The 72,089-nt window shown below is 47.0% G+C and overlaps 1 protein-coding gene across 1 annotated transcript; it reads right to left on the reverse strand.

Annotated features, from left to right (window-relative positions):
* Window positions 1-4,698: 4,698 nt before the first annotated feature.
* On the reverse strand, window positions 4,699-50,391 carry nkd1 (NKD inhibitor of WNT signaling pathway 1). Its single transcript, XM_084160111.1, has 10 exons — window positions 50,324-50,391; window positions 50,164-50,196; window positions 49,745-49,884; window positions 23,092-23,149; window positions 16,331-16,437; window positions 8,624-8,719; window positions 7,061-7,208; window positions 6,128-6,209; window positions 5,787-5,947; window positions 4,699-5,262 (listed from the first exon to the last, which is right to left on the reverse strand). Exons 1-10 carry the CDS (start codon window positions 50,346-50,348, stop codon window positions 4,715-4,717), a joined length of 1,398 nt encoding a protein of 465 aa, XP_084016237.1. The 5' UTR covers window positions 50,349-50,391; the 3' UTR covers window positions 4,699-4,714.
* Window positions 50,392-72,089: the final 21,698 nt, after the last annotated feature.

Consider the following 72,089-nt stretch of genomic DNA (forward strand, 5'->3'; position numbering starts at 1 on the left):
GCCATTTCCATCTTAAGCATGTCTATCCTATGGGCAGGTGCTAGTATCAACACCTCTACTGTTTAGCTCTGGTGTGGGGTGAAGACTACAACATGAGTTATAGTGTTGTGATGGGCCATGTCAGATGGGGTTCTGCCATGCCAGGCCAGACAGATGCCAGAGCCAAGCAGATCGCAGAGCGGCAGCGTTCCAGGGGAGTGAGGGCCTGTGGAATGGGGTGCAGCTGCGTTCCCCTTGGTGGTGGCTGAGGTGGGTGACTGTGTCCCGTGGTGAGGCCAGCCTGACTGGTGCCTCTGCTAATGGACAGCCTGCAGCTGTGTGAGGGAGGGCAGCACTGGAGCTCAGGACAAGCCTGGAATGCACCAGATTCCTTGAACTGACCCAAAACACACACTAACGGAAACTTGTAGTAAAAGCTCTAAACCTACACATGACCCAGAGTGGACAGTTGGCTTTGATGTCCACACACCTGGTGTGAGGTTCAACACACCTGTAGAGGAATTCTTGAACTCTTCACACCTGCTCACAACGCATAGCCACTAGCTAGGTCTAATAGCTCATACTGACTACCAATGTTCCCTCTAAGACGCGCGAGCGTGCAGCTCCCCCAGGACTGCGTGCAGAAAAAATATCAGCCCGCACAGAGAAGCACGAGATTGAACTTCACTCAACTTTCTAGAGTTTTCCTCGTTAGTTAACACTATCAATGTTTCCCTTTACTGTGGGAATTGTGATCGAATCAACGCAATATTAGCCACTTTCAATGCAACATACCGAAACAAAACGAACTATGCAAGACTTAGTTTGCAAAACGAACTATGCAAGAGATTTGTTGTAAGCAGAACTCATCGGAGTAGGATTCTATTTCATTGACAGGTACAACATACTCTACACAGACCGGTGCGCCATAACCAATCAGAGCTGCAGTAGGCCTATATGCAAGTAGACCATTGGCCATTTATGGATCTGTGCCATTCACTTTGAACTGGACTGTTTTTACAGCATGAGCGTTCATGAGTAGATGCGCTTGTTTTGAGATCAAAGCGAGAGCTACATGTAGCGACGTGTGTACATTTGTTCATATCCTTTGATAGTTAGTTAGTTATTATCCCAGTTATAGATCATTTGTAGTCAGCAATGGGGGAGTGATTGCTTCCTACAAACAAACGTGTGCATTTCTAGACATCTTTGAAAAGCAAGTCAGGTAAATTGCTTATTTGTCTTAAAGGGGCAGTGTTGTATTTTCAGACAGACTTGAATAAGCTAAGTAGCCAATAGCATAATTTGCCTGATTCTCTGTAATAATGGTATGAGAATAATGATGCATTTTATTTTGTAAAGTGGTTTCTTGCATCAAACAACACAACAACATGTTCAGTCGCCTCCTCGTCTGAAGGACAAGCTGATAAACAGGTGAAACACCACACATTGGCTGCTACTGTAGGCATGTTAACATTTTATGGGATGCATTGTCTCCATTGTTTTTGATGTTAGGCCAGTCTGGTAGGCCTACATTATTATCAAATAGCCACAGTAGCCTATTTGATCACTGTTAAAACTTAAAGCGGGTACAGCCTCAGTGTTCACAGTAAACGCGCGCTGGAAGTTGCACAGAATTTTAACAACGTTCAAGTTTGCGCTCAGCAGACCTGAAATTTGCTCAGTGACTTAAAAAAATGAGGGAACATTGCTGATTACAGTATTTTCCCCTTTACCCTGGCCAGATGATATTCAGTCAGGAGCTCCTGGACCCAGATGCAGGCATACCGTAGTGACCTGTCCTAAACAGTGGTGTAGGGCTCTGATGGTTCACCTAGGGTGGAAGAGGATCTGAGAGGTCCTGTGTGGTTGGAGCTGCCTGCCCGACAGCAGGCCTTCAGCAGGGTGAGTTATGGTCCTGGTAGAGCCTGCGGGCCGGGCCTGGTGTCACCTAGCAGCAGAGGAATGAGACAGACAGCTGAGAGCCTCCACCCCGGCCCAGCCCGCCCAGCCAGCGTCATAAACAGAGCCTTGTTGCCTGAGTGCTGGGGACACATGGCATGATGGCGGCCTGGTGAAACGGGTGCTGACAGCTGGGGACAGGGGGATGCCCCATGGGTGGACAGCGGTTAGGGTCATGTGGTATGATCAGACCTGGAGGATCATGGGACTGCTGTGGATTGTCAACCATCACATATTTATGATTCAGCTAATGAGAAAGAGCCTTACTGTGAACTGCTAACCACAACGATTGGACAGACACTATTCAGAAAGCAGAGATGTACATGAGAAGGTGTACACTGACCATTTGTGTGAAAGAACTGTGTGTGGTGAGTCAGAGTTGTATCTTTGATGGTCTAAATTGTATACAGAGTGGTCTTTCAATAGGGGAAATATGGGGTTGAGGGAGAAAGAAATTAGGATTTAGATTGTTGATACAAACCTATCACATTATAAATTAAGCTTATAATGTTGATAATATACCTGTGTTAAACGTGTACATACAATATATAGGTAAAATATGTAGGAGCGTTTCAACACTACATGACTGCAGATTGTGGCATCTTTAAAAAATAAAACAAAATGTAACTGAAAAATAACATCTGAATAATAACAATAATAACAACAATTCCATTAATAACACCAGAGGTAGCAGCTGATTACAGTCTTCTATTCTCACTGAACATTTCAACATTTTTCTCTCAGGGAGTGTCCTGTATTGCATGTGAGAGTCAGGAGCTGGATGATCTTGTCTTCTTCATCTCCATCTGATGCCTGTCTGTCCTCTGTTCTGACAGCCCAAAGTGTCTCCAATGCAACTGCACCCACAAGTGCTTTTCAAGTGGTTTTCAGTGGCGACAGGGGTGTCACAACAGACAGGGAACACATGCACACAGACACACGGATACTATACATACACATACACACACACACATACGCAAACATTCAATTGAACCAATGCACACATGCTCTCACACACACACACTGTATATTCATACACACAAATGTACACATTATTTTTCTCTCTTTCGCACACACACACAAAATACACACATGCTCTCTCTCTCTAACACAAACTCACTGGACACTGGGCATTTCTATTTTCCTTCATATATTTTATATTTTTACATCACAGTCTTTCCATCCAAACCAGCCCCTCACCTCTCATTCCCCTTCCCCAAAACTCAGAGGTCTGTGAAGATGGCGGGGCCCGTATGGCTTCATAAAGTCAGTTAGTCCATCACAGTAGAGGGTTTCAGAGAACCAGACAGACAGAGAGGGATGAGAGGAGTCCTCTGAAGGATTACAGCCAAGTCTCTTTTCTCCTTCTGTGCCTCTCAGGTTCCCCAGATACATCCCTCTGCCCTGTCCTGCTCCTGGTTCCCCAGTTACATCCCTCTGCCCTGCTCCTGGTTCCCCAGTTACATCCCTCTGCCCTGTCCTGGTTCCCCAGTTACATCCCTCTGCCCTGCTCCTGGTTACCCAGTTACATCCCTCTGTCCTGCTCCTGGTTCCCCAGTTACATCCCTCTGCCCTGTCCTGCTCCTGGTTCCCCTGTTACATCCCTCTGCCCTGTCCTGCTCCTGGTTCCCCAGTTACATCCCTCTGCCCTGTCCTGCTCCTGGTTCCCCTGTTACATCCCTCTGCCCTGTCCTGCTCCTGGTTACCCAGTTACATCCCTCTGCCCTGTCCTGCTCCTGGTTCCCCTGTTACATCCCTCTGCCCTGTCCTGCTCCTGGTTACCCAGTTACATCCCTCTGCCCTGTCCTGCTCCTGGTTACCCAGTTACATCTCTCTGCCCTGTCCTGCTCCTGGTTCCCCAGTTACATCCCTCTGCCCTGTCCTGCTCCTGGTTCCCCAGTTACATCCCTCTGCCCTGTCCTGCTCCTGGTTCCCCTGTTACATCCCTCTGCCCTGTCCTGCTCCTGGTTACCCAGTTACATCCCTCTGCCCTGTCCTGCTCCTGGTTCCCCAGTTACATCTCTCTGCCCTGTCCTGCTCCTGGTTCCCCAGTTACATCCCTCTGCCCTGTCCTGCTCCTGGTTCCCCAGTTACATCCCTCTGCCCTGTCCTGCTCCTGGTTACCCAGTTACATCCCTCTGCCCTGTCCTGCTCCTGGTTACCCAGTTACATCTCTCTGCCCTGTCCTGCTCCTGGTTACCCAGTTACATCTCTCTGCCCTGTCCTGCTCCTGGTTCCCCAGTTACATCCCTCTGCCCTGTCCTGCTCCTGGTTACCCAGTTACATCCCTCTGCCCTGTCCTGCTCCTGGTTACCCAGTTACATCCCTCTGCCCTGTCCTGCTCCTGGTTACCCAGTTACATCCCTCTGCCCTGTCCTGCTCCTGGTTCCCCAATTACATCCCTCTGCCCTGTCCTGCTCCTGGTTCCTGGCATGCCTGAAGACCAAGACACTGTCCCGCTGCCTCACAGGGACTCTTCATGCCTGGACAACCCCATAATAACCCTCTTCACCCTGCACCTCCATGTCTGTCCAACTCAATCCTCCTGATGTCCTGTCCTCTCAGCCCACAGGGCCAGCTCTTGTGGCAATGCAAGACCCAGCACCCCCTGACAGTGACACAGTTCTGGCTGTGCTGTTGCTGTCCTGTGTGGGAGGGGCCTGCCTGTCTGCACAGTCTACTGTCCTGGCTGTGGAGCCAGGTGGAGGTGGGGCTGTGAGAAGGTGCTCTGGGGCCGGGGGCAGCACGGCAGCGGGCTGGCTGGCTGGCTGGCTCAGGACTGGTAGAAGTGGTGGTAATGGTGGTGGTGTTCATGGTGGTGATGATGCTCGTGCCTCTGAACCATCTGGGCCAGCCCTCCTTCATAGAGGAGCACACTGGGAAGGTCCCTCACCTGCTCCTTCTCCATCACAGGCCCCACTGGAGCCCCCAAAGACCCCAAGGCCCGGTATTGCTGCTGGCCCTCCTTGGCCCTCTGCTTGTGCCTGCGGTAGGGGGCTGAGGACTGGTGAGGGGGGGTCTGGCTGGGCAGGGCCGGGGGAGGTGGGGCCCCTCTACTCCTCATCACCCTGCCCGTGGTGGTCTGTGTGGGGTGCGTGCGGCTGTGGGTCTTGGGGGAGCGCAGGGCGTGTTTACCTGAGTCTTTACCTGGTCGTGGGGGACAAAGAGTGTCTGGGCCCGGAGCGGTGCTGCTCTCCATGGCCACCTGCGAGCGGCGGTGGTGGGGGTAGGAGTGGCCATTCTCTGGTTCATGAGAGCGAGACCTGATCTGGTTCGATGGTCGGGTCTGTGGCTCTGCTTTCACAGGCTCTGTGGTGGGGGCTGGAGAGGAGAGAAATACAGGTCAGGATAAATAACCCATGATGGGTGAATTGATACACCAATAACTTTATTGAAAGTCTGAGAAGTTCATAACTCATTAACGTTAATATTACCAGTTCCAATACCTATTTTAACACCTTTTTTAATTTTTTCTGCTTTCTTTTTTCACAGGACAAAGTGTATTTTTCTGCCTTGAACTAGAGGGAGTCACACAAAAAAATCCTCTCGTCAACACAGACATTTACACTAAAGCAGCCCAATATTAAACATAATTTAATTCACTTCATGATGATGCCTGGCCCCTGAACACATATGGTATTGTGCCCTGGGGGATCCAGATGCTTTACTGGCCAGTAGTACGGCTAATGGATCCAGCCTCCAAGCAGGTGCTGGGGTAATGAAGGCCTCTCTCTATCTGGACACAGCTTCAAAGGACCGCGGTGCTGTGATCGGTCGGTGTCTCAAGTCTCCAATCCCTCCATCATCCCCCCCCCCCCCGGACCAGCCCCCCTGGGCCAGCTCACCTGCTCCGAAGCGGGATGTGTAATTCTCGATGCCGGCCAGGTCTAGGTAGTGGTTCCTGCGCTCCAGGTTCTCATCCACACAGTGGCGCTGACAGCCCTGACTCTGACCCTGCTGGGTCAGAACCTGGTGCTGGACAGTGTGGTGGTCACTGTGATGGCGCCTGGAGGGGAGAGAGATGGGACTTTAGAACAGCTTGAAGCAGTATTTTAGCTCTCTAAGATGGATTGCAAAACATACATTCCTTCGGTGTCAAAATAAAGATTGTTATTAGTGTCAAAGATGTACAGAATTACATTATGGTCTTGTAAAACCTTGATGCAGGCTGTAGAACATATGTTACCTGAGGAGGGCTCGAGACTTCTTCTCTGCACTTTTAAGGTCTTCAATGCACTTGTCAGTCTTGGTTCTGGGGAGGGGCATGTCTGTGAGAGAGAGAGCAGGACATTATCAAAAAGAGCAGCACACACAGAGCAGCTACACACACACAGCACAGGCCTATTTCTCTCAGAAGAAAGAAACCTTTGTTCACAGCCTTTTACTTTGAAGATCTATAAAAGAGAAAAAACAGCAATGCTTCATTTATTTACTCCAGGCCTCATATAAGACATAAAGAAAAAATATATATAACCCAGAGTTTATTAATGAAGTGAGATATGTTGCGGTTCCTTTTCAAAGCCTGCTTCTTTTGAATCGCTTGACGTTATAAATAGCCACAACAACATGAAGTAAACAAACATGGCGTCATATTTTTTAGCACATTTTTATTCTCAATACTTGTTTACCAAGTCGTCAGTTAGAAAAGTTGCGTTGAATGTAGCTATATTTTACCGACAGCTCTGAGAAGTGGGGGGTGAGGGAGAAGAAGAAACACTTTGGAGAAAAAGAAAATGGTTGTGGTTATCAAAAGGAGTCGGTGCATCTCTTAAGGTTTCTTTCAGAGTATTTGAAGGCACTGGGGGGCTCTCAGCTCTGTCCCTACTCCCATCATTAAAAATGAACCCCATTGTGCCGGAGAGATGGAGCGATGGAGAGACAGGCAGAGAGAGAGAGTGAGGAGTCTGACAGGCCTGAAGCAGGTGCCTTTCTGCATGACAACAAACAAGACTGGATGTGCTGACAGCGGAACAGTCAAGTAGAGCCCAAAGAACACCGCTCTCTCTCCTCCCCATCTCATACCTTTTCTTCCCCCTCTCCTCTATCTCCCCCTTCTCCTCCCTTGTCTCCCCTATCCTCACTCCCAGCCCTGTGATCCTAACCCCAGCCTGGTGGTTACCTGCGGGGCCCTGCGTGCAGCTCCGCCAGCGCTGGCTGGAGTCGGGGGCCACGGAGAGCTTGACCCGCAGTGTCTTGCTGCTGCTGGGGGAATGGTTGACCGACGTGTCTACCACCTCATAGATGGTGTGGAGCAGGCTGGTGATGTCCTGAGGGGGAGGGAGAGAGAGAGATGGTCTGAGTTAGTACACAGCTGACAACCCAGTTACTGTTTCAGGCAAACAGGAGAGATGGAGAGAAGAACATGCTGGGTTGTCAGTTGTTTTATTTCAGTGTTCTCCCTGTAAAGTGATCAGGCAGGGAGTACAAAGATGGGATAAATGCATGACAATATTTGTCTGGGAGGTGGGAGGAGAAGTGCTAAAAGATGTCAGAACTCTACTCTACAGCAGCTCTGCTCTTAATTTCACTCTTGTTTTCTTTCTCTCTGTAGGCTTTTTATGGTGGTTTGTGTAACTTTGGAAGTTTAAAAGTATTATCTCCCTCTTAGTATCTCTCTCTCTCTCTCTCTCTCTCTCTCTCTTTGAACGAGTGGAGTAGCGGAGGGCCATAGCACAGACCTTTGCCTCAGGGCTAAGATTCAGACATAGACAGAATAAGAGAGAAAATAAGAGGGAAAATCCCGCAGAGAGAGAAAGAAAGGCCGAATAACATCCACACACAGTGAGCACAAACCAGACATCTGAAATCTGCACTCGCTTAAGTCTTTAAATGCCTGTTTAGGAAGAGAGCAACATGAACATCCACAGATGGATCAAAAGCATATTATGTTTAATTATACATATTTCAGGTATTTTTTGCATTTTCCCTCTAAAGGTAATTACTGCATTTCTACTAATGTTCCCTGGACTGCCAATGCCGAGAAAAGGGGCTTACAAAACCACTCAGAAATTAGGACATTTTTGGGCCTGTTAGCCTAGCTTCTGCTCTCTCTCCTCTAAAACGTCCAAATGCCTGAATTCCTATTGCCTTGCCTCTCTCTGACTGCAATATAAATGCCTATTATGAGCTCTTTGGGGACTGGCTCCAGATACCGTTTCAAACGCTAAAATGTAAAAAATCCTCTTATGTCATTTTTAGTTTTCAATTTTTTCATACGTGTGAAGAAATAAAGAAAGGGAGCTGGAGAAGAAAGCTTTTCTTTTTTCGACTTCTTTTTGTGAGCTGCCGCCTGCCGTCTCATGTGCCGCGGGGCCACGGGCGATGCCAAAGAAACTGGAGATCCAACCATCCCACCACACAGAGGACGGCTTCAGTCTCTTCACACCGTTTCAACTCAGCTCTCCAAAAATACAGGCCTCTCTGACTGCACTGCTCAGATCTTTACAAGGCAGCAGCCAGACACTAGGTATCTATCGCTGGGAAGGAAAAAGTATCTTTGGTTCCTAGTGGCTGTATTATTGAAATGGACTAATATAACTTCATCTGGTTGTGTCTCACTTAGTCTATATATGTGTTTGTGTATCTGTTTGAAAGAGAAAAAGATCATGGGTGGGTAAAGAAAAGGATAGTGCCCTGTTACGTGTAAGAGTATATTTGAATGTAAATGTCTTTGAACCCTTACCTCTCTGGTGACCTTGCCATTGTTGTCAAAATCATACAGCGTGAACGTCCACTCCTGTCTGTTGTCTTCCTCTACAGAGACGGCACACTCAAGCTCCTGAAACAAATCACATTTCAATATAAGTATCGATACATTCATGACTGTGTGCATGCGTGCGTGCAAGTGAGCATCCTTCAATCCCTGAAAGAGTATTCTGTTGTCGCTCTAGTTCTCCCAAGAGGCACTAATAATCAAATCAAATCAAATGTATTGGTCACATACACATGGTTAGCAGATGTTATTGCGAGTGTAGCGAAATGCTTGTGCTTTTAGTTCCGACAGTGCAGTAATATCTAGCAAGTAATATCTAACAGTTCCACAACAAATATCTAATACACACAAATCTAAGTAAAGGAATGGAATAAGAATATATAAATATATGGATGAGTAATGTCATTGTCAGAGCGGCATAGGCTAAGATGTAATAGATAGTATAGAATACAGTATATACATATGAGATGGGTAATGCAAGATATGTAAACATTATTACGATAGTATAGAATACAGTATATACAGTATCTCACAAAAGTGAGTACACCCCTCACATTTTTGTAAATATTTGAGTATATCTTTTCATGTGACAACACTGAAGAAATGACACTTTGCTACAATGTAAAGTAGTGAGTGTACAGCTTGTATAACAGTGTAAATTTGCTGTCCCCTCAAAATAACTCAACACACAGCCATTAATGTCTAAACCGCTGGCAACAAAAGTGAGTACACCCCTAAGTGAAAATGTCCAAATTGGGCCCAATTAGCCATTTTCCCTCCCCGGTGTCATGTGACTCGTTAGTGTTACAAGGTCTCAGGTGTGAATGGGGAGCAGGTGTGTTAAATTTGGTGTCATCGCTCTCCCACTCCCTCATACTGGTCACTGGAAGTTCAACATGGCACCTCATGGCAAAGAACTCTCTGAGGATCTGAAAAAAAGAATTGTTGCTCTACATAAAGATGGGCTATAAGAAGATTGCCAAGACCCTGAAACTGAGCTGCGGCACAGTGGCCAAGACCATACAGCGGTTTAACAGGACAGGTTCCACTCAGAACAGGCCTCGCCATGGTCGACCAAAGAAGTTGAGTGCACGTGCTCAGCGTTATATCCAGAGGTTGTCTTTGGGAAATAGACGTATGAGTGCTGCCAGCATTGCTGCAGAGGTTGAAGGGGTGGGGGGTCCGCCTGTCAGTGCTCAGACCATACGCCGCACACTGCATCAAATTGGTCTGCATGGCTGTCGTCCCAGAAGGAAGCCTCTTCTAAAGATGATGCACAAGAAAGCCTGCAAACAGTTTGCTGAAGACAAGCAGACTAAGGACATGGATTACTGGAACCATGTCCTGTGGTCTGATGAGACCAAGATAAACTTACTTGGTTCAGATGGTGTCAAGCGTGTGTGGCGGCAACCAGGTGAGAAGTACAAAGACAAGTGTGTCTTGCCTACAGTCAAGCATGGTGGTGGGAGTGTCATGGTCTGGGGCTGCATGAGTGCTGCCGGCACTGGGGAGCTACAGTTCATTGAGGGAACCATGAATGCCGACATGTACTGTGACATACTGAAGCAGAGCATGATCCCCTCCCTTCGGAGACTGGGCCGCAGGGCAGTATTCCAACAAGATAACGACCCCAAACACACCTCCAAGACGACCACTGCCTTGCTAAAGAAGCTGAGGGTAAAGGTGATGGACTGGCCAAGCATGTCTCCAGACCTAAATCCTATTGAGCATCTGTGGGGCATCCTCAAACGGAAGGTGGAGGAGTGCAAGGTCTCTAACATCCACCAGCTCCGTGATGTCGTCATGGAGGAGTGGAAGAGGACTCCAGTGGCAACCTGTGAAGCTCTGGTGAACTCCATGCCCAAGAAGGGTTAAGGCAGTGCTGGAAAATGATGGTGGCCACACAAAATATTGACACTTTGGGCTCAATTTGGACATTTTCACTTAGGGGTGTACTTACTTTTGTTGCCAGCGGTTTAGACATTAATGGCTGTGTGTTGTGTTATTTTGAGGGGACAGCACATTTACACTGTTATACAAGCTGTACACTCACTACTTTACATTGTAGCAAAGTGTCATTTCTTCAGTGTTGTCACATGAAAAGATATACTCAAATATTTACAAAAATGTGAGGGGTGTACTCACTTTGGTGTCACGACTTCCTCCGAACCTGCCTCCTCTCCTTGTTCGGGCAGGCTTCGGCGTTCGTCTTCACCGGCCTTCTAGCCACTGCCGCTCCTCATCTCATCATTCCATTTGTTTTGTCTTGTTTATTACACACACCTGGTTAATTTCCCTTCATCAGTACCTGTGTAAGTATTCCCTCTGCACCCCTTGTCTTTGTGTGTGATTGTTTATTGTGGAGGTTACTATAGCTCGGTGGAGCTATATGGTATTTTGTATCGCCAGGATATTCACCCGTGTGCCTTGTTGTCTACAGTGCGCAGTAATACCGCACTGGAGTGTTTTACGCATTGCTGCATACCGCTGTCTTACCGAATAAACCATTTATTCTGTGATTTACCCTCCTGCGCCTGACTCCGTCCAAATCACTCACCAAAGAATCACACACCCAACAGCATGGAGTCGGCAGGAGACGGGAATATGCCTGGAGTCGTGGAGCGGGTCCGGGAGCATTCCAACATGCTAACCAGCTTGGGCAAAGCGATGGATCGGGTTCTCCAGGTCGTCCAACGCCTGGAGAGGAGAGGACCCGACGCTTCAGGACCAGCTGAGCGATCCAGCCACCCACACCCCAGCACCCAGAGGGATTCACCTATCCCGACCGAGGGAGTATGACGGGACAGCTGCCCGCTGCCAGGGATTCCTCCTGCAGCTGGACCTCTATTTTTCTACCATCAGCCAGGCTCCATCGGAGCGGGAGAAGGTGTCCGCCGTCTCCTGCCTCTCGGGGAAAACCCTGGAGTGGGCCAACACAGTCTGGAGTGAAGGAGGACATGCGTTGGAGAATTACGGCGAGCAGCTTGTTCATCTGAGGCAGAAAACGAGGACCGCGCAGGACTTTGCTCTGGAGTTTAGAACTCTAGCGGCTGGGTCCGGCTGGAATGAGCGGGCCCTCATCGACCGCTTCCGGTGCAGCCACCAGTCCGTCTCTTTCCGCGGATACCACATCACCACCTCAGGTGTGGAGATGGAGGGAGACCGCATTTCAGCCGTGCGTAATTTACTGACTCCAACCACGGTAAAGAAGGTGCAATGCTTTATTGGGTTTTCCAATTACTATCGGAGGTTTATCCGAGGCTTTGGCAAGGGCGCAGCTCCCATCACCTCTCTGTTGAAGGGTGGGCCGTCCCGGCTCCGCTGGTCTGCAGAGGATGACAGGGCTTTCCGTAACCTGAGGGCTCTGTTCACCTCAGCCCCGGTACTGGCCCATCCCGATCCATCATTAACGTTCGTAGTGGAGGTGGATGCATCCGAGGTAGAGATAGGTGCTGTGGAGGCACTGGCTCGAGGGGGCGAAACACCCTTTCCTCGTCTGGACTGACCACCGTAACCTGGAGTATATCCGGGCAGAGAGGAGGCTGAACCCTCGCCAGACCAGGTGGGCCTTGTTCTTCACCCGGTTTGATTTCACGTTGTCATAAATACCAGGTACTAAGAACGTGAAGGCAGATGCGCTGTCATGGCTGTACGACACAGAGGAGAGGCCCATAGACAACACCCCCATACTCCCGGCCTCCTGCATTGTGGCGCCGGTACTGTGGGCGGTGGACGCGGACATAGAGCGGGCGTTACGCACAGAGCCATCTCCACCTCAGTGCCCAGCTGGGCTGCGGTACGTGCCGTCTCTTGTCCGTGACCGTCTTATCTATTGGGAACACACGTCCCCCTCCTCAGGTCACCCAGGTATCGGTCGTACAGTGCGCTGCCTGACCGGGAAGTACTGGTGGCCTACCTTGGCTAAGGACGTGAGGGTGTATGTCTCCTCCTGCTCGGTGTGCACCCAGAGTAAGGCAACTAGGCACCTCCCAGCGGGTAAGTTACATCCCTTACCAGTTCCAAAACGGCCATGGTCCCACTTGTCAATTGACTTCCTCACTGATCTTCCCCTCTCTCAGGGTAACACCACCATCCTGGTTGTTGTGGACCGCTTTTCTAAAGCCTGCCGCCTCCTTCCTCTGCCCGGTCTTCCCACGGCCATGTAAACTGCGGAATCCCTGTTTACTCATGTCTTCCGGCACTACGGGGTGCCAGAGGACATAGTGTCTGACCGGGGTCCCCAGTTTACATCCAGGGTCTGGAAGGCATTCATGGAACTTCTGGGGTCTCGGCCAGCCTGACCTCTGGGTTTCACCCAGAGTCTGATGGGCAGGTGGAACGGGTGAATCAGGATGTGGGTAGGTTCCTGCGGTCCTACTGTCAGGACCGGCCGGGGGAGTGGTCTGTGTTCTTGCCATGGGCCGAATATGCCCAGAACTCTCTCCGCCACTCCTCCACTAACCTATCTCCATTTCAATGCGTTTTAAGTTATCAGCCGGTCCTGGCACCGTGGCATCAGAGCCAAACCGAAGCTCCTGTGGTGGATGACTGGTTTCGGCACGCAGAGGAGACATGGAACGCTTCCCACGTCCATCTCCAGCTCGCCGTGCGTCGCCAGAAGGCCAACGCTGACCGCCACCGCAGTGAGGCCCCGGTCTTTGAACCGGGTGATCGGGTCTGGCTCTCGACCCGGAATCTGCCCCTCTGCCTGCCTTGCTGGAAGCTGAGCCCGCAGTTTGTGGGCCCGTTCAAAGTCCTGAGGAGAGTAAACAAGGTTACGTATAGGTCACTACTCCATCCTGATTACCGTATTAACCCCTCGTTTCACATGTCTCTCCTCAGGCCGGTAGTGGCTGGTCCGCTCCAGGAGTCTGAGGTGCGGGAGGTCCCTCCGCCCCCTCTGGATATCGAGGGGGCCCCGGCATACTCTGTCCGTTCCATCCCGGATTCGAGGCATCAGGTGGGGGGCCTTCAGTACCTCGTGGAGTGGGAGGAGTACGGTCCGGAGGAGCGGTGCTGGGTCCCAGTGAGGGATGTCCTCAATCCCTTCCTGTTGCGTGATTTCCACCGTCGCCATGCAGCTCGCCCTGCTTCGCGTCCTCCTGGCCGTCCCCAAGGCCGGTGTCGGCGCGCTGCTGGAGCTGCGCGTCGGGGTGGGGGGGGGGGGGGGGGTATGGGTACTGTCATGACTTCCTTCGAAGCTGCCTCCTCTCCTTGTTCGGGAAGGCTTCGGCGTTCGTCTTCACCGGCCTTCTAGCCACTGCCGCTCCTCTTGTTTATCACACACATTCCTGGTTCATATCCCTCCAGTACCTGTATAAGTATTCCCTCTGACCCCATTGTCTTTGTGTGTGATTGTTTATTGTGGAGGTTACTATAGCTCGGTGGAGCTATATGGTATTTTGTATCGCCAGGATATTCACCCGTGTGCCTTTTTGTCTACAGTGCGCAGTAATACCGCACTGGAGTGTTTTATGCATTGCTGCGTACCGCTGTCTTACAGAATAAACCATTTATTCTGTGATTTACCCTCCTGCGCCTGACTCCGTCCAAATCACCCGTCACAACATATGAGACGAGTAATGCATGATATGTAAACATTATTAAAGTGGCATTATTAAAGTGACTAGTGTTCCATTTGTTAAAGTGGCCAGTGATTTTCAAGTCTGTATGTAGGCAGCAGCGCCTCTGTGCTAGTGATGGCTGTTTAACCGTCTGATGGCATTGAGATAGAAGCTGTTTTTCAGTCTTTCGGTCCCAGCTTTGATGCACCTGTACTGACCTCGCCTTCTGGATGATACCGGGGTGAACAGGCAGTGGCTCGGGTGGTAGTTGTCCTTGATTATCTTTTTGGCCTTCCTGTGACATCGGGTGCTGTAGGTGTCCTGGAGGGCAGGTAGTTTGCCCCCGGTGATGCGTTGGGCAGACCGCACCACCCTCTGGAGAGTCCTGCGATTGTGGGCGGTGCAGTTGCCATACCAGGCGGTGATACAGCCCAACACAATGCTCTCAATTATGCATCTGTAAAAGTTTGTGAGGGTTTTAGGTGACAGGACAAATTTGTTGTTGCGCCTTCTTCACCACACTGTCTGTGTGGGTGGACCATTTCAGTTTGTCAGTGATATGTACGCAGAGAAACTTAAAACTTTCCACCTTCTCCACTGCTGTCCCGTTGATGTGGATAGGGGGGCACTCCCTCTGCTGTTTCCTGAAGTCCACGATCATCTCCTTTGTTTTGTTGATGTTGAGTGAGAGGTTATTTTCTTGACACCACACTCTGAGAGCCCTCACCTCCTCCCTGTAGGCTGTCTCATCGTTGTTGGTAATCAAGCCTACTACTGTTGTGTCGTCTGCAAACTTGATGATTGAGTTGGAGGCGTGCATGGCTACGCAGTCATGGGTGAACAGGGAGTACAGGAGGGGGCTGAGCACACACCCTTGTGGGCCCCCAGTGTTGAGGATCAGTGAAGTGGAGATGTTGTTTCCTACCTTCAACCCCTGGGGGCTGCCCATCAGGAAGTCCAGGACCCAATTGCACAGGGTGGGGTTGAGACCCAGGGCCTCAAGCTTAATTATGAGATTGGAGGGTACTATGGTGTTGAATACTGAGCTATAGTCAATGAACAGCATTCTTACATAGGTATTCCTCTTTTCCAGATGGGATAGGGCAGTGTGCAGTGTGATAGCGATTGCATCGTCTGTGGACCTATTGGGGCGGTAAGCAAATTGAAGTGGGTCTAGGGTGACAGGTAAGGTGGAGGTGATATGATCCTTGACTAGGCTCTCAAAGCACTTCATGATGACAGACGTGAGTGCTACAGGGCGATAGTCATTTAGTTCAGTTACCTTTGCATTCTTGGGTACAGGAACAATGGTGGCCATCTTGAAGCATGTGGGGACACCAGAATGGGATAGGGAGAGATTGAATATGTCCGTAAACACACCAGCCAGCTGGACTGCGCATGCTCTGAAGATGTGGCTAGGAATGCCGTCTGGGCCAGCAGCCTTGCGAGGGTTAACACGTTTAAATGGTCAAATCAAATCAAATTGTATTTGTCACATGCGCCGAATACAACAGATGTAGACCTTACAGTGAAATGCTTACTTACAAGCCCTTAGCCAACAATGCAGTTTTCAGAAAGAATACCCAAAAAAATCACAACAAAATACAATACGAAATAATACGAAATAAAAGTAACAAATAATTAAAGAGCAGCAGTAAAAATAACAATAGCGAGGCTATATACAGGGGGTACCGGTTCCAAGTCAATGTGCGGGGGCACCGGTTAGTCTAGGTAATTGAGGTAATATGTACATGTAGGTAGAGTTATTAAAGTGACTATGTATAGATAATAAACAGAGAGTAGCAGCAGCGTAAAAGAGGGGGGATTAGATGTTCAGGAGTCTTATGGCTTGGAGCTAAAAGCTGTTTAGAAGCCTCTTGGACCTAGCCTCTTGGACCTAGACTTGGCACACCGGTACCGCTTGCTGTGCGGTAGCAAAGAGAACAGTCTATGACTAGGGTGGCCGGAGTCTTTGACAATTTTTAGGGACTTTCTCTGACATCGCCTGGTATAGAGGTCCTGGATGGCAGGAAGCTTGGCCCCAGTGATGTACTGGGCCGTACGCACTACCCTCTGTCCATGTTGGTGATTCACAGTTCGACTTCACACTCACTTCAAACTGGAGCTGTTTCTGTGTCCCTGCGGGCGCCTGGCTCTCTCTTCCCTGCATCTTCTCCTCCACACAGCAACTGTCCACCATCTTCTCCGGGGGCAGAGCCACTGTAAACACACACGCAACCAAATTATCAAATCAAAGTTGATTGGTCGCGTACACAGTTTAGCAGATTTTGTAGCAGGTGCAGCGAAATACTAATGTTACTAGCTCCTAACAATGCAATAGATACAGTTGAAGTCAGAAGTTTACATACACTTATGTTGGAGTCATTAAAACTCATTTTTCAACCACTGGCAAGTCGGTTAGGACATCTACAGTGAGAGAAAAAAGTATTTGATCCCCTGCTGATTTTGTACGTTTGCCCACTGACAAAGACATGATCAGTCTATAATTTTAATGGTAGGTTTATTTGAACAGTGAGAGACAGAATAACAACAACAAAATCCAGAAAAACGAATGTCAAAAATGTTATAAATTGATTTGCATTTTAATGAGGGAAATAAGTATTTGACCCCTCTGCAAAACATGACTTAGTACTTGGTGGCAAAACCCTTGTTGGCAATCAGAGGTCAGACGTTTCTTGTAGTTGGCCACCAGGTTTGCACACATCTCAGGAGGGATTTTGTCCCACTCCTCTTTGCAGATCTTCTCCAAGTCATTAAGGTTTCGAGGCTGACGTTTGGCAACTCGAACCTTCAGCTCCCTCCACAGATTTTCTATGGGATTAAGGTCTGGAGACTGGCTAGGCCACTCTAGGACCTTAATGTGCCTTTTCTTGAGCCACTCCTTTGTTGCCTTGGCTGTGTGTTTAGGGTCATTGTCATGCTGGAATACCCATCCACGACCCATTTTCAATGCCCTGGCTGAGGGAAGGAGGTTCTCACCCAAGATTTGACGGTACATGGTCCCGTCCACCGTCCCTTTGATGCGGTGAAGTTGTCCTGTCCCCTTAGCAGAAAAACACCCCCAAAGCATAATGTTTCCACCTCCATGTTTGACGGTGGGGATGGTGTTCTTGGGGTCATAGGCAGCATTCCTCCTCCTCCAAACACGACGAGTTGAGTTGATGCCAAAAAGCTCGATTTTGGTCTCATCTGACCACAACACTTTCACCCAGTTCTCCTCTGAATCATTCAGATGTTCATTGGCAAACTTCAGACGGGCATGTATATGTGCTTTCTTGAGCAGGGGGACCTTGCGGGCGCTGCAGGATTTCAGTCCTTCACGGCGTAGTGTGTTACCAATTGTTTTCTTGGTGACTATGGTCCCAGCTGCTTGAGATCATTGACAAGATCCTCCCGTGTAGTTCTGGGCTGATTCCTCACCGTTCTCATGATCATTGCAACTCCACAAGGTGAGATCTTGCATGGAGCCCCAGGCCGAGGGAGATTTACAGATCTTTTGTGTTTCTTCCATTTGCGAATAATCGCACCAACTGTTGTCACCTTCTCACCAAGCTGCTTGGCGATGTTCTTGTAGCCCATTCCAGCCTTGTGTAGGTCTACAATCTTGTCCCTGACATCCTTGGAGAGCTCTTTGGTCTTGGCCATGGTGGAGAGTTTGGAATCTGATTGATTGATTGCTTCTGTGGACAGGTGTCTTTTATACAGGTAACAAACTGAGATTAGGAGCACTCCCTTTAAGAGTGTGCTCCTAATCTCAGCTTGTTACCTGTATAAAAGACACCTGGGAGCCAGAAGTCTTTCTGATTGAGAGGGGGTCAAATACTTATTTCCCTCATTAAAATGCAAATCAATTTATAACATTTTTGACATGCGTTTTTCTGGATTTTTGTTGTTGTTATTCTGTCTCTCACTGTTCAAATAAACCTACCATTAAAATTATTGACTGATCATGCCTTTGTCAGCGGGCAAATATACAAAATCAGCAGGGGATGAACTTATTTTTTCCCTCACTGTACTTTGTGCATGACACAAGTAATTTTTCCATCATATGTTTACAGACAGATTATTTCACTTATAATTCACTGTATCACAATTCCAGTGGGTCAGAAGTTTACATACACTAAGTTGACTGTGCCTTTAAACAGCTTGGAAAATTCCAGAAAATGATGTCATGGCTTTAGAAGCTTCTGATAGGCTAATTGACATCATTTGAGTCAATTGGAGGTGTACCTGTGGATATATTTCAAGGCCTACCTTCAAACCCAGTGCCTCTTTGCTTGACATCATGGGAAAATCAAAAGAAAATCAGCCAAGACCTGTTACATTTATATTTTTACATTTTAGTCATTTAGCAGACGCTCTTATCCAGAGTGACTTACAGTTAGTGAATACATATTTTTTTATACTGGCCCCCCGTGGGAATCGAACCCACAACCCTGGCGTTGCAAACACCATGCTCTATCAACTGAGCTACATCCCTGCCGGCCATTCCCTCCCCTACCCTGGACGACGCTGGGCCAATTGTGCGCCGCCCATGAGTCTCCCGGTCGCGGCCGGCTGCAACAGAGCCTGGATTCGAACCAGGATCTCTAGTGGCACAGTTAGCACTGCGATGCAGTGCCTTAGACCACTGCACCACTCAAGCAATTTCCAAATGCCTGAAGGTATCACGTTCATCTGTACAAACAATAGTACGCAAGTATAAACACCATGGGACCACGCAGCCATCATACCGCTCAGGAAGGAGACGCGTTCGTTCTCCTAGAGATTAATGTACTTTGGTGCGAAAAGTGCAAATCAATCCCAGAACAACAGCAAAGGACCTTGTGAAGACGCTGGAGGAAACAGGTACAAAAGGATCTATATCCACAGTAAAACGTGTACTATATCGACATAACCTGAAAGGCCGCTCAGCAAGGAATAAGCCACTGCTCCACAACCGCCATAAAAAGCCAGACTACGGTTTGCAACTGCACATGGGGACAAAGATTGTACTTTTTGGAGAAATGTCCTCTGGTCTGATGAAACAAAAATAGAACTGTTTGGCCATAATGACCATCGTTATGTTTGGAGGAAAAAGGGGGGCTTGCAAGCCGAAGAACACCATCCCAACCGTGAAGCACGGGGGTGGCAGCATCATGCTGTGGGGGTGCTTTGCTGCAGGAGGGACTGGTGCATTTCACAAAATAGATGGCATCATGAGGAAGGAAAATTATGTGGATATATTGAAGCAACATCTCAAGACATCAGTCAGGAAATTAAAGCTTGGTCGCAAATGGGTTTTCCAAATGGACAATGACCCCAAACTTACTTCCAAAATTGTGGCAAAATGGCTTAAGGACAACAAAGTCAAGGTATTGGAGTGGCCATCACAAAGCCCTGACCTCAATCCTATAGAAAATTTGTGGGCAGAACTGAAAAAGCGTGTGCGAGCAAGGAGGCCTACAAACCTGATTCAGTTTCACCAGCTCTGTCAGGAGGAATGGGCCAAAATTCACCCAACTTTATTGTGGGAAGCTTGTGGAAGGCTACCCGAAACGTTTGAACCAAGTTAAACAATTTAAAGGCAATGCTACCAAATACTAATTGAGTGTATGTAAACTTCTGACCCACTGGGAATGTGATGAAAGCAATAAGAGCTGAAATAAATCATTCTCCCTACTATTATTCTAACATTTCACATTCTTAAAATAAAGTGGTGATCCTAACTGACCTAAGACAGGGAATTTTTACTAGGATTAAATGTCAGGAATTGTGAAAGGTGTATGTAACCTTCCGACTTCAACTGTATATTACAGTAAGCTATGTAAACAATCCAGTGTATAAATAAGCATAAGGCACAGACACAAAATACTTTGGGGTTTGGATGCAAATCATTACTATGGGAAAGTGCTAGCATAGCCCCAGGAATGGGTGAGGAGGTGGATGAATAGAACATGGAGACATGGAACTGAACAGACATAGCATGCCTAAAATGCCAAGAAAAGGACATGATGCTACTGTATAATGTGGCGTAAGATATTACATTCTAAACTGGGAACATCATCTGATCTGAACATCAAAGAACCCCATGGGAGCCCTGCCTCTGTCTCTGTGCCCACTGTAGCGGAGCTCATAACTCTAGATGTTTCACTGAGCATTATAGCTCCCAGACATATAGCACAGACAGACAGCGTCCATAGGGAGGCCTCACCTCATCTGTCACACACACATCCTATTCCACATCCTCATCAACACTAGGCCCCAACTACAGTATCAAACCTTTATGGTGTATGTCAGCCCACCAACATCTCCTACTGTAACTGAACATGTCACAGTCCTTTCATATCCTCTCATCACATCATAATCCAATTAAAACCTCTGAGATGCTTCAGACATGGGTACTACATATGAAAAACAGACTGATAGGCCACTGGCAGAGGCCATGAATACACAGAGTCTCTCCATTGGTCCAAGTAGTGCACTATTTAGGGAATAGGGTGCCATTTTAATTGGGACGCAGTTGGTGGCCATTTGGTTTAGCTTGTTCTCCTGCCTGACCAATCAGGATCAGGAGCTGGCTGGGTTACTGTGCACATATATACACACCCACCCACACTGCACAGCTCCTCACTCACCCCCCCCCCCCCCCCCCCCCCCCCCTCCCTCCCCTGCACTTTGAAGTTCCATTCTCAAACCTTTTGGACGAGGATCAGACCAGCCGGCTGTAAAACAGAATCACTAATTAATTAAGCCAAGTCAAATCTGAAACAGTGTTTGTTGTGGTCGCCAAAGGAGCAGAAAGACAGACAACAGCCTCGTTCTCTTTCCTCTGTATCCAAGCAGATCAAAGAGAGAGGAACATGTCTGTCCCGTCTCCCATCCCCTCGGCTGCAGGCACAATGAAAGGCAGCATCCTAGGGACCAAAAAGTTTTTGGAGGACAAAAATATAACCCTCTCTTTTGATCATCACAGGTGCTCAAAGGTACCATTGTGCCGTGCAAGGGGGCAAATCTGTTGGGTAGCAAGCCCAATATTGTGGAGATGGAGATGCTTATCTCCAGGCTAATGAAAAGGCCCAGAGGAATACTGTAGGCTATGTCCCAGAGGGCACCATATTCCCTATGTAGACGTAATCTGCTATCTCCCTCTCTGACTCTGACCCCCTCGTCACTGAAATACAGTCGGCCTGCTCTTTATGAGTGGAGCTAAATGCTGCCAGAGGATTGGCTGGTGATCCGATCTGAAGGGAGGGGAGGAGGGGCTGGCACTCTCACTATACCATCATGCCTGATTCAACAGCCCTGCCATTATATACACACGCACACATGTGTAACCCCGCACAAGCACACACACACAGCTATCACACCATCACACCCACAGGACCGCTGTCACACACTCTCAGCTTTCAGCTCTGTGTGGTTGGTCTGAGAGTCAAGCAAGTGTGACCAGACACAACAGAGATTCAGGTTTATACAGCTGAATAGGACTTCTGAGCCTCACTTAATGACCTCGTGAAAACTACATTTGAAAAGGCACAGAGGATGTAACTGCGAGATCCGAAGAGCCAAAACACGCTTTCATCTTGGATCCCTTTTTCTTCGTCCCTCTTTGCAATTTTGCCAGCAAGTTATTTTTTAATCCTCACAAACTTCCTTTGGAAATGCTTACTGAAGCCCTGAGGAAAGACAGGCTTTTATATGTGCATTGGCCTAACGATAATCTGTAACCTCTCTCCGGCTCTCTATGTCTGTCCCTTTCCCCTTCAACAAACCACTTTCATTCCTGGCTTATAAAGAATCAAAAATCCGGAATGCTCCATAACAGTTTTCATTCAAGTTTAAATGTGATTTAAGAAATCTGTTAGTGAACCCCCAGGTCTAAAGAAGCATTGTACCAAACGGTAATCAATAACTACTTTGATAATAAATCGTCTCTCATAAGTTCTGACTGAAATGTACCACAAACGGTACTTGTCTACAGAGGCTGTAAGAGAACCATGGTGTATATTATGTTTAATTATACATATTTCAAGTCTTGTTAGCGTTTTCCCTCTGAAGGTAATTACTGCATTTCTACAAATGCTCCCTGGACTGCCAATGCCGAGAAAAGAGGCTTACAAAACCACTCAGAAATTAGGATCTTTTGGGGCCTGTTAGCCTAGCTTCTGCTCTCTCTCCTCTAAAATGTCCAAATGCCTGAATTCCTATTGCCTTGCCTCTCTCTGACTGCAACATAAAGGCCTATTATGAGCTCTTTGGGGACTGGCTCCAGATACCGTTTCAAACACTAAGACGTTTGAGAAAGGGACCAAGATGGCTCTTAATCTGACACAGGGAGGGATTTTGACAGGAACAAGGTGTGGTGTGAATGGCCATCTAACGTTACCATACTTTCATGTTCTATAATAGGTTGTATTTATAGTGTTTTTCACCAGGTCTTAAGGCCCTTTTATGTGGAGGGGACTGTGATGAGGACCACCCCTTAAAATAAACCAGCCTGAACTAGTTAAACTCAACAACAAAACTAGCCAGCCGAGACACCCTGACCCACATATCTGGGCTGGTCCCATCCCACTCTCCCCTGCTGCCAGTTAGGTAGCACAACAGAGCTCAGTTCACATGAAGGGGGAGGCCTCTCCTCTCCTTCCTGATTCCTTAATCCAGGATCACACCACACAGGGGGAAAACAGAATAGATGGAGGCGGGTTGCAAAGCACAGAGGGGGAGGGGAGGGCCGGGTGAGAGAAAGGGGGGAGGAAAGGAGAAGGAAGGTAATGGGGGGAGAGAGGGACTGGGGGGGTTCCATACATCCACCTCATCAGCACATTTCAGGAGCTTAGTGGAGTAGGGGGGAGGAGACAGGCGGCCTACCTTCTAAACGGTAATGTTCATCACTGATCCCCTCTGCACACGCCTTGTCCAACACATCCTGGAGAGAGAGAAACATAGAGAGACACATTTATCTTAGTGTATTTGTCACAGACCATGCACAACAAATATATATTCCACCAGATTTAGCTACAGAGTTTATTTCCATGTTTGTTGTCATCCATACAGTATCGAGAAAGAGTATATTCACCATATAAACAAACTATTCTAGCTGGACACTGGAGATCCACATTAGAGCCGCCAATACATAGTGACATGGCCAAATCCAAATGACAGTGTTCAGCTCTATATATGTAGAGCTTGTTTGACAACTGTGAGCTGAAGCTGAGCAGAACCAGGAAGTTAGAGGAGACAGTACAGTAATTGAAGGATCTAAACAGAGTGAGCATTCGACTGACTGCCACTGGCACACAGTACTGGAGTAAGTCAAAGAACGGCCTCAATCACTGGTCTCAATCACACTCTTCCTGTGGTGAATTGTGGGTTGTCTGTGAGGTTATTTCCGTGACGGGGTCTATCGTCATTGGTGGTAGCGATTCGCTGGTGGGCTTGTTTTCTCAGTCCACCCGACCCCCGCCCCTCTCCTCTCCTGGCAGCCGTGTCTGTGAGTGCATACCAATGGGACTGCGTGATATGTGAGCTTGGGGCTTCACCATGGAAAATGCCAACTCAGGTGTCTCTGTGGCATTACAGTCATCTGGCCCGATAACCATTACTCACACACACACACCCCTGATCTGAGAGTTCTCTTTCTCACACACATATCGGGAAAAGCTCTCTCTCTCTCGCTGGCATAGACATACATACTACTGAAAACACTGTCACACCGTAACCCTACACAGATATAAACCCAGACACATACTACATGATAAACACACCACACAACCACACTCTACATACTGTACATGTATTAAAGTTACGGTACACCCTATCCCTTATGTGTGAATTACCTGCTCCAGCAATCAAATCAAACACCACTAAAACAACTCCTGAGCTGCTTGATCTAGTCTATGTTGAGCTCCTAGCTCTCTCTGCATCTCTCTCTCGCTGTATCTCTTTGAATCTCTCTCTCTCTCTCTCTCTCTGTATCTCTCTCTCCCCCCTCTCTCTCTATCTCTCTCTCGCTGTATCTCTGTATCTCTCTCTCTCTGTATCTCTCTGTCCCCCCTCTCTCTGTATCTCTCTCTCCCCTCTCTCTCCTCTCCCTCTCTCTGTATCTCTCGCTCTCCCTCTCCGTATCTCTCTCGCCTCTCTGTATCGCTCTCTCTCTCTCCCCTCTCTCTCCCCTCTCTCTCCCCTCTCTCTGTGTTAAATAGGTGGATTTATGAGAGTGAAAAAGTGTAGAAGGGATTTGGGTTTAATCTAGTAGAGAGGTAGAGTTCAGCTGGGGTGATCCTAGCCCAGTCAGCCTAGTAGAGCAGCTCTGCAGCGTACCCCAGTCCAGTCCAGCCCACACTACTCACCACATCACTGACTGACTGACTATAGTGCACTAAATATGGAGAAGGGTGCCATTTGGGACATAACTTGACTGAGGCTGTCTGAATCACTAAAACCTCCTCAGGGTAGCCAGGTTCCTCGCTCTCCCTCTGAGCCGAAACCTTACCAGCCTGCTATTTAAACTAGGCCTGACCCAGACTAATATGGTCAGGCCCAAAAGAAGCCAGCCCAGGAGATAAAAATCAGACACTGTCTGTGTGGATGGAGTGAGAGTGGAGAGGGAGAGAGGAGGGGAGTGGGCGGCGGGGAGGTGGGACAGTGGGGAGAGAGTTACATGAAGCAGTGTTGTGTTGCTGCTTAGCGCTCAGCCCCTGCTTTGCCTTTGAGAGGCAGCCAGCAGAGCAGTCTGCAGCAGATAAGGTAAGTAACAGGAGAGCCTCTCCATGTGTACGCTGCTTTAAAAGATCTCCCTGTCCAACACAAGGCCTGAATGTCTCAGTGCTGCTGAAATCCTGCTGCCAACACACATCTGTAATGCATTTCTGAATGCCTTATATTTACAGATACTCAGCGGGGGGCTCTGAATGTAGTACAGATGAAGCTGTAGTGTGTAGCGCGAGTGTGTGTGTATGTATGTGTGTGAGTGAGTGAGTGAGTGAGTGAGTGAGTGAGTGAGTGAGTGAGTGAGTGAGTGAGTGAGTGAGTGAGTGAGTGAGTGAGTGAGTGAGTGAGACAGAGAGAAGAGAGAGAGAGAGAGAGAGAGAGAGAGAGAGAGAGAGAGAGAGAGAGAGAGAGAGAGAGAGAGAGAGAGAGAGAGAGAGAGAGAGAGAGAGAGAGATAGAGAGAGATAGAGAGATAGAGAGATAGAGAGCGAGAGCTGCAGTCAGATGGCTGTCCCTGAGTGGCATCAGGACTATCTCTGCAGGTCAGGCAGAGTTCTTCAGGTCAGAGGAGGAGGGCTCAGGAGCGCCAGCTGACAACTTAATTGTCAGTAGTACTGCAGCCAGCATTGGCACCACAGCCACAGAGCTCCAGATCTACAGTACTGTTTGCAATTAAGGCCCTGGCCTGTACAGTAACCCCAGCCCAGGTCCCAGCCCCCAGCCTCCCTCCCTCCACAAACCCCCAGAAAAATCACCCCTCAATCAACATTCCTCCAGCCTCTCTCTCACCAGGGTTTGTGCTCTGAAATCAAACAATGAAGACAGCTGGGCTTTAGTTACAGCGAGCAACATCCCTCCAATCAAACTCTCAAAGTACACACACACACATTATTGCTCTCTCTCATACACACTCACTATCTCTCTATCACGTACGCACAGTCTTGAGTTGAGCACATTTTCTGTTTTTGATGAATGACCCAAAATGATGGCGGGGTTAGCCAAGAACATGAGAACATGGGAAAGAGGAATGTGCTAATTGGTTGTTGTCTGTGATGATGGATGGGATCTGCTCTTGGCATCTCTGCTTAATGTTGAATTTTTTAAAATACATTCAGTAAAAACCTCAGATTTCCTTTTCAGCTCTCTCTCTCTCTCATTTCTCTCATCCCTCATCAAAAGACCTGACCGCTAAATGGCACGAGGAATATGATAAGAGAAACACAGTAATTTACACAGTATCATTTGAAGTCTATTTCTTTCTCTTCTACTTTCTAGAATGTGCCGTTCGGAGAACTGGGCAATTCGACACACACTCAAAGTTTGAACTCAGACCAGGACTGCCCAAAATGTCCCATATTAAGATTCCTCTGGTCCTGGCAGTGAAGTGACTGAATATCCCTCGTTCTTTCTCCAGGGCCTTGTCCCAAAGGAACAATAAGGCCACTCTCTTTGTCCTGTTGTGGCCCTGTCAGTAGGCTTTAATGGAGCTAGAAAAACACTTTCAGTGAGGCTCAGGTCCTCAGGTCCTCACCTCCTCACCAGGCAGGCAGAGGGCTGGACCAACTTTATTCAGCACTGTGAGAAAGAAGTTTAATCCCCTGAACCTCACTTCTGACTCTGGTGGTGACACACTGAGCCCTCTATAGTCTTCAGCCCCTCCCTGCCACCTCAGCATCTCCATTCAGATCAATGGAGGAGCTGGCCCAGGCCCGCACCCCTCAGGCCCTCACCCCTCTAGTGTGGGACTGACTGCTCTTTTCTTCCTGGGGAGCTCACAGGAACCCCACAGCTCCCAGGTTTGAGGATTAGGGAATGGGGATACTGACTAGTGACCTCTGTCCTCTTTTAGGAGGTTCTAAAAAAGGTTTAGGAGTTGTTTTTGTTCATTGATGGATTCTTGGTTGGCACAATAGATGGAAGATTTCACACAGGATGTTTACTGATTTTTTTAAATTCACACTTCAAAGTTGTTTCATCCTCTCAGCTTCATGGCCAATGTGGGCTTCAATACACAAGTAACGTTATCAAAGAATAATTAATACTATTCTTAAATTTTTTTCCGGTGATTGCATCTTTTGTTCATCCTGTTTGCCACTAGCTATAAACATGGTAATCAGCTGACCTTAAAAGAGCGATCCATCTTGACGTGTCAGGCCAATGAGCCAATCACAGGCCTGCCTGGTGACCTTTGCCCTCTGTGGGGTCAAGGGTCACAATAGGAGTGCAGCTTAAGGCAAACAGAGTTAGGGACAAGGCCAAGTGCTGCACCACTTTGATCATATCAAGTAGAACACAATGAACACGGCATCTTCCTGTATCTTTCATACCTTTAGTAACCATCTTCCATACTATATACTAATCAAATGTGCTTCACTGGTCTAACTCTATACAACAAAACAAAAAAGTGAAGGCCCAGCTGCTCATTTGAGCAATAGCCAAGGATAATTAATTGCTCAGATGATGAACATCGTGTGACACAGTAAGTTGTAAGTTCTTTTGGCTTTTTTTTCTGTGTGTTTACGACTGGTGTTATGGAGTGTTTATGAAGGTTTTACGAAGACTACAGTGAAGTGTCACTTTCCCAGCTCTGCAGAACGTATTTGGCCGCTACTGCAGAGCTTCAGAGTATCATGAAAGGCTGTAAGCACATGAACAAACCTCCTTCATCCAACGCTTGGGACCACCAAAAACAATTTTCCAGACATGATGTTTAATGTTCTGCGGAAACCAAAGTATAAAGCATTTTACTTTCAACAGGAGCCAGACCCTTCAGAGTGTCTTCTCTTCTGGGCTTGGAGGACGGAGGATTGTATGGCCCCAGTGTATTTTAAAGTTGTTAAAGCCCCTTCACAGAAAGTGATTTATTCCTAGAGCAGCATAAGACAGGAACACAGTGTGACTGTGCTGCATTACAGCATCCCAGTTAGCTACATTAGTACTGGACAGGCTGCCCGCTCCGTCTACTAGGGCTGTTTGATTTGGCCTTTGAATCAAAATGGCTAACCCACGTCAATGAGAGACATAAATATGGATTTGAATAAGGGAAAATAAAGGAGAACCCAGATTTGCGTATTTACAAATAATAATATTTTAAGAACTAACATTGGAGCAGAATGGTTATATTGAGAGTATAAGTGAGACAAGAGAGCCAAGGAACCACTGACTGCAGGGGTGAAGAGCACATCATAGACTGACTGAAGGTTGGCAAGTTAGGGCACGAGGTTGCCATGGGGGCCCGCCAGCCTTACCCTGGCACTGTGTTCACAGACATACTGGGCCGTGTGTGTGCCTATGTATGTGTGTGTGTGTGTGTGCCTATGCATGTGTGTGTGTGTATGTATGTGTGTGTGTGTGTGTGCCTATGTATGTGTGTGTGTGTGTGCCTATGCATGTGTGTGTGTGTATGTGGGTGTGTGTCTATGTATGTGTGTGTATAAGTGTGTGTGTGTTTATGTGTGTGACTGGTTGGTTATGAGCACATTCAGTGTATGAGTGCGTGTGTAACTACCATGTGTGTGTTTACATGTGTAAGTGTGGGGTTGTGGAAAGTCCTACAAGGCCCTGGTCTCTACGCTGTCTGCCTCCACCCAACACAGGCTGCTGACAATTTACGCGGGCGGCCGATGACAGCTCCCCCTGATCGTGCGCCAGTCAGCCAGGGCGCAGGGCCCGGTGGAGGCAAGCAGGAGGCCTCAGGAGCCGCATTGGGTTGGAGCAGTGTTACTAGTTACTGGCACTCCTTCAAAACCCAGGAAAAATCTCATTATGGGAGTGAAGCGTTGGGTTGGGTGCCTCCCGCTGCTCTCTGCTCTGCTCTCCCAGGCAGTACTGGAACAGGATAACACCTTCAGGTCTGACATTTAGACTGGAGCAAGACAGGCCCACGACGCAGAGCAGGGAGGGAAACAACACATGAAAGGCCATTTAGAGAACGTGAGGAAGACAAACAGAGCGAGGAAGACAAGAGAGAGGGGAGAACGAGGGAATGGTTGGTGGCCATGTCTGTCTTGTTGTCTGTCTGTCTGTTAGTCCTGCTGGGTCCTTTTGACAGAGAGTCACAGAGGATCACAGCCCACAGGCATCACCCAAAGCCATCTGCCAGAGGAAAGGGATTTAAGTGTAAAAACTGTCCGGGTGATATCTGTCTACAACAACTAAGCTCCTCTCAACCATGGCCACATGTCAGAGTCAAGACAGGGGTCATGAATAACCTAGAAAACCACACCACACCAATGCTAACATCTGAAATGTATATATAAATTAAATTCATAATGAAAGAAATCCACTAAAACTGCTCGTTTTTAAAGCCAAGACATTGCCAAATGGCTTGATGACAATGCTATAGGTTGCAGCACACAAATGGCTGATGTTGAAAGCTTAGAACTAAAACAACAAAACGTCTATTGGTTATAAGGCTGCAAATGAGCTTAAGGTGTAGTGTTACTGGAGCAGGACCTCTTGAGAGGAAATGCCCATCCCCCCTCCGCCCCCAAAAGAGTAAGCTGAGACACTCTGGAGGCTGGTTCAAAGGTTTGGGTCTGATGCTGCGACTATATGCTTGAGTAGGGGGATCCGGATCAGAGAGTTAGAAGTGCAGTGACCCTTTCAATTGTGTGGTACTGTGTGGAAAAACAGAAAGCACCAGCAGACACCAGACAGCAGCTTAGAACTAGGTTGTAAACTGAGTCAAACGGGGTGGAACTACATGGACTTGTCCAATAAGAAATGCAAATTTGTGTTTTCTGTTGCCATAATGAACATGACCCAGGACTCAGCTTCAGTTTTTCATGTGAACCGCTCCTCCTCCTCCTCACCCGTCCCTACCTGACATTTAACAGCCACAGTCAGACTGGGCGGCACGTACTGACAAAACACAACGCCTTGAGATCGTGCCAAGATAGAAAGTGTTGATGTGAGGTAGTGAACGGAGCACTGCCTCTAAGCATGGCTTCAAAGAGGATCGGTTTGCACACATGAAATTAAGATCTCAGATAATCATATACCGTAGCGAACCTGGCAGGAGACAGAAAGACACATCTACCAGGGTGGAGAGAGCAGACAGCCAATTATTGTGTTAGATCAACAGCCATATCTGTGTGTGTGTGTGTGTTGAGCAAACATAATGTAGGTGTCTGCATGTAGCATGTAGCACTATGAGCCAGAGAAACCTGTTCTGTTATTTACAACTCACTGTGAAGAGCCTATCCTCTCGGGCCAGAAGATCTGATGCTACTTTGAGGTATTTCTTGGGTTCCCACCAAAATCATAGATACTTGGACGGACTCCAACATCATAGATCTTTATTAAAAGCAGAAGAGAGGCAATTTGACATGCCAAGAAAAGAGACATATCGGTTTTCTTTTACAATGCTATTTGATGCACATTTGATAATCAACTGAACGTTTTTCGCTGAGTTCAAAGCATGTCAAGGCAATCCGAGGTTTGATCTTTAGGTCCTTTTCAACTTCTGAGCCAAGTCCAGCCTGATCAGATAAAACCCTCTTCAAGGAAACAAAGAATGTTTCCTTGAACTCTAACTGGACCATAACAACTCACTGACTGAACTCCAGGTCCCCCATTTGAAACACCATGCCAGACGGTCGGACGACAGTGGCTAATTTGATGCTTCTGAAGGAGCAGAGTGGACCAGACACCTTCATTGCAGTCGGCAGGGTTATGGTGCAGACTCTGCGGCCCCACGCCTGACACCACTCACTCACAGCACACCCACTTGTCTTCCCTTCCTGCCTGTGACCCAGGAAGGAAATTATAGCCACAGGCTGGGGATTCGTCAGCAGCCAGTCAGCCAGTCAGGTTGGAGGGAGGGAGGAAGCTGCCTTATGATTAAAGTGTGTGTGGTATGCAGTGAGCAGCACCAGGGTTCTGTGATGGCTACGCTGGGCTGGTTAGGAGAGGTGGAGGGGCCTGTAGGGGTGCATGCCAGTGGGTTTACCCTCTTATCTCTAGTTAACTGAACAGGTCACATACAGACAGCTCTATCCTCTAGCAACACTGGGAAGGGAAAAAAAGCCTTGTGATTGGAGGAGCTGTGGTGTCCAATCTCATGGTTTTATGCTGGTATATTTATTGACATTTGGTGCATCCATGCACACCAACTGCATAACATAACATTGCTGAATGTGGTGCCTTTGATACCAGATTTAACTCATGGGCCTGGAGAGAGAAAATTATGTGTGTGCGCGCGTGTATGTGCCTGCTTGCGTGTGTGCCCGTCTGCGTGAATCCAGCTCTGTTGATAGCCCCCCAGAAGACTCTCCCCTAATGACTGCCTCTGGCTTTTATAGTTTGATTGTGCACGGCCTGCCCACCAGTCATTTTCACCACATCAGATTAACATTGCAAACATTGCTGGTCACATTACCTCATCCACATCAAAGGCTTCCCCCTAAAAGGCTCAGTAGAATATTAGTGGAGATTTACAGCCCTCATTTCTGTACTTCAGAAACATGCTGATTTGAGCTAATCTCCCTCCCTCCTTCCCTCCCTGCCTCTTTGTGCTTCATGTGTGAAGTTAGCCAACGCTTTAATGACCCATTTACAAAACTTTTACACCTGCAAAGATAATCTTTTACAGCTCTGCTAGCTTGCTAACCCCTCGGGCAACGCACTCCACTGCAACCTGCCTGTTTCTCAAGGCATAAGGCAAGGTATTTATTAGGGCTTTGAAAAATATGTAACCACAGCAATTAGCTTTTATCAGGCTGTTTATCAAACGAGTGTCTCACAGAGAGAGGAGGAGGAGAAAATGGCTGCTAGATCAAGGGTCTTTAAAGCTCTTGTTATTCTGCAGTTGGTTTCCCCCAGCCCAGCAGCAGAGAACTGAGAAGGGGTTAATGGAGATACAGTAGATTTGTATTTGTATTTACAGTGCCCTCCACTATTATTGGCACCCCTGTTTAAGATGTGGTTGAGGACTTCCAAAAATTCTCCTTTTTTTTTAAACAACATAGAACCCAAATGGAAAAAAATAGAAAAATCCAACCTTTTATTTAAGTACATTACTTTGGTGGTAAAAAAAAAAATCACACATTTAGAAAAAAAATAACTTGAAATCATGTGACCCACAATTATTGGCACCCCTAACAATTCCGCTGAAAATTTTAATTGATTTTTTTAAAAATATATTTTTCTGTAGTTGCTAAAGTTGGTCAGGGTATCTAGGAACTTTTAATTAGTAATTCATGACTTCCTGTTTCCCTGGGGTATAAATATGACGTGACACAGAGGCCTAATTCTCTTACCCATTTGTCAACATGACAAAGACAAGAGAACACACCATTCAAGTAAGGCAGATTTGTGTCGACCTTCATAAGTCAGGCAATGGCTACAAGAAAATAGCCACTCGCCTTAACTTGCCCGTATCTACAGTCAGAGGAATCATTAAGAAGTTTAAAACAACTGGAACAGTGACAAACAAGGCTGGAAGAGGTCCCAAGTTTATCTTGCCACAACGCACAGTGAGGAGGATGGTAAGAGAAGTAAAAAAAAGTCCTAAGCTCACTGTCACAGAATTGCATCAAAGAGTGGCATCTTGGGGTCACAAAGTCTCCAAAACAACCATCAGACGCTCTCTACATGCCAACAAGCTGTTTGGGAGGCATGCAAGGAAAAAGCCTTTTCTCACTAACACTCACAAACGTAAACGCTAAGCGGCACTGGGACTTCAACTGGGATCGTGTGCTTTGGTCAGATGAGACTAAGATTGAGGTTTTTGGCAACAAACACTCTAAGTGGGTCTGGCGTAAAACAAAAGATGAGTATGCCGAAAAGCACCTCATGCCCACCGTGAAGTATGGTGGAGGATCTGTGATGCTGTGGGCCTGTTTCTCTTCCAAAGGCCCTGGGAACCTTGTTAGGGTGCATGGCATTATGAACGATTTGAACTACCAGGACATTTTAAATAAAAACCTGATGGCCTCTGCCAGAAAGCTGAAGATGGGTCGTCATTGGGTCTTTCAGCAGGATAATGATCCAAAACATGTGGCAAAATCTACACAAAAATGGTTTAGCAGTCACAAACTCAAGGTCCTCCCATGGCCATCTCAGTCCCCAGACCTCAACCCAATCGAAAACCTGTGGGGCGAGCTAAAGAGGAGAGTGCATAAGAGAGGACCCAGGACACTGGATGATCTAGAAAGATTGTGCAAAGAAGATGGTCAAAGATCCCTCTCTCTGTGTTCTCCAATCTTGTGAAATGTTATAGGAGGAGATTAAGTGCTGTCTTGTTGGCAAAAGGGGGTTGTACAAAGTATTAACATCAGGGGTGCCAATAATTGTGGGACACATGATTTCAAGTTTTTTTTTTTCTAAATGTGTGATTTTTTTTTTTTACACCAAAGTAATGTACTTAAATAAAAGGTTGGATTTTTCTCTTTTTTTGCATTTGGGTTCTATGTTGTTTAAAAAAAAATGAGAATTTTTGGAAGTCCTCGACCACATCTTAAACAGGGGTGCCAATAATTGTGGAGGGCACTGTATTATGGATCCCCATTAACTGCTGCCAAGGCAGAAGCTACTCTTCCTGGCGTCCAGCAAAATTAAGGCAGTTTATACAATTGTAAATACATTACAATACGCTCTTGCTGCTGGTGAAGCTCGGATCCACCTCTATGCGGACGACACCATTTTGTATACATCTGGCCCTTCATTGGACACTGTGTTAACAAACCTCCAAACGAGCTTCAACGCCATACAACACTCCTTCCGTAGCCTCCAACTGCTCTTAAACACTAGTAAAACTAAATGTATGTGTTTCTGTATGATATGTTGGATTAAGGAATAAAGACAGACACCAATGTTCAGTTCAATAGCCTTGTTCAGCCTTGTACAAATCCCTACGCGTGGAGTCTGGGGAACAGTCCAACTAGTCGATTACCTATCAACTAGACTCCGTAACATCATCCTTTTCAATAGAAAGTGCAAACATAACATTGCGTTCTTAACAGTCAAGTCATAACAATTGAAAGTGCAAACATAACATTGCGTTCTTAACAGTCAAGTCATAACAATTGAAAAGCATGACATTTTCTTTTTACTTCAGCTGTCATCTTCCTTTTTTTTTTTTTTTTTTTTTTTAAATTAACAGACAACCAGTTAAGTCTCTTGCTTACAGAGTAAGCCTGTCCGGTGGCTTGCACAGCCGACCCACCCGTGAGTAAGTATTGGCTCTGACAGGGGTAGGATTAGGGCCACGAGCTGGAGAGTTTGGTGGGGTAGAAGCTTCACCTTCAGTTGGCTCATGTCTCAATTCTGCACCCCTTACCCTTAGGCCTGGACTGTGATCCAGCTCATCTAAGTGAGTGTATGGCATGTTCTGGTTTGTCTGCTCTGCTACGCGCAGATCCACCCGATTGCGACGATAGAGGGAGCCACCAACATCCACCAGGTAAGAACGTGGTGCAACTCTCTGTAGGCATGTGCCCAGCCTCCAAAGTCCTGTGTGGTCTCCCGGCAGCGGTTTCATCCTTATAGTTTCACCCACCTCCAGCTCTGGTAGGTCTCGAGCAGTCCGGTCGTAGAAGCACTTAGCGAGCTGCTTTCTGTGACGCAGTTTGTCCGTGACGCCAACCATGACGCAGGGCTCAAGTAGCTTGTTAGCTACGGGGATAGTAGTCTTCAGACGTCTGGACAGAAGGCGTTGTGCTGGGCTGCTGTCCATGTTTTCGGTGGGTGTGTTCCTCCACTGTAAGATCGCTTTCCATGGGTCGTTGCTGTCGCGCAAGGCCCTGCTTAACAGGTTTTTTGCAATCTTGACAGCTGATTCTGCCTTGCCATTTGCTTTTGGGTGTCTTGGAGAGGAGGTCACGTGGTCAAACTCCCATTCTGAGGCGAAACGCTTGAACTGTGCAGTGAATTGTGGGCCATTGTCCGTGATTACCTTGTCAGGCTGACCTTGCCTTGCAAACTGCGCCTTGCAGCGCTTTATGACCGTCTCTGCGGACAAGTCAGGGAGCAGTTCAATTTCCCAAAAGTCAGAGTAATGATCAACGAGGAGAAGATAGTCCTTTTGTCTGTGGCTGAATAAGTCCATGCTGATGATTTGCCAGGCCCTTGTGGGCAGTTCGTGTGACATCATGGTTTCCTTTTGCTGTTCATGAGCGTACTCGTTGCATGTGGTACAGTTGCTGACAAAATCTTTAATTTCTGCTTGCATGTTTGGCCAGTATAATGTTTCACGAGCCTGACGGTAGCATGCGTCACCTCCGACGTGACTGGAGTGTATGCGGGTAAGCATCTCTGGACGTAGTGATTTGGGAATAATGACCTTCTGACCTCTGAACAAGACGCCATTTTGCACACTGATCTCATCTCGAAAGGTCCAGTATTCTCTCACTGTGAAAGGTGTCTCCTCTTTCAGATATGGCCAACCTGCTAGAGCCATGGACTTCAGTGACTGTAGGTGTTCGTCCTTGTCAGTATGTTGCCTGATCTGGGCTAGGCGGTGATCTGTCACGTTTAAGTAGTCTGCCTGATTGATCTGTTGAACATCTTGTTGTTCCTGCTGTAGCGAACAGATGGCCTGCCGCTGATAGGCAGTGCCTCTACCTGTACATTGTGCTGTTGCCCTGCTCAGTGTGTCGCTGATGTACATCTCAGGTCCTGGCTTGTAAATGACCTTCAGGCTGTAGTTTTGCAGAGTCAGGAGCATACTTTGAAGCCTCTTGGGCGCGTTGAGGAGAGGTTTACTGAATATGGCAATGAGTGGTTTGTGGTCAGTTTCAGCGGTGACCAGCTCTCGACCATATAAGTAGTGATGGAATCGCTGGCAGGCGAAGACGATGCTGAGGCACTCTTTCTCAATTTGTGCATAGTTTTGTTCGGTGGGGGTGAGCGCTCTCGAGGCAAACGCAACGGGCTGGCCTTCCTGCATAAGGCAGCATCCAAGTCCCCTTTGGCTAGAGTCGCTCTGGATTGTGACAGGCTTCGTGACGACGTAGTAGCGCAACACTGGCATGGATGAAGCCAGAGATTTCATCTCCTGCACTGCGGCCTCGTGCTTGGGTAGCCAGTGCCATGGTGTGTCTTTGTCCAGCAATCGGCGCAGAGGCTCACAGACTGCTGATAGGTGTGGCATGAACTTTGCAAGATAGTTTGCAAAGCCGATGAGACGCTGTACTCCTTTTGCATCAGACGGGTTTGGCATGTCGAGGATCGCTTGGACCTTGTCTGGGTCCGGCTTCAGGCCTTTTGCCGAGAGAATGTGGCCATGGAAGTGGACGTCTTTCACCTTGAACTGCAGCTTCTTCAGGCCAAGACGAAGCTTAACTGATCGGCAGCGCTCCATCAGTGCCAGGAGCTTCACATCGTGGTCGCGTTCTGCTTCTTCGTCTGTTTCACCACAGCCTACGATCAGGATATCATCGGCGATGGGTTCAATGCCCTTGAGCCCAGCCAGTAACTCGTGCTGCTTGCGTTGGTATACCTCAGGCGCCACTGAGACACCAAACGGGAGCTTGAGCCAGCGTTTCCGACCCCAGGGGGTCCAGAAGGTAGTCATGAAGCTGCTTTCTTCGTCCAGCTTGCATTGAAGGAATGCATCTCGGGCATCCACCAAGGTGAAAATCCTGGCCTTGGGAAGCTTATAGAGGACATCCTCTAGTGTCGGCATGATGTAGTGGGATCGTTTCAGTGCTTGGTTCAGATGCTTTGGGTCGATGCAGACCCTCAGCTTCTCTGTTTTTTTTACTATGACCATATTGCTGATCCAGTCAGTTGGTTCAGTCACAGATGTCATGTGGCCATCGGCCTCATACTTGTCCAGCTGGGCCTTCACAGCCACTTTCATTGCAATGGGCACATTGCGAGGAGCACACTGGACTGGAGTAATGCTCTCATCCACTTCAAAGTGTACCTCCCCAGGCACTGATTCAACGGGCATGTTGAATACATCGTCATATCTACTGAGTAGTTGTTCTTTGGACAGGGGTCCATGCTGGACATGATCCACAATGTGCAGGTCATTTGGTACAGTGAACTGCATCAGTCCCAGGCGTTCGCATGTAGAGCCTGAGAGGAGAGGATTTTGACTGGTTTTCACAATCTCGAACTCCAGCTTGTGTTTGCGTCCCCGAATAACACATTCGGTCTCAAAGGTGCCCATAGAGCTCATTAGTTCTCCTGAGTACAGCTTTAGTCTAGTATCGCTGGGAAATAGATGTGTGTCAGGTGCCAGATTGATTTTGTCTTTGTAGCTCATTACGTTGCATGTAGCACCCGAATCCAGTTGACATTGTTGTTGCTTGTTGTGTAATCGTAGTGTCACAAACCATTTCTTCCCTCTTGAGTGTACAGCCCCAATGGATTCATGCATGTAAATGTCACTTTCACTGTTCAGCTCTGAACATTGAGTAACATCATCAACACAGTGAATCTTGCCCTCACTCACCCTTCTTTTGCTTTTGAGACACACTTTTGCAAAGTGATTATTAGTTCCACAAGCTCTGCATGGTTTTCCATAGGCCGGGCAGTGCTCTTTGCCACGTGTGTGTGTATTCCCACAGTATTTACATGCTACGGGGCTCTCTGTGTTCACCGTTCGTGGTGAATTACTCTGCCTCGATTGGTTTTGTCTGAATGTCTGCCTAGCAACAGCGTGAACAGTATCAACGTCGGAGCGTGGGGTTTCAGTTTCCATTGCTCTCATTCTCATGTCAGTGACTTCAGCAGTGCGGCACATTTCGATGGCAGTTACTAATGTTAAGCCTCTCTCTCTCAGTAGACGCCGGCGCGTATTCTCATTTGCAATTCCCAGTACTATTTTGTCACGAATCAGTTCATCTTTCAATCCCCCGTATTCACAAGTGGCGGATTTCTCTCTCAAACGGGTTACAAAGTTGTGTACTGACTCACCCTCTTCCTGTTTGCAGCTTCCGAAAACGAACCGCTCGTAAATTACGTTTCTGGCGGGTTTGAAGTAATTCTCCAATGCATCCAATATAGCCTTTGCATCACACTGTTGTCGTGCCGTGAGGGTGAGATTGTGCCGGTAGATATGCCTGCATTCGCTGCCCATTAAACTCCTCAGAGTTGCCGCTTGTACCTCGTTGGGTTTCTCACGTAGACCGGTCGCCAGCGCATAGTCCTCGAATTCATCCCTGAAGTTGTCCCAATTAGTATTCCAGTCCCCTGTGAGAACCATGTGATTTGGTGGCGGAATGTTCGCTGCCATAGCAATGGAATAGGAGATTTCTTTGTCTTCAGTCATGGAGGTAGGTAGTGATGCTAGCTAGCCAGCTAACACGAGTTGATCAGTGTTGTGAGTAGGAAACGGCTTGTGTTCGCATATGGAACGTAACTGCGCCTATACTGTACTTAGCTACAAAAATAACAAACGTGTGTTTTCCGAGCCACTTCTGATACCATGTTTCTGTATGATATGTTGGATTAAGGAATAAAGACAGACACCAATGTTCAGTTCAATAGCCTTGTTCAGCCTTGTACAAATCCCTACGCGTGGAGTCTGGGGAACAGTCCAACTAGTCGATTACCTATCAACTAGACTCCGTAACAGTATGCTCTTCAACCGAACGCTGCTTGCACCCGCCCACCCGACTAGAATCACTACTCTCGGTGGGTCTGACCTAGACCTATGTGGACAACTACAAATACCTAGGTGTCTGGTTAGACTGTAAACTCTCCTTCCAGACTCACATTAAGCATATCCAATCAAAAGTTAGATCTAGAATCGGCTTCCTATTTCGCAACAAAGCCTCCTTCACTCATGCTGCCAAACATGCCCTCGTAAAACTGACTATCCTACCGATCCTTGACTTCGGCGATGTCATTTACAAAATAGCCTCCAACACGCTACTCAGCAAATTGGATGTAGTCTATCACAGTGCCATCTGTTTTGTCTCCAAAGCCCCATATACTACCCACCATTGTGACCTGTACGCTCTTGTTGGCTGGCCCTCACTACATATTCGTCGCCAAACCCACTGGCTCCAGGTCATCTATAAATCACTGCTAGGCAAATCCCTGTCTTACCTTAGCTCACTGGTCACCATAGCAACACCCACCCGTAGTCTGCGCTCCAGCAGGTATATCTCACTGGTCATCCCCAAAGACAACACCTCCTTTGGCCGCCATTCCTTCCAGTTCTCTGCTGCCAATGACTGGAACAAACTGCAAAAATCTCTGAAGCTGGAGACTCTTATCTCCCTCACTAACTTTAAGCGTCAGTTGTCAGAGCAGCTTACCGATCACTGCACCTGTACACAGCCATTCTGAAATTAGCCCACCCAACTACCTCATCCCCATATTGTTATTTATTTTGCTAATTTGCACCCCAGTATCTCTATTTGCACATCATCTTTTGCACATCTATCATTCCAGTGTTAATATGAAATTGTAACTATTTTGCACTATGGCCTATTTATTGCCTTACCTCCATAACTTACTACATTCGCACACACTGTATATATATTTTCTGTTTGTATTTTTTACTTTATGTTTTGTTTACCCCGTATGTAACTCTGTGTTGTTGTTTTTATCGCACTGCTTTGCTTTATCTTGGCCAGGTCGCAGTTGTAAATGAGAACTTGTTCTCAACTGGCTTACCTGGTTAAATAAAGGTTAAATATTTTTTTTTAAATTAAAATTCAGAGAGAATATGAACTCCAGGTGGACTGCTCTCTCTCATTCAATTCAATTCAATTCAATTCAATTCAATTGAAAGGGTTTTATTGGCATGGGAAACATGTTTACATTGCCAAAGCAAGTGAAACAGATGAACAGTAAACATTACACTCACAAAGGTTTGAAAGAAATAGAGACAATTCAAATTTCATATTATGGCTATGTACAGTGTTGTAAAGATGTGCAAATAGTTAAAGTACAAAAGGGAAAATAAATAAACATAAATATGGGTTGTATTTACAATGGTGTTTGTTTTTCACTCTCTCTCTCTCGAACACATTCTCCGCCAGCCAGCCCAGCCACTATGATGAACCCTCTATGGGAAAAAGCCTCCATTCCCAGGGGGAGCCGGGATTGGAAAGGAATGGAGACCGCTTGTCACTTGGCCTTGATTTACCAGTGTCCTAGTCTGCCAAGAGTAACAAATCACTACGTTATAGCCCTTGTCTTTGAATGCAGAGTGAAGTGAAGCACATTTCTAAAGCATGGAAGAGATGAGGGGAGAGGAGCCGTATAGGCAGCAGTGTGGGGTTAACACTGCAGAGAGAGAGAGAGAGAGAGAGAGAGAGAGAGAGAGAGAGAGAGAGAGAGAGAGAGAGAGAGCTGTATGAGTTCCAGAGGGCGTGACGCAGTGTGTCTAGGAGGTCTGGGTAATTAGTTGAAGTATCATGAGTGGGTTTAGGAGACGGTGCTGTAGGGGTCTGTGTGGGTTCAGACACCGGTCTAAAGTGCTTCAGAGCGTGGGAGGGGGGGAGGGAAGGAAGGAAGGAAGGAAGGAAGGAAGGAAGGAAGGAAGGAAGGAAGGAAGGAAGGAAGGAAGGAAGGAAGGAAGGAAGGAAGGAAGGAAGGAAGGAAGGAAGGAAGGAAGGAAGGAAGGAAGGAAGGAAGGAAGGAAGGAAGGAAGGAAGGAAGGAAGGAAGGAAGGGGGTATTTTAGTCAAGAACTATAGCCCTCAGGGGAAGTAGAAAGTGACAGGCACTTCAGCCTCTCACCGCAGACAGAGCACTGGGGAGATATCCAGCTAAACACACCTCTGCTCTCTACCTTGTCAGGAAATGACATCTGGGCCTACACCTGCTCTGACTGTCCATCTTCTTTCATTGTCCCAAGCCATTATCTAAAGGGACCATTCACAGCCACTTCGAGATAGTTGTGTCTTGTTTTTAAACCTAGGACAAAGGTGGAATAAGGTTTAGGTGAACACTTCTCTAAGGCTGACATGGGAAGGAACCCAGAGACCTGAAAGACAGAGTCACCACACCTTAGACCACACAGACTTTTTCAACTCAGTCCAGACAGACACACAGACATCATCCCTAGTCCCTATCATATTGAACTACCTCAAAACCATCTCTCACATGTTGAACTTTAAACTTTACACTAACATTCTCTCTAATTACAGACAACTTCTCAATTTAGCAAATAAACACAGGGGCAGAAATAACCACTTCCACTACAGAGAACACTCTGGTGCCAGTGGCAGGTTTAAGGGTTTCTATTCATAGCTCTAACCAGAATTAGTGGTCAGGGTTAGCTGTCAGTTGGTCACGATAACGAACTATGGTGGAGCATGTTGTTCACGCTCGTGCTTGACTGAATCCCCTGCAAGCACACACCAACAATCGCCTGCACAGCATGTGTATTCACTACCGCACACGCACACACAGGAAACGTTACCAGCGACAAACCAATCAGGAAACGGGAACTCAAACAGGAAAGAACAAAACAACTCTCAGAGCACCCCACTCACAGAATCCAGAACTCAGTCATTGAACCTCTCACTTTTGTTGCTTTCAAAGATCTTGGGGAATGTGTAGCATTAGCAGCGGCTTCATAATCTCAAGTGAAAGTATCACACCGACGCCATACAGGCGGATTGCCTTAGAAGCATCAAATATGAATCGGTACAGTCGGTTTGTTCCACTCCCACTCCCTTCAGGCAACCCGTCTTTCACTTCTTAAATCTGTGTGGTTCCACTGATAATGCAGCAGAAAGTTAAGGCAGAACCGTTTCAGATAGATAGCTCACTCAGAAGAAGGAGGAGAACGACACACTGCATTTGAAACAGTATTTCCAACTGCCCCAGGTGTACCTCAGAGAGGGATAAAATGGCTGGGCAGACTTAAGCTAGAACACTGAAGCTTCTGGAGTGGAAATGACCCAGAAATGTTACACTGTGTTTAGTAAATATAGTTGTGCTATTAGAGTTGAAATGGGGCAGCAGAGGCAAGACAGTGAGGCATGTGCTAACCTCTGCCTGGTGCGGAGGCCTACAGCTCAGGCCCCTGGTTGTTGCTACACAACCAAGGGTAGAGAGCACTCACTCACTGTCCACTGAGGACTGTCAAAGCCCACAGGAGATTCCCTCAGCTGCCCTCATCATCCACACACAGTCACATGCAGACACACAGACACACCACATGCATACACAAAGCAACAAAAACAACTCTGGGCAAGGCATCATAATCAGAGGCTACGGATGGAGAACCAACCAGCCACGCACCCCCACAAACCAGTAGTCACAGTTAAACGCTTGACAGCCTGTGGCCACTTTACATTCAGTTCCATTCAGAGTTCACACAGACCAACTCCATCTCTGGTTAAGCACTCTTCCGGTTGAGGTTCCTCTGCCTGTGTTTAGTATGAGTAATGGGTTTAAGGTTAACAGCCAGGCCAAATGGCCCTTTAGGGACTCCTCCCTGGTCGTCCTGCCCCAGTGAGAGGCTGTGACGTGGGGTAAAGTCATCTCCTCTCTGGGCCTCTCTCAGGCACCTGTGGAGCATAAACACACAAGAGCAGCAGGGAGCAGAGCCTTCCTTTACAGCTGGGCCCCCCTCTCCTGTCCTGTGTTTGGGTTTCTCTCAACCGAAAACATCCCCTAACAGACAATCCAGGCCACCTCCAGCCCAGGCCACCTCCCTCCAGCCCAGGCCGAAAACATCCCCTAACAGACAATCTAGGCTCAGGTAGGGAACCTCTCTCCAGGCCAGGCCCAGGGCCCCTGGGTCCCAGGCGCCATGGGAAGGGCCTACGCCCCACGCTGGCTGTCAGGAGGAGGCCACAATGGTCCCAGAGCTGTTTAATGTTTATCTATGCCCCACTTCCTCTGTTCTCTCTCAGTCTGTCACTCAGGTGGCCACAGGGACCTTGTGGTCACCCTGTGTCTGAAGCAGAGAGTAAATACTCCAAGAGTTGTAGACTGGAGACCATCATTGGTGTCTCCCTGTGTCATCCTACTAATGAAAACATACAAATGTGGGAGTAGACTAAATTGGTATTTGGCAGTTACTAATCCTCAATAAACACAAGTAAATACATATGTTGAGAGAGAGTGTGTATGTGTGCATGTGTGTGTGCCTGACTGTGTGTCTATGTGTGTGATTGCAGTTTTATTCAGATTATGATCTTGTCCTATTTATAAGAGCCGTATACATGCAGCGACTTTGTTTGTCAAATTATTCCGTGCTTACTACATGGGCCAGAGCGCAACCCACAGGGGGACCACATAAACAAACAAGAGAGAATTATTCAGGGTGTAAACGCTTAAACGCCCACTTCAGCAGAGTCTTTTAAGTGTGTGATTAAAACGGGCACTGAGCTTCACATGGAAAGCTCAGCGGAGCCCAACGCCACTACATGAGTCGCTTTCCCGCTCTCTCTCTTTCTCTCAATCTATCTCTCCCCCTCTCTTTCTCTCAATCGATCTCTCCCCCTCTCTTTCTCTCAATCTATCTCTCCTATTTTGCAAAGCAGGAAATGCAAACTTGTATTGTATTTGAGTTTTTAAAATGCTTCTAAAGTTTGTCATTTCCAATTTGAAATGTCAGACTTTATTTGCCCTAATCAAAAATGTATCAACCCCTAAACATTTTTCCATTAATTATCATCCACATTTCATGTTGCTGCAAGATTAGTTTCCTGCTGTTGGAAACTGGCTCAAAGTAAGATCCTACATCTGTATTTGCTTTCTAGATCTGTTTTTCAAAACACAGTGTCTGATGCATCCACACATCAAAAGGATAAAGAGAAGTGAGCATCTCGTCTCAGCATGATGATGTCAGCGTGATTAGCTATATATTTATATGTATAATCTACTAATTAGGCCTTTCACTAATACTTTATATGCACACGCTCATCAATTCGATAAGCCATCTCAAAACCGGAAGCTTTAAACTCTATCACAAAACAAAGACAAAGGGAGGGTCAAAGAGAAAAAAGCACTAATATCTATCTGTGGTCCATGGTGTTAAAATAACACTAAAAAAGTATATATTCTAGCATACTGTACATACAAACAACTCCTACTGAAAGCAAAGCATCATAAGAGAAGAGAGAGGAGAAGAGAAACACTTCCAATTGATGGTGGGCTATCTGTAGCACCACAGTGAGCAGATATGTGGGGAAACAAAGCCCAAATCTCAGCTGCTAATCCCTGGAGATTCCGAGCACATTCCGGGGAATGCTTTGATCTCCTGAGTGCATCCGGACAGCCCATCCCAGACACACGGCATCCTCACACAAGTCCCATACCGTCCCCCCTGCACACCCCCATACCTCACATGCTCAATCACTATTTTTACACATTCACACACATAAACAATCAGATCAAAACATCACACAGACATGGAACCCAACAATAAACGGAGACAAATCAACAATGGAACAATATTGTGAAGATACTCAGACTAAAATGAATGGAGAACCACGTGAGATGTAACACAGGAGTATCACAACACACAACAGAAAGTTGTAAACAACAGGGCCAACAGATGAAATGTCTGTGTATCTTGTATAGATACTTTTACATCATTTAGTATCATTATTATCTCATTCTTTCACTGAAACCTTTTCCAGAGGATCCATTGACAAAACACCCAATGAGGGTTATCCGCTTTACATTGTCACATAGGGTCCAGCTATGTAATCTAATTCCACCTGCGTCTCCTCTCCCTCCCAGTCCCCCAGATACGACAACACAAGACTTCCTCTCCTCTCTTCTATTCTCATTGGAATAACACAGAGCCAGGTGCATGTCCCCCTACTCTCCAGCCCTCTCCCCAAAGGCAAACGCTTTCTTTTCTTAGACCACAACTCCAAACTTCTCCTAGCCTCTTCAAAGACCAACAACAGGCCTGTCCTCCCAGGGGGGCGTGGAGGGGTACGGCCTGGCGGGAGAGGGGCATATTACACACTGTCACACACAGCATGCAGGGGGACAGCTGGTGGGAACAGCACAGGCATGGGGAGAGGACAGAAAGAGAGAGAGGACCGAAAGAGAGAGAGAGAGAGGGAGAGAGGAGTCTGCATTTGAAAGGTGCATTCAGCGCCGAGACAAGGACCCTGTGCTTTTGTGAAGACAATAAAAAACCACTACAGGAGAAGAAGTAATAAAAGAAGCTAGGCCACAGAACTTCCATGTCTTTTATCAGACTCAGAGGCTGAGGGGAGCACATTTAAAAGCTTTACTTCAAAAATCAGAGCGCTGGCACCCAAATGAGAAACACGGGGGATGGGGGCAGAAGTTCTACTCTACGATTCATTTCGGAGCGCTGTTCGTTGTCAGATGTACCTTAAGATTTTTTGTCTCAGTTTTGTATGGGTTTAGAATCTAAACCTTAGATGGAAGGTTTTGAAAAATGTGCTTTGGAATTGTCAGGCCAGAGCAGGGGTTCGGCGACTCCACCAGTAGCATCACTTGGGGCCTCCTTTTACTACACAGAGGGTTAGGCCTCACAGAGGAGGGGGCGTCTATACATCCACCTCCCTGTCCCACTTCAAATGCAGTCTAATTTCATCAGCAACAACCAGGCAAGGCCACAGGGTAAACACAAGAAACAGATGGAGCCTGAGAGGGAAAATGGGAGAGGGGGAGAGGAGAGAGCTGAGATGGAGAGAGGGGGCTTTAGGGAGGAGGAAAGGAACTTGGCAAGGGTGTGGGGGAAAATGCGTTAACAAATCATCAAATGAAATCTTTGCGATTTACTTTCAGCACATTGCAAATTCCCCAGACAGACCGCTGGCTTAGGGTACAACTCACAACACTGCCTGAAGAGGACAGGAGAAGGCAGGGGAGAGAAGGAGACCTTCAACACCTGGGCTCAGAGACTTCTTAAAACCCAACAAACCAGACCAGACAGGCATTGGAACTGCCAAATCATAAATTGTGGAGTTCTCTACTCCTACTTAATAATCTAAGTTACAAAACTTTATAGGAGATATAAAAACAGCATAGTAAAAAACAAAAACTGTGTTTAGAATCAGAATTAAAGCTGGAATCCTTAGTGATGAAACTGACACATCTGTTTGGGATAACACAACAACAAAGAAGTTACTGCAAAGAACAAACACTGTTTGTTCCCCCTCAGACATTATTGCACGTGCGATAGAACTGCAGATTACGTAATGTAATTTATTTTACCACACTGCTCATTTCCATTTGGACGCTGCTCACCTCCATTTAGTCAACAAAACAAAAACAATAACAATGGCGCTGGGGCGAACAGTGGCGCTGTTTCCACTAATGTGGATTCTATCTTTAAAGGGCCATAGCCTGGAGAGAAAATGTACCCAGGTCACCTGTTGTGGACCTCAAATGACAATACCACAAAACCACTTGTCCTTACTGCTCAGTTCCACATAAAATAACTTTGGTAACTTACTTAAATTCTGATTTCAAATAATACATAAGAACAAGTGAGTTTAAATAATCTATATGCACTAAATCTATATGCAAGGAAACTCTTCTTGGCTCTGGAGTCTCATCTCCCCACGACTTATCCTACCACTTAACACAATTCAATGCATATGTACCTCAACTAATGATAACAACCTTGCTAAAGCTCTACAAAACAAACATGTTCCATAAAAGGGCATTTCATTTTGATGGAGGAGGTAGGCTATGGCAGTAATCCCCTCACTCCTTTCAAGAATATGATAGTTTGGTTTGGGAGGTTTCAGATCAAAAGGATTCTAGTCTCAGACTCCCCGCTGCTGCCACCATCTGACCCACATTCTCCTGGATCTCAGTTCAGCCGGGAGGCAAAAAGAACACAGTCTTTAAAGTACATGTATCCTATACAACATGAACCGCTTTTAAAGGCTAAGAGGGTTGTTTGCATTGCATTCTCACCTCGCTAAGGTTTTAGCCCTTTTTCATTTGACAATACTATGGGGTTAGGGTATTTACTACGACTTATGGAAAGCAGTAACTTCCACAAACTTCCTCTCAAGTTTTGTAATGTTACTTCTTCATGGTAAGGTTAAGTCATATATCATTTATAAGACATTTGCTAGTAAATATCTCACAATTTATAAAAATGTTATCACTAAATTGCTATTACAAGAACGTAATTTCAAGAATTGTCATACTTAAGTGTCTTAAAATCTTTTTAAAAACTGTGAATACAAATATAAGAATCCCGCAGCGCTGTGAAAGCCATTAGGCACATATAATAAAATTATTTATAAAACAGAAACTCTGCCGAGCCCAAATTGTTCAAATCCATCCAACTTTTTCAGTGGGGTTCCTTTTCCATCATGGCCAAATATCACTTCACACCATCTGGGGAATGAAAAAATGCTCCACAAAACAATCCCACCCTTTCACATGTATCCCACAATGCCCTCTGGTGAGTCTGCTGAACCAGAGGGCCCATGCATACCCTAACCGCGCCCAGAGGGCTGCTACACTACACGGAACAGAACACCGAACCCCTTCCTCCCTGATGATGATGTCATAAGGAGGGTCCGATTACAATATGAAGATGTTTATTAGAGGCCTGACAGCATGTGCATGCAACAAGCAGACCTGTCGCTGACCCCATCACGACACTCAGTGCTACACTTGATCACTCGTACGTCAATACAAACTGGGCATAAGTCATAAAAAGCTCAGCCCGCTGCTTTTCTCATCAACCTCCCTGGGCTAACAGAGCCTCACACCTTCGCAGCCCGCCGACCAATGTGCTGCTATTAAAAACACCTCACGGCAGGGATAGAGAAAACAACTGTGTACTTTAGACGCAGGTTGGACTTTGATCAAGATATTTTGCCAGCGTGCTTGAGGCTGATTGTCACTTCCTGAAGGAGTCCTTGGCTTGGCTTGGCTCCTCACCAGCATATCCCTGTGTCTTCCTCATACCAGAGACATTTAAATTAAATGAACCAGACTGGTCTGGTATGCGCTGCAATCGGTCATTTCCTTATGATAATGGCATGATATATCATAAGAAGCAAAGCAAAAAGAGGCATATGCTATCACATAAAATATTCACTTTAGATACATTCCTTTGCATGCATTGACAAAGTTTCAAAGTGCTGGGATAATAAATGCTTGGGATAATCCAACCAGAGAAACAACGGCAAACGGTTAGAACACCTCTCGTTCAGGTAACACAAGGCTTTTCTTGTGCTTTTCATGCACACAAGCATGAGCAGCTCACTACAAATGCAATGTCCATGAAATAGTGTGATAGCGAATGCTTGATTCTCATTGAGGGCAACTGTAGCATGAAATGTAGCATGTAAACATCCTAATGGTGGTATGTCTGTGGTCGCAACATGATGGCCACTTTGCTGGACAGAGTGTATTAGCTTCCCACTGTTCCAGTGGGCTGAGTGAGCTCAGTAGCTGAGAAGGGGAAAAGTCCTGGTGGATTTTTTGATGAGCTCTCAATCCTAAAAAATGCTGCCTTTGAGAAGTGAGCATCCCTAACCAAAGAGGCTTACACCCGGCTCCTCTGAAGCTTTTCCAAAAAGGAGTTCTCCTCTCGACAACAACAATACAGTCTGCGTCCCAAATGGCACCCTATTCCCGATATCGGGTGCCATTTGGAACGCAACCACTGTGTGTTTACCGGGATGACAAATCTGAAACAGACATGACCTCCACCACCTCTACCCCAGCCTTACAATGCAGCCCTGTCACCAGTCTGTCAGACTGCAATGCTTTCAACTCAGCCGTGATCTATTACCTAGAGTATAAACATCAGCAGCATCTGTTCTTGGTGGTGTGACACATTTGTTCCCATGCACCAAAAGTGTCTGACGATAAGACAGTTACCAAAGTAAGCAGTGTGTATCAAGTCAGGGCTCCTTTAGGACAAAGTTGTACTAACATGTTGTTTTGTACTGTACGTTGAAACAAACATGGGGAATATATTTGTTAATAGTGAGGTTTAAACACAAGCCTACAAAGTTTTCCCTCTTAAATATTTGGTTTATCATGTATATGGGGCAAATTATGTATTGTCAACAGCCATGTTAGTGTCAACATGTCACACTTTCATTCTCCAGAATCACAAAACACACAACATCCTGCTTCAAATGGATCATGTACCTTACAAACTGTTTGCAATGGGAATGAAATTAACACACTGATAAGAATTTCACAGGTCAAGAGGAAGAAGTTCCTGCACACTGAATTTTAAATAGCAGCTTTTATCTTGCCACACCTGCATTAGACTTCTTCTAATGTGCCACTGCATTCAATAATTCCCTGGGCCTGGATGAGAGAGTCAAGAATGTCTATCTATGTTGTCTAGCCAACAAAGCAAATAACGATTATCTCAACTTTTTTTTAACGCATATGCAAACTATCCGTGTGATGTCAGCTTTATATTATCATTAATTTCCCTTTTTTTTCCATTGAGATTATTAGTCAACTAGCCTATAACTAAACACACTGCTATTTTCTTTTTACAACATTTCTGGTTTTCTTTTCAACTTCTGCATAATGCACAGAAAACATAGAAATAAGCAACATTTCTTGAGAATGTCCTTGAATAGGTCTACGTCAGAGGCTAACTTTATGCTGTACGAGTGTTTGAAGAAAAAGTAAGCAGGCAACATCTGAAGATTTGGTAGGCTATTTATCAGGTATTATCATTCCATTGGTGTATTGCAATAAGGTGACTGAGAATCTACTTTTGTATTTTTAAAATGTACTTTATTCACAACAACCGATAAATTCAGTTGAAAACTTTAGCCTACAACTTATCCCACTAAGAATAAATGCAGCCTAGGCTAAAACCTCGAATGGGAAGCTAAGAATGTTAGGACGGTCCAGGCTCCACTGTATCAACATCAAACTGAGATGAACAATCTTGTTTTTGAAATCATAATAACGTCATATTGAAATATTTATTTCACTTACCCGAGTAGACAAGCCGCACTTATTCGTGTGGTGACAGTCCTGTTGCTCAATCCGCGAGCCCGTGCAATAGTATTTCTGTTTCACGAGCCAATCGTCAATTCCTTTCCTTGCCAAACAGGCATTAACTACAAAACTGTCGCCTGAAATCAACATAAAAGGTGCGTTATTACAATGTAAACAACATGTTACGGTTAGGTTACAATGTAACATCTTTCCTCAGCGTTGTGTTTTTTTCATAATTTTCTTGAATGATAGTAGACTTCGTCGGATGTTGCCGACGAGTCGGTCATTATTGGTGCATGGTTACATGGGAAGATAGACTGGAAATACTTTTTAAAATGTATTTTTTCAACAAATATATTAAAATATAGACTACAAATGTATAGCCTGTCTTAAGTGTAGGCCTATGGGCTACTCACCCTCCGGACTCTCCCTCGGTTTACAAATCGCAGCTTTTCGGGACAATTGGTGAGAGAAACAGAGAACATAAAGATAGGCATTATTCGAAAGTATTACCGCAAGTGAGCATTCAAATCAACGATTAGGGGTGACATTTTTCAGTAAAACATCATATCTTACCATGTTTCGAGTGAAGTTTACCCATTTCTCTGCATTGAGTTGGGATTGAAAACCATCAAATGTATTTATAATCCAGAAATCAGCGATATCCAGACGATACAAGAAGCGTCCGTAAAGAAAACAGCAGGCTGCGCTCAGTACATCCTACGGCAACAGCGCCACACTAGCCTTTGATCGGTAGAAAGCTTTCCCGGCTTCGACTCCCTTCCAGGCGTAAAGGAGGCGGTTACCAAAACCCGCACTTCAACCGCTGAATGAACATGATTGACACCTCGCCCAAGATTAGACGACTTGCAGGCAGGCTCTCTTCTGTTTTATTGGACGACGGCGGCACATGAAAGCTAGCCGAGATTCTTTTGGAGTCTCCAAATATAAAAAGAGCAGCAATGCAGCAGCCCCCGTCACCACTACCACCATTCCCAGCCAGCCAACTAGGCGCGGTGGTCGAAGAGCAGCGCAAAAGGGAGTTAAAGGATATTTCGCTGGAGGATAAAAAAGAATGAATAAAAACATGTCTTTGATTGATAGACATGCAAACATAATATTTTATCAATCATATAACTATTTTGGGTTAATTGCTTCCTATAATAACTTGTTTACAAATTTTTTCATAGTTCACACTGTGGGAGGGAGTCCTGAATAAACAAAAACGAATATGAAATAGAATACAACTTATAATATTTATGGCACTTATAGAACACTTTATGATCCCAGTTTTATAACTAAAATAAACACAAGACAAACTAATTTGGGGCATACATTTAATAAACCATAAATGCCCTTCAGACATTTTACAACATATTGTATGAGCCTGAAGACAGGGCAGCTTGTGTCTCTATCAAGAGAAACATAGCATTTTTTTAATGCATACAATACTAGCTACATTTCAAATTAGTCATCTCATGAAGTCCCATACAACTTTGAGACGTGTTCAAGGTCTTACCAAAAAAAATAGCCAATTATTGCTTTAACAAAAAAAGTGCACAATTTAACAGGATGGCTCCCATGTGGCCCAAGTGTAATGGCCCCTAAATTATCCCGGGCCTCTATAACGGTCAAGGCTATGTTTAAGTTTACAGGCCTGGTCAGCCTCATGCAGCAGTTTAGATCTACCAAGCCAGGCAGCCACCTGCACCATCAACCCACATGCCTGGACAGTGTGCGAATTAACCCCCGAATGAGTTATGAGCTCCCCTAAATGCAACAAAAGTCAAACTTTGGTGGTTCTCTAATTTAACCATTCTCCTATTTGTTTAAAATGCAATTTTGTACTGATACAGTGGTAAATATGAAAATAAAAGCTTATTCCAAATGAAACCAACACCCCACTTCTCTGTCATGGTTTAAACCAGTGACAGATGGTTCAGGTTCTTTCAATCACATTCATCTCTCTATTCCCCCTGTCTGCCTCTCTCTCTGTCTGTCTTGAGCTTTCATTAACAAACTTGCAACAGTATCAACTGGGTCCAGCGAACTTGCAACATTGTTTCAACTGGGCCCTCACAGTTTCCCACACCGATGAGCTCCGGACAGACACAGCTGTATTTGCGTCCCGTATTTCAGCCCCTTTTCAGGAGTCCCGACTTTTCTTTTTACAAAAAAGGTCAATTTGTCAGCAAGACACATCAATTAATTCAGGCTACAAGAGTGCAGGCCTAATGACAATCGCAGAAGGTCATTATGCTACACTTTATGGTGTTTTGTAACATAAATTATGTCACTTTCCATTCACCCAATGGATGCTGGAATGATTGTGGAGTGGACGAATGTGCGCAGGTAGCCTACTTTTTGATGTAATTTGTTTGACAATCAGATGAAAACCTCACGACTGGTTGTGTTCATGCCACATTAAAAGGTAATAGATGTTTTCTGTTAAAATACATGTCTTTACTATTAGGCCCATGCACATTGTTTGTGCACGGCACAAATAGGAAGTCCCATGAAAAAAAAAGAGACCCCCCAAATGTCATGGTATAATTCGCACTCTGTGCTTGGGTGTGCAGCTCCACGGCCTGCTCTCTACTAGTCCTTCCCTGGGGCTCAAGACTCCAGGCCTGGCTTGCACTCTGCTGGTCCTTCCCTGAAGGCTCCAGGCCATGCTCCATTAGCAGTGTCTGCCTCTGACAGGCCCTGGGCCCTGCAGCAGCAGATAAAATCACTGGCACCGGGGCCTCTACCTCCATCATAACTGCTGGCAGCAGCCGCAAAACTGCTCTCTTTGTCTCTCTCTCTATCTCTCCCCCTCCCCCTCTATCTGTATTCAGCTGCAGTCGAGCCTGAAGACACTCGTGGGAGCAGGTCCATGTGGGAGGTCTGGTCTCAGAGTGTGTGGTCTGGTGGCGGTATGGTACGAGCACTATACCAGCTACCTGCACAGGAAGTCTGCTAAAGTAGTGCACTGAGAGAAACTTTACTGTGGTTTCATTTAAGTTAAAGCTAGTGGGATGTTTTTTGAGGGGGAGGTCATGCTCACTAATCTAATCTCCTCACACTTTTCTGGAGGATTCTAACGTATCTACAGTGGAAGCATCAAGTTTTTCCCTGATACCAGCCACCACAGACCCATCCAAGTGCATTTCCAGTAAACAGCGGTTTTCCGCATCCTGAGTCTATCATCACGTTGTACCAGAGGAATCAGGCCTCTCTCTTTGAACTCCTCTGCCAAAGACACGCAGATGAGCTTGTTATTATAGCCGCTCGGCTCGCTTGCATTCGCTGGGAACCAAGGCCTGTCCCTCTGACACACTTCCTGTTCTTTGAAGAGGCCAACGGAGAGATGGTGTTGCGTCCCTATTTCCGAGCCTGGCACTTTGATGCCTGGGAGAGGAGGTGGAGAGGGTTTCAAGCAGAAATCCATTGCGCGGATGGATCTGAATCAAACTCCAACCACCCACACCCACTGATTCTGCTGTTGTGCGCTGGGCTACTTTCAGCTCCATTACTCATCATCCGGCTATGGAATGGACCAAAAATATATTTCATAGGGGTCATCTTCTTATTCCTATGTCTAATTAGTATGAAAAATGTATGCACTCACTAACTGTAAGTCGCTCTGGACAAGAGCAGTCTGCTAAATGACTAAAATGTAAATGTAATTACATACGTCATGTGTCTAATAACATACTTGATACGTACAGAGCAGTGCAGTAATCTCTGTCTGGTTTGGACTTCAGAGAGTAAACAAGATAACAACAGTCACATTGAGGTGAAAGGAAGGTGCTCTTTGAGGTATAAGTACACAGCGGAAGAGGAGTGTAGACTGAGGTCTTAAGATGGACACCTGCCTGGCTGTCAACCTATTTACCGACCACCTTGGTGGCCAAGCCCAGTTGATTCCACCGTCAGACCCTGTCCTCTCCCTGGCAACAGGAATAATCAGGGACATTCAGCTCCCTGGATTCGGAGGGATCTAATGCTTTGTCTGTGTTTATGTCCTTGTAACAATGTTAGGGAGGCTGCCTGGGGAGCACACTGGATGCCGCTTCAGTGAGGAGAAGGGGGTGTGGAGAGAGGGGCTAGCGTCTAGCTGAGCAGCTGCTGGCCGCTTAGAGGACAAACATGTGACTGTTGCCTTTTTGTAGTGGGACAAAAGGAGGGGGGATGTTGTAAAGGGCAGAAGACAATCGTGATTGAAGTACAGTGTTGGTTCCTGGAGCGGTGGTGACTCAGCTCATTGTGGTGAGCTCAGCGTGTGATGTGTCAGGCGAGGGGTCTTCAGGAAGGGAGTTCTGGCTTGTCGTGTGTATGCCATTCCATATGGAGAATGGAGAACTCTGCCTATAGTCATCCAGTGCTTGATTCATCTACAAAAAATGTATGGACTCAGTGTACTGTAACCAGGCCCCCAGTGTTCAGTGTGGAGCATGAAGTCACGAGCTCTGCTGGTAGCAACCTAGTGGTGCCAAAAGCCCTGTTCTGCCCTAGAAAGCCTATGTAAATTACGATCACCAGAACGGCCAATCATTTTTTTTTTGACTGCAGTTTTGGGCTCTAAAATTAGTTTATTACGATCAAGTTAGGTCCCCACAGTGAATTATTTTTAAGTTCGCTGCAAATCTAGATATTTCATTAAATAGTTATCCATTCTGACACGGACCAATCACAGGCCGGGAGGCTAGGAGGAGGCTCACGCTCTCATGCACGCTCTTTGCACACCTAAGGGGGTGTGGTGTGCTACAGTATCCAGATGAGAGTGCGGAGTCAACGAGCCTGTCAAGTGGAGATGGAGGGGCTGATCAATGGCTATGGGGCTGACAGAGGATGACAGAGGATGGACATGGAGATGGAGGATTGGCTCACACTATGTTTGAAATATAAATTTAATATGCAATTATAATTTATTACATTTTGAATCATATGTCTAAGGTCTTTTTTTATGATGACAAAATGATGCAGTTGCACAAATGAGAAAGATAGTCTACAATCATATAAAAATACAGAATTGAGATCAAATAAATGTATAATATATATATCATGGGGTAATCCAAATAGCCTAACCGAGTTGTGATCGGTTGTTGCGATGGTAGCCCATTAACTTTTTATTTTCAGGTGGAAGGATCATGGTCATATGATCAACTAGATAGGGTACTCACGCGCACTTAACTTTACGGCAATTTGAGTTAGATTTTACAAAGACAGTCACAATGCCAACATTTCCTGTATTTAACTGTACTAATGGTCACTTAAAAGAGTATAATCTTCATTTTTTTCTGGTAAGTCAGTCATCATTCTGATTATCTTAGTTAATATTTGCTGTCCATTTTATTCTCCAATGTTGACCTGGCTATGGTCTAGGTAATGCTGTGCTTTCAAATGAACCTTCTGCTGCAAAGGTTTAACAGTAGGCTAGCATCAGGTTATTGCATGATTATGCAGGTTATGGGCATACCTGATCGATTTAGCTAACTTCATTTGGTCATCTTCATTTTCATGACAAGCAGTAATAAGATGATGGCTTTAAATATCCATGGTTGACTCTCTCAGGCAGGATTTAAACGACTACATCAACCATGATCCTTTGCTAGTTACGGCTACTTTCACCATGATCCTTAGCGATTTTTTTGGTGCCATTCAGCCCCATTCAGCAATATGACACACTTCAAATTAAAATACTTCCAGCTTCATGCGCCATCCAGTAGTGGTGCATGGGTAAAATCACTGGGGAAGCCAAGCCAGAAAAAAAATCCATATTACTGTCAAGGCCGGGCGTAGGTGTGGTGTGGAATCAATTGCAGGATGCAGATGCAAGTCCAAAAACACTTTAATAAAGTCCACAGAAACAACGGCTATAAACAGAGCCGGTTGAACAAGGGAAAAATAAACGCACTCAGCGTAAAAGTACAACAAACGCACAACGTGCGGACTCTCTAATAACATAGAGCACAAACTGACTGGCAACACCTGCTGACATAGAACAACTACACACAACCACAACACAGAAACAACGAGAACTTAAAGGACACATAATCAAGACGAAATGAGCAACAGGTGTAACAAATCAGACCAAACCAAACACACACAGACACAACGAACGGTGGCAGCTAGTACTCCGGGGACGACGACCGCCGAAGCCTGCCCGAACAAGGAGAAGGAGCAGCCTCGGCCGAAACCGTGACAGTACCCCCCCCTTGACGCGCGGCTCCAGCCGTGCGCCGACCCCGGCCTCGGGGACGACCAGGAGGACGCGGAGCAGGGCGCGTGGGATGACCACGATGGAACTCAGTCAGAAGAGACGGGTCTAAGATATCTCTCCTTGGCACCCAGCACCGCTCCTCCAGACCGTACCCCTCCCACTCCACGAGATATTGGAGACCCCCCATCCGGCGTCTCGAATCCAGGATGGACCGAACTGTGTACGCCGGAGCCCCCTCGATGTCCAGAGGGGGCGGAGGAGTCTCTGCTATCTCACACTCCTGGAGTGGACCAGCTACCACCGGCCTGAGGAGAGACACATGGAACGAGGGGTTAATATTCTTATACTCAATAGGAAGTTGTAATCTGTAACACACCTCGTTCAACCTCCTCAGGACTTTAAAAGGCCCCACAAACCGCCGACCCAGCTTCCGGCAGGGCAGGCGGAGGGGCAGGTTTCTGGTCGAGAGCCAGACTCGATCTCCCGGTGCGTACACCGGTCCCTCACTGCGGTGGAGATCGGCGCTCGCCTTGTGTCGACGGATGGCCCGCTGCAGATGTACGTGAGCAGCGTTCCACGTCTCCTCCGAGCGCCGCACCCACTCATCCACCGCAGGGGCCTCGATCTGGCTCTCATGCCAAGGTGCCAGAACCGGCTGGTACCCTAACACACACTGGAAAGGGGTTAGTTTAGTGGAGGAGTGGCGGAGAGAGTTCTGTGCCATCTCGGCCCAGGGAACATATCTCGCCCACTCCTCCGGCCGGCCCTGGCAATACGACCTCAGAAACCTACCCACATCCTGGTTTACTCGTTCAACCTGCCCATTGCTCTCCGGGTGGTACCCCGAGGTAAGGCTCACCGAGACCCCCAAGCGCTCCATGAACGCTCTCCAGACTCGAGAGGTAAACTGGGGGCCTCGATCAGACACTATATCCTCGGGTACCCCGTAATGCCGGAAGACGTGAGTGAATAGTGCCTCAGCGGTCTGTAGGGCAGTGGGAAGACCCGGCATGAGAAGGAGACGACAGGCCTTCGAGAACCGATCCACAACGACCAGGATGGTGGTATTTCCCTGGGAGAGGGGAAGATCAGTGACGAAATCCACCGAGAGGTGAGACCAGGGTCGTTGTGGAACGGGCAGGGGTTGTAACTTACCCCTGGGCAAATGTCTGGGTGCCTTACACTGGGCACATACCGAACAGGAGGAAACATAAACCCTCACATCCCTGGCTAACGTTGGCCACCAGTACTTAGTGCTAAGGCAGTGCACCGTCCGGCCAATCCCTGGATGTCCAGAGGAGGGTGACGTTTGAGCCCAATATATAAGTCGATCCCGAACCTCGAACGGCACGTACGTCCGACCCACAGGACACTGTGGAGGGCTAGGATCGGTACGCAACGCCCGCTCAATTTCGGAATCGACCTCCCACACCACCGGTGCCACCAGGCAAGACGGCGGGAGTATGGGCGTGGGCTCAACGGACCTCTCCTCCGTGTCATACCGCCGGGACAGAGCATCTGCCTTACCATTCTGGGACCCAGGGATGTACGTGATCTTAAAAACGAACCGGGCCAGAAACATATTCCACCTAGCCTGGCGAGGGTTCAGTCTCCTAGCTGCCCGGATGTACTCCAGGTTTCGGTGGTCTGTCAAAATGAGGAAAGGGTGTTGAGCCCCCTCTAGCCAATGCCTCCACACCTTTAGGGCCTGGACCACGGCTAGCAGCTCCCTGTCCCCCACGTCATAATTTCGCTCCGCCGGACTGAGCTTTTTAGAGTAAAAAGCACAGGGGCGGAGTTTCAGGGGCGTGCCAGATCGTTGCGAGAGCACGGCCCCTATACCGGCTTCAGACGCGTCTACCTCGACCTGGAATGGGAGTGCGGGATCCGGATGCGCCAACACCGGCGCCGAGGTAAACAGGTCCTTCAGTCTCCCAAAAGCCCTATCCGCCTCAGCAGACCACTGCAAGCGCACCGGACCTCCCTTTAGTAGAGACGTTATGGGAGCTGCCACCTGTCCAAAACCCCGGATAAACCTCCTGTAGTAATTCGCAAAACCCAAGAACCGCTGCACCTCTTTAACAGTAGTTGGAGTTTGCCAATTACGCACGGCCGACACACGGTCAACCTCCATCTTAACCCCTGATGCAGACAACTGATAACCCAAAAAGGAGACAGACTCCTGGAAAAACAGACATTTCTCTGCCTTGACATACAGATCATGCTCCAACAATCTCCTCAATACTCGGCGCACCAGGGCTACATGCTCGGCTCGGGTAGAAGAATACACTAGAATGTCGTCAATGTACACGACCACTCCCTGCCCCTGCATATCCCGGAAGATCTCATCAACGAAGGATTGGAAGACTGAAGGAGCATTCATTAACCCGTATGGCATGACGAGATACTCGTAATGCCCCGAGGTGGTACTAAATGCTGTCTTCCATTCGTCTCCCTCCCTAATACGCACCAAGTTGTATGCGCTCCTGAGATCCAATTTTGTGAAGAAACGCGCCCCGTGTAAAGACTCCGTCATAGTCGCAATCAGAGGGAGTGGATAACTGTATTTCACAGTAATCTGATTGAGACTGCGGTAATCAATACACGGGCGCAAACCTCCATCCTTTTTCTTCACAAAAAAGAAACTCGAGGACGCACGGGAAGTGGAGGGCCGTATGTATCCCTGTCTCAGAGACTCGGCTATGTAAGTCTCCATAGCTCTCTTCTCCTCTTGAGACAGAGGATACACATGGCTCCGCGGAAGCGCAGCTCCTACCTGGAGATCTATCGCACAATCCCCCTGTCTATGTGGTGGCAATTGCGTCGCCTTCGCTTTACTAAACACAATTGCTAAATCATCATACTCGGGGGGAATGTGCAATGCCGGCAGTTGGTTTGGACTTTCCACCGAGGTTGCCCCTACGGAAACGCCCAGACATCGCCCTACACACTGGACAGACCACTCCTTGAGAGCCCTCTGTTGCCACGAAATAGAGGGATTATGAGTAATCAACCAGGGAAGCCCCAGCACCACCGGATACGCTGGAGAGTCTATAAGATATAGCTGAATAGTCTCCTCATGACCTTCCTGCGTCCCCATCCTAAGTGGAGCTGTGACCTCCCTAATCAACCCCGATCCCAACGGACGGCTATCTAAAGCATGTACAGGGAAGGGACTACTGACTGGAAGGAGGGGAATCCCTAACTCAGCACAAAATCGCCGATCTATAAAATTCCCAGCTGCGCCTGAATCTACTAGCGCCTTATGCTGGGACTGAGGTGCAACCTGTGGGAAGCAAACAGGTATGGTTAGGTGATCAACAGAGAGCTCTGGGTAAGTGGGGCGCCTACTCACCTGGAGGGACTCCCCAGAGCGTGGCCTGCCGTCTCTCCCCCTAGGAGACCCCCCCAGCACCTGGCCGCAGTGTGTCCTCCACGGCCACAGTAGGTACAGGGGTTGGTTCCCCTGGGGCTCCTTCTCCTCTCCTCTCTAGCGCCAGCACCCCCGAGCTCCATAGGACTAGGCTCGGAGGTGCTGGAGGGTGGAATGGACGACCCCCACTCAGGACGTCCGCGGGTGGCCAACAGGGTGTCGAGGCGAATGGCCATGTCAACTAACTGGTCAAACGTGAGGGTGGTGTCCCTGCAGGCCAACTCACGACGGACGTCCTCCCGTAGGCTGCAGCGGAAGTGGTCTATGAGGGCCCGCTCATTCCACCCTGCGTCTGCCGCTAGAGTCCGGAACTCCAGTGCAAAATCCTGTGCGCTCCTCTTCCCATGTCGGAGGTAGAATAGACGTTCTCCCGCCGCCTTCCCCTCAGGTGGATGGTCGAATACAGCCCTGAAGCGACGGGAGAACTCCGCATAGGTGATCGTCGCGGGGTCTATTCTCCTCCATTCGGCGTTGGCCCACTCCAACGCCTTGCCGGTGAGACAGGAGATGAGGGCGGAAACGCTCTCGTGTCCCGAGGGCACCGGGTGTACGGTGGTGAGGTAGAGTTCTACTTGTAGGAGGAAACCTTGACACCCGGCAGCGGTACCATCATACGCCCTCGGGAGCGAGAGCCGAATCCCACTGGGTTCCGGAGCGTGGACTAAGGGACTGACCGGTGCTGGTGGTACTGTGGGAGGAGGCGTGGGTGCCCAACTGGTCTCCAGGCGATGCAGGGTATTCATTACTCCTTGTAATGCGTTGGTGATCTGGGCTATCCTGTCATCCTGTCCGCGGACGCGCTCCTCCCATGACTCGGTCGCTGCTGCTGCTCCTGCTGATTCCATGAAAGGTGTGTAGTTCTGTCAAGGCCGGGCGTAGGTGTGGTGTGGAATCAATTGCAGGATGCAGATGCAAGTCCAAAAACACTTTAATAAAGTCCACAGAAACAACGGCTATAAACAGAGCCGGTTGAACAAGGGAAAAATAAACGCACTCAGCGTAAAAGTACAACAAACGCACAACGTGCGGACTCTCTAATAACATAGAGCACAAACTGACTGGCAACACCTGCTGACATAGAACAACTACACACAACCACAACACAGAAACAACGAGAACTTAAAGGACACATAATCAAGACGAAATGAGCAACAGGTGTAACAAATCAGACCAAACCAAACACACACAGACACAACGAACGGTGGCAGCTAGTACTCCGGGGACGACGACCGCCGAAGCCTGCCCGAACAAGGAGAAGGAGCAGCCTCGGCCGAAACCGTGACAATTACAACATATGGGTTGTGATAATTGCGTTGTTTGCTCTATAACCTGTTAGTTCATATGCTTTGCGACCGTGATATATGCCTAAGGCCGAGACAATAAGAAGACACAGTGGCAGAATAAATTCAACCACACCTTTGTTTTATCACAAAACCGGAGAGTAACCTCTGTCCGGTGAAGTCCAGAAAGCATATTACATTTAACAAATAGTTACATGACCTACAGCACGGTCAAGCAAGTTAATGTTTCCGACATTTTCGGACTACTAAAAACTATTGATTTAGAACCACCGAGAGTTACTGCAAACAGGAGATGCCTCCACTATTCCAGCACCATTTCAACTTCAACATTTCAACATCATCAAATCACCTGTGCTTAGTCTAATACAGTGACAACTAAAAGATACCAAAAACAATTTAGTCCAATCAACGTAAGCTAAATATAATGTGGCTGTCCATGGTTCTGATTTGTGTGTGTGTGTGTGCGTTCCTGCAAGTATAAAAAACATGTTGACTCACCCTACTTGTAGAGAAACGGCAATGCCATCCTCCTCTCTTTCATGTTGATGAAATGGTCTATGACTCCGTCATACAGGCTAAAATGCTTGCTCGCTAGCCTAACTTCCTTTCATAACCATGGGCAACGTTTGCTAGTTAACGTTAGCCTTCTACATCTAGCTACATATTGAACTTCCATCCTCTCAGTCCAGGGGCACAATGTATTTTATGGTTGGATCAGAATTGCGTTATAATCATTGGCCAGTAAGGAGAATTAAGTAAAACCACAAGACCAAACCCCTAGCGAGATGTAACAGTTCAAGTTGTATCTGTCAATTACGTATTTCTCTGTGATAGGAGTGAAGCCAAATCCAAACTGGCTTCCCTTGACACTTTTTTTTTGGTGCGCCAGGACCATTCACAGTTGAGCTTGCTCAGTTTAGTTCAACGTTGATTGGCTATTATTTTATACTTTTTTATCAAGGGAGGCCAAATGCTCACTGGCTTCCCTTGCATTCAATGAAACGGATGGCAACAATGTCATACTCTTTATGACCAGACTGCTTCAGATAGATGGCGTACACATACAGAGACAGAGAGCCGCTGTTTCGCTCGCTTGGATGCTTTCTCCGGTGAGATACAAGGAAAATTATGAAAACAATAGAGAGACGAAAGATACATTTTTTTTTTTTTTTTTTTTTTTTTAATATTGATAAATGTTTTGGGGAGGCTTCCTTTGGCATCTATGAATACACGCCACGGGCGCCATCGGGAGTTTTCCATAGTAATACGTGGATGACATCAGCACTACTATCTACTGGTTTTAATGTCTATGACTGTAACACTGCTATGTAGCATTTAGGCCTATCATTATTATGGAAAATAGCAGTAGACATGTACCAAATCAAGACAATTATATTTAGCATAGTTCTAGGTGTGAGAAGTTTTTCCAAGACAATTCACACCCCCAAAAATCCCATTGTATGGAAATACCCCATTGTCACACAAAGCTACACTGACATTTTCTCATGTATTAGGAGATCACTACAGACCATATTTCTCCCTGCATATTACCACACACATTATCTCATATCATCTGCTTTATGTTTCTGGCTAGGCCAGAAATCAACACTTATAACAAGATACCACATTGTGTTAGATTAAGGTGACTGGATCATATAATGTATCTTCAAGTATTATACAGTGAGGGAAAAAAGTATTTGATCCCCTGCTGATTTTGTACGTTTGCCCACTGACAAAGAAATGATCAGTCAATAATTTTAATGGTAGGTTTATTTGAACAGTGAGAGACAGAATAACAACAAAAAAATCCAGAAAAACGCATGTCAAAAATGTTATAAATTGATTTGCATTTTAATGAGGGAAATAAGTATTTGACCCCTCTGCAAAACATTACTTAGTACTTGGTGGCAAAACCCTTGTTGGCAATCACAGAGTTCAGACGTTTCTTGTAGTTGGCCACCAGGTTTGCACACATCTCAGGAGGGATTTTGTCCCACTCCTCTTTGCAGATCTTCTCCAAGTCATTAAGGTTTCGAGGCTGACGTTTGGCAACTCGAACCTTCAGGTCCCTCCACAGATTTTCTATGGGATTAAGGTCTGGAGACTGGCTAGGCCACTCCAGGACCTTAATGTGCTTCTTCTTGAGCCACTCCTTTGTTGCCTTGGCCGTGTGTTTTGGGTCATTGTCATGCTGGAATACCCATCCACGACCCATTTTCAATACCCTGGCTGAGGGAAGGAGGTTCTCACCCAAGATTTGACGGTACATGGCCCCGTCCATCGTCCCTTTGATGCGGTGAAGTTGTCCTGTCCCCTTAGCAGAAAAACACCCCCAAAGCATAATGTTTCCACGGTGGGGATGGTGTTCTTGGGGTCATAGGCAGCATTCCTCCTCCTCCAAACACGGCGAGTTGAGTTGATGCCAAAGAGCTCCATTTTGGTCTCATCTGACCACAACACTTTCACCCAGTTCTCCTCTGAATCATTCAGATGTTCATTGGCAAACTTCAGACGGGCATGTATATGTGCTTTCTTGAGCAGGGGGACCTTGCGGGCGCTGCAGGATTTCAGTCCTTCACGGCGTATTGTGTTACCAATTGTTTTCTTGGTGACTATGGTCCCAGCTGTCTTGAAATCATTGACAAGATCCTCCCGTGTAGTTCTGGGCTGATTCCTCACTGTTCTCATGATCATTGCAACTCCACAAGGTGAGATCTTGCATGGAGCCCCAGGCCGAGGAAGATTGACAGTTCTTTTGTGTTTCTTCCATTTGCGAATATTCGCACCAACTGTTGTCACCTTCTCACCAAGCTGCTTGGCGATGGTCTTGTAGCCCATTCCAGCCTTGTGTAGGTCTACAATCTTGTTTGGAATCTGATTGATTGATTGCTTCTGTGGACAGGTGTCTTTTATACAGGTAACAAACTGAGATCAGGAGCACTCCCTTTCAGAGTGTGCTCCTAATCTCAGCTCGTTACCTGTATAAAATACACCTGGGAGCCAGAAATCTTTCTGATTGAGAGGGGGTCAAATACTTATTTCCCTCATTAAAATGCAAATCAATTTATAACATTTTTGACATGCGTTTTTCAGGAATTTTTTGTTGTTATTCTGTCTCTCACTGTTCAAATAAACCTACCATTAAAATTATAGACTGATCATTTCTTTGTCAGTGGGCAAACGTACAAAATCAGCAGGGGATCAAATACCTTTTTCCCTCACTGTATACAGATTCCCACTATGGCTGACCAAACATAGTAATACACATACCTAATGAAATGTGTATTCCATATGTTTAAATTGATCTAAACTGATGAAGCTATCAACTTTTCAAGTAATTTGTGTTTTTAGACATGTACTGTATATATGTTTGATTGAACTCTTCAAGAAGTGTGTTGGGGTGTGTGAAGTGTCCAGCTGCAGACCATATATCCAACTCTGACACTTTTATGCTTAAATGCAGTTTTTACGATATTAATAGAGTGGCGCAGCGGTCTAAGGCACTGCATCTCAATGCACTACAGACCCCCTGGTTCAATTCCAGGCTGTATCACAACTGGCCGTGATTGGGAGTCCCATAGGGCGGCGCACAATTGGCCCAGCGTCGTCCGGGTTTGGCCGGTGTAGGCGTCATTGTAAATAAGAATTTGTTCTTAACTGACTTGCCTAGTTAAATAAAAAATAAATAAAATAAAAACTTAATGAAAGTAGAAAGCAAATTTAAAACTGAAGGTGCTGCTAAACTGGAATATATGTATACCTTATAAATAAAGAATCGTCCGGCTTATTTCTTTTAAGAGACTTATCTTAATTAGCTGCTGATCTAGTGCTTTATGTTATTGGCTTGTAGTGTAAAAGAGGGAAAACTCTGGAGTCCCACTTAAAAATTCATTTTTATCTAATAAAGGCGGCATGTAAAAACACCCTTAATAGGGCCTTAAGCCCACTAAGCTTTTTTCTGCTAATGTCTACAGTATAGAAGACAGTAATGGAGTAAATTATGTGTAGTGTGTAATAACAAAGTTAACGTACGTTGTCTGCCACAGACTTTCAGTCACAGTTCCGGATGGTTGTATTCATTTTTTCCACTCTGACACAAAACCTTGTCCCAAATTTAGCTCTACTATAATCAACACCTCTTATTTTTCACTATTTGCTGCACCCGGCACTGACTCTGGTTCCATTTTGAAGCGGTGGGGGTGTAGCCCCATCCAGAATGAGGACACAATTAGTGTATTCAGCCAAAAACAGTGGGGATCCCCCTTTGATGTGGGGATCAAATGAAGGAGCTGTGTGTTTTTGTCCAAAATGACAGGCTTGCCAGGTTTACTAATGGGTAGCTAATAGAAAGAGAGGTTTATGATGCTCATTAATTACACGGCCTGTCATGTGCTGGAAGAGGAGAAAAGAGAAGATAGGAAGAGAAAGGGAGTGGGGCGCAACAGAGGAAGGGGATGAAGAGAGAGAAAGAGAGAGAGGGGAGGAGGTGAGGAAAGAGAAAATTGGGAATGGAGAGGAGTTTAAAAAGAGTGAGGGGAAAATTGGGGACAGAGGGAGAGAAACAGACAGAATAGGCGGGACGGAGGAGTGAAATGATCTTGGGGTGTAAGAGTGCTGGAGCAAAACCTGTGAGGGAGAGAGTGAGAGAGAGAATAAGAAAGGAAGAGAGAGAGGAACAGAAAGAGAGAGAGTAGAAGAAGAAAGCTGAAAGGAGAAATAAAGGGAGAGAAGTAAAAAGGAGGAGATAAAATAATCCTTTCCTGAGATAAGAGAAGCCACCAAGACAGGAGCTTCAAAGAGCGGAGAGACAATCTCGTGGGAGCGCGCCGTAAACCTTTTCCACATCTTCAGAGGGAAATTCAGTCCCTGATCCAAACACACCCTGGCTCTCAGCACCCACGACTCTGCAGGGGTCCAAGGCTCGGCACCTCCTGGGGTGGCTCGCACACTTCCAAAGCAACGCTTCCCTTTGAACTGCCTTGGCCCCACGTCGCGCAGCGATGGTGATCTGCACATAAGGTGCAAATGTGAATGGTTAATGAGAAGCACCAAAAAACATCAGAGCAGCGCTCTGCCACTCCTACTAGTCAGGGGGAGAAAAATACAGAAATCTCTCTCATATCACCTCGAACCAGCACCAGCTCATCTCACACAAACCCTGTCTCTATAGACGTTGGTTTGTCATCTCAAACTGAGGCGTTAACAATACCCCTTGTCCTACTGTCCTACTAACGGAAACCTATTCTATCCTACATGACTGTGAGGTTTGAGTTGTGATGTAGCCACTAGTGAGTATCACAGTTGATTCCACCATGGGTAAGTGAGCACAGTGTTGCCAGATTCTATTGACACTTTTACAGTGCATTATGCAGCCTGATCACTAGAAATAGACTTCGATTTCAGACGTTTGAAATGGTCCTATGAAAATATATGCCTTCCTCAGCAAAAATAATAATAATAAAACAATTGCCCAGCACTGGGCACGAACTCCTGATGCTCAGAGACGAAGCGCACTGCTATGACCACTGCGCCACAGCAGTTCACAATGCTCTAGCGAGCCGTGAGAATACTTGATGATACTTGATGGTAAAAGCATGTAGTTTTTTATTATTGTATATTAATCGTTCCCCAAACCAAAGCCCTAACCTTAACCACTCTGAATTAATGCCTAAACTGTTAACCTTTGAGTTGTTTTGGTTTTAACCCTGTAACCACGCGGAATTAACCCTGTAACCATGTGGAATTAATGCGTACAAAATAGACGTTCATCCATAATAGGGATTAATATTTCCTGGAAATCTACCAAGTTTCAATACCATGAGTAATTAATATTTATCGCGAGAGTCCCGGGAAATACTGCAAAAATAGGAAGTGCCCATTTTTAAGCGTTTAAAACCAAGATATGGTCACTATGTGTCATGCCCTGGCCTTGAGAGGCCGGTTGTCTTTAGTTGGTTTGGTCAGGGCATGAGTTTCTATGTGTATATCTAGGTTTAGTTCTAGGTTTATATTTCTATGTTTGGCCGGGTGTGATTCCCAATCAGAGGCAGCTGTCGCTCGTTGTCTCTGATTGGGGATCATACTTAGGTAGCCTGGTTGCCTACCTTAGTGGTGGGATCTTGTTTATGACTCGTGTTTGGCTTGTTGTGTTGGAGCCACTGTTGAAGCTTCACATTTCGTTGTTTTTGTTGTTTTGTTGTTTTGTCGAGTGTTTATCAGTTCTAATAAACATGTACGCATACCACGCTGCACCTTGGTCTGACCCGTCTCTCAACGATCGTGACAGAAGATCCCACCACCAACGGACCAAGCAGCGTGGCCAGGAGGAACAGACACCCTGGACACAGGTGGGGGAAACATTTTGGACATGGGAGGAGATTTTAGCTGGTAAAGGACCCTGGGTGAGGGAAGAAGCCCAGGCAGGAGAGGATCAACGGCGAGGCCGAAGGTGCCGACGACGAAGGAAGCCCAAGAGACAGCCCCAAAAAAAAAAAATTGGGGGGCACACAGGGTGGTTGGCGGAGCCAGGGTTCAGAGCAGAGCCAACTCCCCGTATTCACGCTAAGAAGCGTGTGACCGTGCAGGCTCAGTGTTATGCGGAGATACGCACTGTGTCGCCAGTGCGCCTGCACAGTCCAGTGCGTCCTGTGCTAGTGCCACGCACGTGGCGTGCGAAAATGGGCATCCAGCCAGGACGGGGTGTGCCGGCTCAACGCTCCTGGTCTCCAGTACGCCTCCTCGGTCCAGCATATCCTGCGCCGGATTCTACGTACTGTGTCTCCAGTGCGCGTTCACAGCCCAGTGCGTCCTGTGCTAACGCCACGCACGTACCGTGCGGAAGTGGGCATCCAGCCAGGACGGGTTGTGCCAGCTCTACGCTCCAGATCTCCAGTGCGCCTCCACAGCCCGGTACGGCCTGTGCCAGCTCCTCGCACCAAACCAGTGGTGCGTGTCGCCAGCCAGGTACGCCCCATACCTGCTCCCCGCATCAAACCAGTGGTGCGCGTATCCAGTCCGGTACGCCCCGTACCTGCTCCCCGCACCAAACCAGTGGTGTGTGTCGCCAGCCCAGTACGCTCCATACCTGCTCCCCGCACCAAACCAGTGGTGCGCGTATCCAGTCCAGTACGGCCCGTACCTGCTCCCCGCACCAAACCAGTGGTGCGTGTCGCCAGCCCGGTACGCCCCGTACCTGCTCCCCGCACCAAACCAGTGGTGCGTGTATCCAGTCGGGCACGGCCCGTGCCTGCTCCTCGCACCAAACCAGTGGTGCGTGTCTCCAGTCCGGCACGACCCGTGCCTGCACCTCGCACCAGACCAGTGGTGCGTGTTCCCAGTCCAGCTCCGGTCAGCGGCACCACTCCGGAGCCAGAGCAGTCCGCTCCACCGGTGCCCAGTCCAGCTCCGGTTAGCGGCTCCACTCCGGAGCCAGAGCAGTCCGCTCCACCGGGGTCCAGTTCAGCTACGGTCAGCGGCTCCACTCCAGGCCCAGACGTCAGCCCCTCTCCAGGGTCAGGGCCTCCCACACCAGGGTCCAGACAGGGCTTGGTGCATCGCGGGAGGATTGCCGATCCAGGCCCAGACGTTAGCCCCTCTCCAGGTGCGGGGCCTCCATCGTGGGAGGAAGGAGAGGGGAAGCATCGCGCCGAGGTCCAGACCAGACCAGGGGTGCAACGGGGAGGCAGAGAGGGAGAGGTCGTCACGCCCGGAGCCGGAGCCACCTCCGAGGCTGAATGCCCACCCGGACCCTCCCCTAATGAGTCAGGTTGGTGCGGCCGGAGTACGCACCTTTGGGGGGGGGGGGGGGGGGGGTACTGTCACGCCCTGGCCTTGAGAGGCCGGTTGTCTTTAGTTGGTTTGGTCAGGGTGTGAGTTTCTATGTGTATATCTATGTTTAGTTCTAGGTTTATATTTCTATGTTTGGCCGGGTGTGATTCCCAATCAGAGGCAGCTGTCGCTCGTTGTCTCTGATTGGGGATCATACTTAGGTAGCCTGGTTGCCTACCTTAGTGGTGGGATCTTGTTTATGACTCGTGTTTGGCTTGTTGTGTTGGAGCCACTGTTGGAGCCTCACGTTTCGTTGTTTTTGTTGTTTTGTCAAGTGTTTCAGTTCTAATAAACATGTACGCATACCACGCTGCACCTTGGTCTGACCCGTCTCTCAACGATCGTGACACTATGCCAGGGTCCTCCCCAAATGAGAGGGGCGCTTGTCGGCTTGGCTGTGCCACTATGTAAAGATTTCTGAGCAAATGAAACTGATATTTAGTAATGATAGAGTAGCCTATCTTTGATCGGCAATTACATTTTTGTGAATTGCGAAACAGGCTGTTCATAAATTCAGCGCATTTCAACAGTAGGCTATCTCGACACAGAGCGTGCTCAGGACACAGAGTGCACCCTAAGTATATCGTTGTAGAATCATACAAACTTTGTAACGGCAATCAAACAAAATGTCCAAAGTTGCTAAACTTGCTGGATAACCTCCTTCAACAAATGACGTAATATCTCCTATATTTGGCAAAATCGTGTTGATGATTATACAGATAGCAGATCATCTCATGAATACGGGGAGATGAAGAGTGGAAATAGTTTAAATATCAAGGTATCTTAACGGGGACCAACTCTGTTTTAAAAATATCCATATCTACTCTCATAACGTTTGTTGATCACACAAGTGCTCTCATATGGACAGCAAGTACGAGATAGAGAAGAGAAGCGGGGGAAATGTTATAGCGGTATTTTGACATGCACAGGCGAAATGCTTTGATAATGCAACCTATGGATTACAGATTAAAGTCAGGATTTTGGGTTCAGTGGGATTGGGACGGGATAGGAAAATAGCCTAGGAGGCTCTAGGACAGGAGAAGATACAGTTTTCCCTTATGCCTCTTTGAATTGTCAACAGACTTCATGTCTGTGACAGATATGCCTATGTAGTGAATTGGGCATAGGCCTATCACATTTGTGACTGTCTGAAGAGTCACAATGACAGCTCAAAGAGGCACACGTTCTTTTATAGGCTATACTGTAGGGGTTTCCTGTAGGGTTTATTAACTGCATTCAGGTCGTGTGTGCAGTCCGACAGTGTCAATTATGCATGTGCTTTGAATTTATGGCGACTTTGTGTGAAGTAAATACGCTATGCTAAAGGGGATGTGAAGAGTGTTCCTGGGACAGTCCTGGGATATTCATCCCTAATCCATAATATGTCGAATTTCAAAGGGAAACTATGAGATCTTGTTGGCATTGTGAGCCTGTCAGTAGCAGTGACTGGGCCTGGACCATGCAGTGACCTGTGAGTGACCAGGCTTCTCTCTCTCCTCCCTGCAGGCTGGACACCAGCAGGGCTATCCACCAGACTGGTTGGTTTATTTAGCTAAGCTCTGAGTCTCCCACACATAGAGGCCCGGATGGCCATGGAATTCATTATCCCAGGCCCTGGAAACGAGCCGCCTGTGTTTTGAATAGTTTCACCACGCTTTGAAAGTGCTCTCTCTCTCTCTCTCTCTCTCTCTCTCTCTCTCTCTCTCTCTCTCTCTCTCTCTCTCTCTCTCTCTCTCTCTCTCTCTCTCTCTCTCTCTCTCTCTCTCTCTCTCTCTCTCTCTCTCTCACTCTCTCTCTCTCTCTCTCTCCGCTCAGGTTCAATCACTAGAGGACCACGATCGGATTGCGGCCGTAGCATTATATCACTTTCAAGGTATTCGCCGTGAGCTGCTATGCGACCGTGGCTGTAGCCCACACAGAAAAACAATGGGCGGCTAACACCCAAATATTTACTGGGGCTTATCCACAGCAAAGAGGGCTGTTTGGAATAACATGGCCCAGGGTTTGACAGGGTTTAGCGGGGTGGGCCCATGGGCTCTGGTTGCAGAGAGACTTCCTCTCCACGGCCCCTGAGTTTACAACCTTTCACATACAGACACATGGGGAAGCCAGGAGAAAGTTTTTTTTTTCTTACACAACGAGGGTAGGGAGAACAAGGAAAGAGGGACCCTTGGAGGGAGATGTAAGGCTGATAGAACTATGTAGAGGAGGGAGAAGGGTGGAAGAGAGAGAGAGATAGGAGTTCAGGGGAGCTTATCTCTCAGGGAGATACAGTACTAAATCTCCCAGAAAACCCTGAGGGAATGAACGTGCAGCAGAGGTGAAGGGAGGAGCCTGTCTTGACTGGGCTGGGTCGGGGGGAGAAGAGCCAATGGCGATGGGTGGTGGTGCTGGATTCAATGTTGACTCCAGAGTGGTGTACTACGAATCTAGATAGAGGAGTTAGCGAGCTAACTTTGGTCAACTCTGAGTTCAACTCGGGGTAACCGGTGACACAAAAGTGCCTCACCTTTTAGCTAAGTACATGTCTATGGCAACGAATCCTTCAGAACTCAGGGCTAACTCCACTTTTCCTGAATGAAGTGTTTGAGCCGTGAGTTGAGGAGAAATCAAATTAGATGCCCTCCCTCTCGCAAAGAGTGCGTAATCATCCATATTTGAGGAAGATGACTGATTAAATATTTTATTAATCAAATGTTCTTGTGTGTTAAAAATAGTAATATTCAAATACATATCACAAGACGGCACTTTTAATAGCCCATTTCACACCATAACCTGCTGAATTTGCAGGTTGTAATTAAAATAATTTTCACACATGTACAAGTGTGTATTTATACGCAAGTGTGAATTGGAAATGTGTTTTTTGCACTCCCAACTCCCCCTGAGTTGGCCAAGGTCTGCCACCATCAACGGTGACCCTGAAGCAATTAGGCTTACGTGCCTTGCTCAAGGGCACATCAGCAGATTTCTCACCGTGTCGGCTCGGCATTCAAACTAGCGACCTTTTGGGTACTAACCTTTCTTTCATTTTGATTTCGGCAAAAATTTAAATGTGGCACTGACTCTCCCATGGATCGATGTTTCAACATTATCTCAATGAAGAGTTCGGCGTTCGACTAGCCACGTGCAACATAAATGCGTAGTTACAGTGGGGAAAAAAAGTATTTAGTCAGCCACCAATTGTGCAAGTTCTCCCACTTAAAAAGATGAGAGAGGCCTGTAATTTTCATCATAGGTACACGTCAACTATGACAGACAAATTGAGGAAAAAAAATCAAGAAAATCACATTGTAGGATTTTTAATGAATTTATTTGCAAATTATGGTGGAAAATAAGTATTTGGTCACCTACAAACAAGCAAGATTTCTGGCTCTCACAGACCTGTAACTTCTTCTTTAAGAGGCTCCTCTGTCCTCCACTCGTTACCTGTATTAATGGCACCTGTTTGAACTTGTTATCAGTATAAAAGACACCTTTTCACAACCTCAAACAGTCACACTCCAAACTCCACTATGGCCAAGACCAAAGAGCTGTCAATGGACACCAGAAACAAAATTGTAGACCTGCACCAGG

The sequence above is a fragment of the Coregonus lavaretus genome, assembly GCF_964263955.1.
Source record: "Coregonus lavaretus genome assembly, chromosome: 4".
NCBI classification, from domain to species: Eukaryota; Metazoa; Chordata; class Actinopteri; order Salmoniformes; family Salmonidae; genus Coregonus; species Coregonus lavaretus.

Excerpts from the sequence above, each read along its gene's own strand:
- nkd1 (XM_084160111.1), bottom strand. The coding sequence starts at position 50,348 with ATGGGTAAACTTCACTCGAAACATG. Across the intron at positions 49,885-50,163 it reads ACCGAGGGAGAGTCCGGAGG|GCGACAGTTTTGTAGTTAAT; the intron begins GTGAGTAGCCCA and ends TGTTGATTTCAG. Across the intron at positions 16,438-23,091 it reads TGAACATTACCGTTTAGAAG|TGGCTCTGCCCCCGGAGAAG; the intron begins GTAGGCCGCCTG and ends GTGTGTTTACAG.